The 71,539-nt window shown below is 36.7% G+C and overlaps 3 protein-coding genes and 1 long non-coding RNA gene across 13 annotated transcripts in view; 2 read left to right on the top strand and 2 right to left on the bottom strand.

Annotated features, from left to right (window-relative positions):
• The first annotated feature begins 34,638 nt into the window (after window positions 1-34,638).
• Window positions 34,639-39,149, top strand: LOC104090623 (uncharacterized). Of its 3 annotated transcripts, none has more exons than XR_011415333.1 (8): window positions 34,639-34,935; window positions 35,569-35,884; window positions 37,298-37,369; window positions 37,562-37,629; window positions 37,762-37,912; window positions 38,328-38,413; window positions 38,493-38,582; window positions 38,674-39,149. XR_011415333.1 is itself a non-coding variant. In XM_009595763.4 (8 exons), exons 2-8 carry the CDS (start codon window positions 35,639-35,641, stop codon window positions 38,755-38,757), a joined length of 792 nt encoding a protein of 263 aa, XP_009594058.1. In that variant the 5' UTR covers window positions 34,641-34,935; window positions 35,569-35,638; the 3' UTR covers window positions 38,758-39,149. The 3 variants fall into 3 exon arrangements, 2 of the variants coding, with proteins under 2 accessions (XP_009594058.1, XP_033510543.1); XM_009595763.4 differs by having other exon boundaries at window positions 34,641-34,935; window positions 38,328-38,408; XM_033654652.2 differs by lacking the exon at window positions 34,639-34,935 and adding an exon at window positions 34,959-35,304 and having other exon boundaries at window positions 38,328-38,408.
• Window positions 39,150-39,903: 754 nt separating this feature from the next.
• On the bottom strand, window positions 39,904-49,803 carry LOC104090625 (sulfhydryl oxidase 2-like). Of its 4 annotated transcripts, none has more exons than XM_009595765.3 (12): window positions 49,429-49,803; window positions 47,586-47,610; window positions 47,136-47,228; window positions 46,178-46,359; window positions 45,188-45,257; window positions 45,016-45,084; window positions 44,858-44,931; window positions 44,615-44,771; window positions 42,652-42,692; window positions 41,157-41,303; window positions 40,528-41,035; window positions 39,904-40,401 (listed from the first exon to the last, which is right to left on the bottom strand). In XM_009595765.3, the coding sequence occupies exons 1-11, from the start codon at window positions 49,650-49,652 to the stop codon at window positions 40,555-40,557; spliced, it is 1,563 nt and encodes a 520-aa protein (XP_009594060.1). In that variant the 5' UTR covers window positions 49,653-49,803; the 3' UTR covers window positions 39,904-40,401; window positions 40,528-40,554. The 4 variants fall into 4 exon arrangements, with proteins under 4 accessions (XP_009594060.1, XP_009594062.1, XP_009594061.1 ...); XM_009595767.4 differs by having other exon boundaries at window positions 40,589-41,035; XM_009595766.4 differs by having other exon boundaries at window positions 40,313-40,401; window positions 40,532-41,035.
• Window positions 49,804-53,004: 3,201 nt separating this feature from the next.
• Window positions 53,005-58,524, top strand: LOC104090626 (transcription initiation factor TFIID subunit 11). 3 transcript variants are annotated; one of them, XM_009595768.4, is made up of 6 exons: window positions 53,005-53,143; window positions 54,326-54,650; window positions 56,118-56,205; window positions 57,088-57,187; window positions 57,938-58,099; window positions 58,220-58,524. In XM_009595768.4, exons 2-5 carry the CDS (start codon window positions 54,331-54,333, stop codon window positions 58,063-58,065), a joined length of 636 nt encoding a protein of 211 aa, XP_009594063.1. In that variant the 5' UTR covers window positions 53,005-53,143; window positions 54,326-54,330; the 3' UTR covers window positions 58,066-58,099; window positions 58,220-58,524. The 3 variants fall into 3 exon arrangements, with proteins under 3 accessions (XP_009594063.1, XP_033510544.1, XP_018624447.1); XM_018768931.3 differs by adding an exon at window positions 53,789-53,886 and having other exon boundaries at window positions 53,087-53,159; window positions 57,938-58,524; XM_033654653.2 differs by having other exon boundaries at window positions 57,938-58,524.
• A 4,868-nt stretch (window positions 58,525-63,392) lies between these two features.
• Window positions 63,393-71,539, bottom strand: part of LOC117275358 (uncharacterized) — a 12,182-nt gene continuing 4,035 nt past the window's right edge. The window contains exons 1-3 of one of the 3 annotated variants that reach the window (XR_011415331.1): window positions 70,782-71,539; window positions 69,322-69,436; window positions 63,393-64,045 (exon numbers count right to left, since the gene is read on the bottom strand). The exon at window positions 70,782-71,539 is cut by the window's right edge and continues 4,012 nt beyond it. This is a non-coding gene — a long non-coding RNA (uncharacterized lncRNA). The remainder of the gene's footprint in view (window positions 64,046-69,321; window positions 69,437-70,781) is intronic. The other 2 variants (XR_011415332.1, XR_004505524.2) reach the window with 2 other exon arrangements.

The raw sequence follows: 71,539 nt of genomic DNA, 5'->3' as shown, positions 1-71,539 counted from the left end.
ATGCTGAAGCCGCTCAGGTTCGAGCAAAATAGGTTGCCGAAGCTGCTCAAGCTCGAGCAAATTGGGCTGCTGAGCATGCTAAATGCCAATCTCTGAAGGAGACTCTATAGGAGATCCACGCTCGTGGCTTCAATCTTACAGCCGAGATTGAGAATGCAAAAGAGCTCGAAGCAGAAGCTAGAGTGTTTCCCTTTCCCGATGATGATGATACTGGGAGTATGAGAGGTTCTGAGAGCGAAGGAGGCCTCGAGGGTGAAGATGCTACTCCTGGAGAGGACTAAGTCCTTTTAGTATTTTTCTTCTTTCTTTTAAGACCATTTTGGTCTCTTGTAGAAAAACTTGATCGGGCCATGCTGCCCTTGTAAATGATTTCTGATTCTTTTATGGCTTCTGAATCTTTTGCATATCTTGTTAATTTATACAAAGGCCAAAAAGTGCCTTAGCACGGGATAATTACTTGAAGGTCCGAGTGAATGTTCGAACTCGACCATTTCTTATAGGTAGTCCCCGAATGAGAGTGATTTCTTGAACTCGAACTAAGGTAGTCCTTTAGGCTTTACGGTCGAGTGAGAGTGATTTCTCGAACTCGAAATAAGGTATCCCTTAGATGTTTTAGTCAAGTGAGAGTGATTACTTGAACTCAAACTAAGGTAGCCCTTAGGATTTATGGTCGAGTGAGTATTTACTCGAACACGAGTTATGGTAGCCCTTAGACTTTTTGGTCGAGTGAGTGTTTGCTCGAACTCGAATTAAGGTAGCCCTTAGGCTTTATGGTCGAGTGAGAATGATTTCTCGGACTTGAGGTAATGTATCCCTTAGGATTTTCAATCGAGTGAGTATTTTCTCGAACTCGAGTTAAGGTAGCCCTTAGGATTTTCAGTCGAGTGAGTGTTTGCTCGAACTCGAATTAATGTAGCCCTTAGTCTCTACGGTTGAGTGAGAATGATTTCTCGAACTCGATTTAAGGTAGCCCTTAGGCTTTTCAGTCAAGTGAGTGTTTTCTCGAAATCGAATTAAGGTAGCCCTTAGGCTTTATGGTCGAGTGAGTGTTTGCTTGAACTCGAATAAATGTAGCCCTTAGAATTTATGGTCGAGTAAGTGTTTGCTCGAACTCGAATTAAGGTAACCCTTAGGCTTTATGGTCGAGTGAGTGTTTGCTCAAACTCGAATTAATGTAGCCCTTAGGCTTTATGGTCGAGTGAGAATGATTTCTCGAACTCGAGTTAAGGTAGCCCTTAGGCTTTTCGGTCGAGTGAGTGTTTGCTCGAACTCGAATTAAGGTAGCCCTTAGGCTTTATGGTCGAGTGAGAATTATTTCTCGAACTCGAGTTAAGGTAGCCCTTAGGATTTTCAGTCGAGTGAGTGTTTGCTCGAACTCGAATTAATGTAGCCCTTAGGCTTTACGGTAGAGTGAGAATGATTTCTCGAACTCGTGTTAAGGTAGCCCTTAGGCTTTTCAGTCGAGTGAATGTTTGATCGAACTCGAATTAAGGTAGCCCTTAGGCTTTTCAGTCGAGTGAGTGTTTGATCGAACTCGAATTAAGGTAGCCCTTAGGCTTTATGGTCGAGTGAGTGTTTGCTCGAACTCGAATTAATGATCGGGAATATGAAGTAGAAGAATTTTTCTAAGATATGAGATATCGGTAAAGAAGAAATTTCTCTTTATAAGTCATTATGCATGCGCTCATGTTTTGTGCCAGGGCTCAAGCAAGCTATGCGGGCATGGTTCGTTTGACCATTTGGCCCTTACAAAATTTTCCTATCGAGACCCTGTTTCCATGAAGTAATTTCCTTGTATCAAACTTGATATATCCGAGGGTAATGCCCCCCAGTATTCGAGGTTGATTGTAAAGAGGCCTCAGATACTATTGAATTGTTCTAAGTTATCACGATCAATAGTTTCCTCATTAAAAACTTCGCCGAAAAACTTATTTGGGACAAAATCGGTCTAAGGAAAAAAGAGTGCAATGCGTGCTTCAGACCTAAAGGCTTCATGTTGAAGAATCCTTTCATGTTTCTGCTCGAACACTTGTAAGGGTTAGTTTCGAAGCACAAATGAACATGGGAGGGTCGTACCTTAATAGTAGTATCATTTTAGGTGCAATACGTTCCAATTGCTCGATAATTCTTTGCTATTTATCATACCGAGCTTGTTTGATCCTTTTTTGACGATCTCAAGAACCTGATACGGTCCTTCCCAGTTCGGACCTAGTTTCCATTCATTCGGATTTCGGGTGTTGAGGATGAATTTTCTTAGCACCAAGTCCCCAATGTTACAATGTTGAAGATTGGTTCTTCGATTGTAGTACCTTTCGATCCGCTGTTTTTGGGCGGCTAATCGGACGAGAGCGGCTTCTCATTTTTCATCCAATAATTCTAGTCTTGTATTCATGGTATCGTTATTTGACTCTTATGTCGCATATCGAAACATGACTCTAGGTTCTCCAACTTTGACCAGGATTAGAGATTTGGTTCCATAAACTAGCGAGAATGATGTTGCTCCGGTACTGGATTTCGATGTTGTGCGGTATGCCCATAATACATCGGGTAGTATTTCTCTCCATTTTTCTTTGGCGTCGGTCAATCTCTTCTTAAGATTTTGGATGATGGTTTTGTTGGTCGACTCAACTTGTCTGTTCCCGCTGGAATGATAAGGCGTCGATAGGATCCTTTTGATCTTGTGATCCTCGAGAAATTTAGTTACTTTGTTGTCGATGAATTGCTTTCCATTATTACATAAAATCTCGGATGGCATCCCGAATTGACATATGATGTGGCCACAAACGAAGTCTATCGCTTCCTTTTCTCTGACTTTCTCGAAAGCCTGTGCTTCAACCCATTTAGAGAAGTAATCATTCATAAACAAAATAAATTGAGCCTTACTTGGGGACGATGGGAGAGGCCAGCGATGTCTATTTCCCATTTCATGAAAGGCCATGGAGATAGGACCGAGTGAAGAAGTTCCCCGGGTTAATGAATCATAGGCGCATGCCTTTGGCACTTGTCGCATTTTTGAACGAACTCCCTTGCGTCCTTGTCCATATCGATCCAATAATATCCTTCTCTGAATACTTTCTGGACCAACGAATCGGCACCGGAATGCTTTCCACAAGTGCCCTCGTGAATCTCACGTAGGATGTAATCGGTATCTCCCGGTCCCAAACATATTGCCAGTGGTCCATCGAATGTCCTCCTAAATAGCGTTCTATCTTCGGACAAGGTGAACTATGCTGCTTTTGTGCGCAGAGCCCTCGATTCCTTTGGATCTGATGGAAGCTTCCCGTTCTTGAAGTATCTATATATTTGTTTCTTCAATCCCAGGTTAAACTTGTGGAGTTTATTTCGACGTGTCCTTCTTCGATCACCGATCTTATGAGTTGTACGACAGTCCCCGAGTTGAGTTCATCATCTTCGACCGATGAATCTAAGTTTGCAAGAGCGTCGGCCTCGTTGTTCTGTTCTCGGGGTACATGTTGCAAAGTCCATTCCTTAAATCGATGTAGAGTCACCTGTAATTTATCCAAGTACATCTGCATTCGATCTTCTCAGACTTCAAAAGTCCCGCTAACTTGGTTTACCAGGAGGAGGGAATCACACTTAGCCTCTAGACCTCGGCTCCCAAGATTCTAACTAGTTCGAGACCTTCAATCACGGCCTCATACTCGGCCTCGTTGTTATTCAATTTTATAGTTATGATAGACTGTCTAACTACATTACATGTGGGTGATTTTAGTACGCTGCCCAGTCCGTACCCCTTCGCGTTCGAGGCACCATCAGTAAAGAGGATCCAAATTCCCGAAGAGGTACCCGATTTTATTAGCAGTTCTTTTTCAATTTCGGGTACGAAGGTCGGCGTAAAGTCAGCCACGAAGTCCGCTAAGATTTGAGATTGATTGAGGTTCGGGGTTGATAGTCAATATCGTACCCGCCGATTTCTATGGCCCATTTGGCCAATCAACCCGAAAGCTCGGGTTTGTGCAAAATATTTCGAAGAGAATAAGTTGTTACAACATGTATCAGATGTCACTAGAAATATGGTTTTAGTTTCCTAGTGGGGCTTATTAAAGCAAGCGCTAATTTTTCTAAGAGTGGATATCTAATTTCGGCCTCGCCTAAAGTTTGACTGACATAATAAATAGGGAATTTCGTACCTCGTTCTTCTCGAATAAGAACTCCACTCACTGCTATCTTCGAGACAGCTAAGTACAGGTAAAGTTGTTCGTCTACTTCGGGGTATGAAGCAATGACTGGCTCGATAAATACCATTTTAGTTCTTCCAAAGCATGCTGACATTCCGGAGTTCATGCAAAGTTGCTTTTCTTTTTAAGCAGAGAGAAATATCAGTGGCTCCTATCTGAGTATCTCGAAATGAATCGTCCTAGGGTGGCTATCCGTCCCCTTAGCCTCTGTACGACATTTACATTATCTACTACCGTGATGTCCTCGATAGCTTTGATTTTATCGGGGTTGATCTCGATTCCTCGATTGGACACCATCAAACCAAGAAACTTGCCCGAGCCAACTCCGAATGCACATTTTTCTGGGTTGGGCTTTATATTGTACTCCCTCGGTATGTCAAAAATTTCCTGGAAATGCTTTAAATGGTCCTCTGCTCGCATGGACTTAACTAACATGTCGACAATATAAACTTACATTGATTTTCCTATTTGCTTCTCGAACATTTAGTTTACTGGGCATTGATAAGTTGCACAAGTAATTTTTAGACTGAATGGCATCACGTTATAACAGTAGGTACCGTACTTAGTGATAAACGAGGTCTTTTCCTGATCCTCCTAGTTCATCTGTATTTGGTTGTACCCGGAATAGGCATCGAGAAACCTGAGAGTCTCGTGGCCGATCGTAGCATCGATCATACGATCGATATTAGGCAAAGGAAAAGAATCCTTAGGGCATGCTTTATTCAGATCTTTATAATCTATACACATTCCAAGTGTGTTTCCCTTCTTAGGGACTACTACCACGTTCGCTAGCCATTCGGGGTATTTTACTTATCGAATGGATCCTATTTTAAGAAGTTTGGTTACCTCGTCTTTGATGAAGGCATGTTTGACCTCATACTGGGGCCTTCTTTTTTGTTTTACCGAATGGAATTTAGGATCCAAGCTTAGTCTATGAGTGGTGATTCCCAGTGGGATCCATGTCATGTCAAAATGGGACCAAGCGAAACAATTCATGTTAGCTATAAGAAATTGAATGAGATTTTTCCTGAGCTCGGGGTCTAACCTCGTACCCAGATATACCTTTCGCTCAGGAAGATGTTCAATTAGCGTGATTTGCTCCAGCTCTTCGACCGTTGATTTGGTAGCGTCGGAATCATCGGTAAACATGAAGGAGTGAGGGATCCCATAATCATCATCTTCGTCAGTCCCCTGTTTCTCTAGTTGGGTCGAGGCTGACGTTTGTGATTGCTATTTGGTGTCCCGTTTCTCCTTCGAATCTGATCCCTTTACCAATGATAATGATGATATCGGAATCACTTCATCGACGGCAAACATTTCTTTTGCGGCCGGTTGCTCCCCGTAGACCGTTTTGATTCCCTCCGATGTTGGGAATTTTAGAACCTGGTGCAGGGTCGAGGGTACTGCTTTCATGTTGTGGATCCATGTCCTCTCGAATAGGGCGTTATATCTCATGTCGCCTTCGATCACGTGGAACTTCGTTTCTTGGATGGTCCCGACTATATTAACTGGCAGAATTATCTCGTCCTTAGTAGTTTCACATACCATATTGAATCCCTTTAGTACCGAGGTTGCAGGCACGACCTGGTCCTGTAGACCGAGTTGTTCTACGACCCCAGATCGAATGATGTTGGCCGAGCTACTTGGATCAATTAACACACGCTTAACTTGAGTTTTATTCATAAGTACAGATATTACCAGTGCATCGGTATGGGGCTACATAATTCCTTCTGCATCTTCGTCATTAAAGTGCAAGGTTCCTTTAGGTACGTAGTCCAGAGTTCGAGATCGCTTGTTTCTTATGATCGACATCTTAGTGCGCTTAAGCACCGACCCCTGGGGGGTATCGATCCCTCCGATGATCATGTGGATGATGTGTTGTGGCTCTTCTTGTTCGTTTTTTCTATTGAACTCTCTATTTTTGGAATGATTTTTGGCTCGGTTACTCAAGAACTCTCGTAGGTGCCCTTCATTGAATAATCGAGCTACCTCTTCACTCAACTGCCGACAATCTTTCGTTCCGTGGCCATGCGTGCCATGATACTTGCACATTTGATTGGGATTTCTCTGGGCTGGATCGGATTGCAGAGGTCGAGGCCATTTAGTATCTTTGATGTGTCTGATAGCCGATACGATGGCGGATGCGTCAATGTTGAAGTTATATTCTAATAATCGTGGTTCTTTCTTAGATTCGGTGTGTCTATCGAACCTACTCTTGTTCATCAGCCCTCGGGAACCCTGGCCTCGATCACTTTTCCTTTTGCCTCGTACGGGGTTGCGTCCCGGCTCGCCCCCCCTACGATCTTAGTTATACAGTCGGTATCGGTGGTGTCCCTTTTAATAACGGACCCAGAACCCAATTGGTCGTCTTGGACTCTAATCTTCGATTGATATCGATTGTGTACATCGACCCAAGTAACAGCCGGGTACTCGATCAAGTTCTATTTCAACCGTCGTGAAGCCATCGAGCTTCGTTTATTTAGTCCTTGGGTGAAAGCTTGAACGGCCCATTCTTCCGTGACTGGTGGTAGATCCATTCGTTCTATTTGGAAACGAGATACAAATTCTCTTAGCATTTCGTTATCTTTTTGCTTACCTTAAAAAGATCCGATTTTCTGGTTTCGACCTTTATGGCTCCGGCATGTGTTTTTACAAAGGAATCTGCAAGCATAACAAAAGAATCGATAGAGTTAGGCGGTAAATTATGATACCATATCATTGCTCCCTTTGACAGGGTTTCACCAAACTTCTTTAATAATGCGGATTCGATCTCGTCATCTTCAAGATCATTCCCTTTGATGGCACATGTGTAAGAGGTGACTTGTTCGTTGGGGTCGGTCGTTCCATTGTATTTAAGAATTTCGGGCATGAGGAACTTCTTGGGATCGGTTTTGGAGCCGCACTCGGGGGGAAAGGCTTTTCCACGAAACTTTTGGAATCCAAGCCCTTCAATATCGGTGGTGCCCCCGGGATCTGATCAACCCTAGAGTTATAAGTTTCCACCTTTTGGTCGTTTGCTTCAATCTTCCTTTCTCCTGACTCTATTCGTTTTGTCACTTCCTCGAGCATCTTAATAATTTCAGGATTAGTCCCCGATTCTTGTTCATTCGACCTCACTATAGCTGGCCCCGTTTTGTGGGTGACTTCTTGGGGTGGACTGGGCTCGAGCATGCTCGGTGCCTGGGTTTGGCTCTGCAACTGGGCTATTGCTACTTTTTGAGCTTGCAACATTTCGAAAATCATACGCAGGCTAATCCCGTATTCTCCAGCATTTTGTGTATTTCGAACTACAGATCGAGTTCCACCATGAATGCTGTTTTCTGGGTCGGAACGTTGGTTCGCCTCAATGGCCACATGCGAATTAACGTCGATCGGATCTACTGCTCGAGTTCCAATGGGGTCGACGAGTGGACTTTCATCCCCGGGGGTCAGGTTGTTATTCTCATCTTGAAGGCCAACTTCGTTGTTGATAGGTAGGGCCATTATTTGAGAGTTTGTTGTTTTTAACCTGAAATCGAAGATACTTCCAAGAACAAGTGTGAAATAGTGTGTTTTATAGAGATTCGTATCAAATAACCACTATTATCCTTAGCCTCACGGTGGGCGCCAAACTGTTTACCCGAAAATCGGATAGAGTTGAATTTATACGTAGTTCTAAGGATGCGCGGTGTAATTGGTACAAATTGGAAAGATAAGTAAAAATATATCGAATAGTGACAGTAAAAAGAAATGAATACAAACCCAAATAGAGCAGAAAATATTTGCTTAAACGAACAGATGAAACAATATGAAGAGCCCAAAGAATGACAATATTTGCTATAAGTTGTGTAAATCTCAATAATCTCTGAATGTGAGAGTGTATGAACGAGTATTCCAATTCTCTCTTTTACAAATGACATCCACTCTAATATAATGGAGGAGTCCTACTTTGGATATAATTAAAAATACATAGTGGGGATCCCATGATAGATTAGTTAATTAGTTTTTTCCTGATTTTCGCCGAGATTCTCTTCCCAAATGCGGCTATAACGGCTCTTTTGTCCCTTGGCTCGAGCCCGAACTCGGCAGTTCTCGATCGTGATCGGCCCCTGTTCGCTCGACCTCTATCTGGGCTCGTTCTCGTTCTCGGCCGATCGTGGTCTCGATCGGTATCTATTCGCTCGACCTCTATCTGAGCTCATTATCGATTTTGGCTGATCCCGACCTTGGTCGGTTTCTAGGGCTTGAACTTAGCAGTCCAACTTCACATCATAGCTCGATATTACCATGACGAACCTTGGTCCATCATGCCTCAATCTCGATTAGTCACACGAAAGGCAAACTCGGTTTTGACCGTATACAATACAGTTCAGAAATTTTTAAATATATGTCCAGTAACGAAGCCATCTTTATCCAAGGAGTGTCAATCTCTTCACCACACTATTTTGATTGATAAAAAAAATAGAGTTATAATCCCCTTAATTTTTTCGTGTATTTATTTCTTTATTCTATATTAGCCGAAACCTAGTTGGAAAACAGTAGCCCATTAACTGAAAATTCCAAATGGTCTCTTAACAATAGAAAAACCATGGTGCGATGAACAGCATCTCTTGTATTAACATGTCAATTCCATCAAATAACTCTTTAATTAATCGATTGCTAAAAGACTTCACCCACTGAGTAACTGTATTACTGCCACAAACAGCAGTGAGATTAGGCCTGCAAAGTTAATTATGAGAGTGGAAAATAGAACATCTAATCGTGAGTATTAGCTAGCATACAAAGGCAATGTGGAAAATAGAACAACGTAACTAATCGTGATTACTACCGCATAAAGGCAATATATGATATCACCTCAGAGAAAAAGTAAAATCTCACTAACACCTTTCAGTTTTCTGTCGGTTGACGATGTGATAGGACCATTAGAAGGACACAAACACTTATAACAATGCGCTATGACATATATAGCAATTTGTAGGAATATCTTAAACCAAATTTGACATTGGAATACAATATTATATTACTCAACTAAGTCTTAGTTATAAATTAGTGCTATATGAATCGTCTTCAATTCACTCTGCTCTGATTAGATTTATTTTATTGGAATTCTAGAGGTGTGCGTCTATCATATCTAAAAATTTAAGATGGTAGTGTTGGGACCAAAATAATCATGTGGCATGCGAAAATTAGTAAAGCAGACATTGAACGACGATACATCAGACAACAAAAGAGAAATATACCAAAAAAGATATAAATATTTAACGTGGTTTGATTATTTGACCTACGTCCACGGGCGGAGATGAATAATTCACTATATAAAAAGAGAGTACAAAATATTGAGAGAACAACCTCACGGAGAGACAAATACAAGTGACACACTAACACTTGTCCCGAAAAGTTCTCCACTTAAACAAGACTATCGAACCTCTTATGGCTACATTGTGGATCCTACTAAATGAGTAAGAAGGATCCTCAATTTATAAAAGTTCAAACATTTTCCTACAAGAAAAGGGAGCCAAATATGAGAGATTTATAATTTTCTTCTACAAGAAGGAAAACTCAATTATGGTAAATATGATGCTCTTTCCTTCAACAAATAAGAAAACTAAATATAGTAAGAAAATCAGAACAAGTGCACATTTTTATTCATTTAATTATTTTATTATCTTTTCAATATGCTTCTTACATGCAGGCTTGATTCTTTTTCATGGAATAAGCCCGTGAAAATTATCTATAATACCAATTTTAAGTGTGTGATCGTCTCGTCTAAAATATTAACATGTTAGAGAGTGCACACTTTTAATTATTTAATTATTTTACTATCTTGTCAACAGCCTTTACTCATTTGACACTATACCTAGGTACTAATATAGCAATTGGTGGCATACAATCTTATTGTTTAACTTGCCAAATATCTATACTGTCTCGTTTCAACATCCCCCAAACTATCATTGATTGAGTTAACATGCCATCTTCCTAACTCCAGCAACATTTGACTCCAAAAACAATTGAGCATCAGTGTGCAACAGTTATTTATTTATTTATTTATCTATTTTGGGATAAAAATAGTGTGTAATTCAGCTTGGGTGTACATCAATTATTCTATTAATATCTGTATTCTCTCAAATGTACAAAGTATCGGGTAATTTTGTCCCAAATTGGAGATGTTATCTTAGGTATTTCAGTGATTTTATGTAATTTCAGTAAATAGCAAATAATTTCAGACAGGCAGATGCTCAATTCAAAAATCTAGCTGTCTGAGTTGCCAGAGGAAGCATAGTGAACCCGATGAGATATCTTTTTTTATTGAAACAAGGACATTAATATTAAGGACTCATTTGGCCATAAAAAAATCACTTTTTTTCGAAATTTTTTTATTTTTTTTCGAAATTAATGTTTGATCATTAAATTTTTAATTTTCAGTTAAAGACGAATTTCGATTTTTTTTGAAAATTTTAAAAATTCCAAAAAGCTGTTTTTCAAAATCTTCACTTCAGATCACTCAAAAAAATTCAAAAACAACCCAATATTGTATTCATGTCCAAACACAACTCTAATTTTTATTTGAATTTTTTTTTACTTTTTCCGAAATTTTACAATTCTTATGTCCAAACGCCCACTAAGTTTCTGCGGCACGGTGGAAAGGGAATATTTTTCAGAAATAGTCACTTTTTAGTTTTGTGATTGAAAAATAGTTACTATCATAGAGCTTTAAATTTCACAAGTAAAACTCCAATATAATGTCATGGAATTTCACTTGCAAAATTTGAAAATTTGGATAGTGGCTAATTTTTAAAGACAACGCCGAAAAGTGGTCAGTGAACACTATTTCTATTGAAAACCCTTTGGTTGAATCATAAGGACTTACTTCAATTTTGACTCTATCTCATGGGAGCATCTGCATAAAACTATGCCAGATCTTTCCTAAACATAAATTATAATGGGATTTTTACCTATATGTATTACATTAGAAACTTATTTACCCTCACTGTTTAATTTTAACTTAATTACAAGTTGATATACAATTTACCAATTATATATAAATTAGTATTAATGAGTATCCCATTATATTAGAAATTGAATAGGGAATTCCCTCTTCGCTCTCTCTCATTTTCTATCAGTATTCTTATATTAATATCTTCGTGTGGATTAACTGAAGAAATAATACTATTGTTAAGCGAAAAAAAAAGAGAAGATTAGTACCTAGCAAAGTTCTTGCTTCAGATCCTATGAAAACGAGGAAGTAAATAAGAAAAAATTAGCTCTAATGAAGAGAATCATTTTAGTTATCATTCTTTTAGCTTTTTGGAGTCAATAAACAAAATAGTATCAATTAGAAGTGAGTAGATTGAATTAGAAACTACGTTAATCCATTAAAAACTCCATTGACAACCATTAAAAAGCTTCAAAGTTTTGAATTCAAAAATAAAATTTTATGAAATTATTTTTTGTTTGGATTGGGTGTTATTGCAAATGATTAGGAATATCCGTTGAAGTTTATATCTCAAATTTGAGACAATTTGGTGAAGATTCGAGGTGGTTTTGGTATAAAATTTAAATTGAAACTCGAAAAAGAAGACATGAACAAATTGTATATATTTTGTAAGTCGAATGTAGATACGGTATACAAAATATCTACAACTTATATAATATATATAAGTTGTAATTAAATTGTATGTAAATTATAGTTTTTGACTGGATTCTGTACAAAATATGTGTACTTATGTTGTAGATAAATTGTAGATTTTGACCGTATTTGTATATATTTTGTAAAAAACTTTTGTTACTTCCTGTAAATATGAAAACTTAGACAAAACCGAATAAATAAGTTTAAAATCTTGTATATATACGAAAAAATCCCTATTATAATCAGGTCAAAACAAACCCGAAATAGACCGTTGTTCAAATTATAACGGAGCCCGACAAGCATGTGAGTGTGGTCCAAACGAATTTTCGGCCCGTGATTGGAGCCCAACACTGAACTCGTTGGAGGATGTGGATGCCAATGTCGGGTAAGTATGGACCTTTATAAATGCATTGCATTTTCTTACAGAGTAGTTCACGAGATTGCCATTTTTCATCTTATATAGTAGCATTTTGTCTCTTACTTATTTAAGAAATTGAGTTTGAAACTTCCAAAAAATGTTTTTCTTTTTGCAAAAAGGGTATAAAGTAAACACATTTGCAAAAACACAAAAAATGTATTTCCAAGGTTGCAAACTTTTGAACAATTAAACACCATCGGTCTAAAGGAAAATGAAAAGCCTCTCAGTGCAGCATGTATATGTTTTATGTTGTTACGCGGCGCCTTCCTGAGATTCCTTGGAAAGGCGACGTTAGGCTAAGCAATCGATGTCCATATAGTTACTATCCGCCAACTGGGGTCCCCTCCGTACGCTAGACGAGATTGCCAGTGCCGTATGGGAAAACCAATGTCAAGAGCAATTGAGAGAACAGAAAAGAGAATTGAGAATGAAAGTAAGCTTGATTGCATTAATGAAAGCTATTACAGAAAAGCAACACTGTATCGAGGGGGAGAGACACCAGTACAGAAGAATTATTTGCTTGCTTGAAAGTTTGATCGCTTGATCCCCCTAATAATGCTTAAAAAACATAAACCAAAGTTACATGACTTGACCCAACTAAGCTAGAGAGACATAATGGAAATACAGAAAGTAAATAACTCTATATTTACAATGAAAAGGACTTAGATTCCTACAAAATAGAAACAGATCCGTTGGCAGCAACCTTGTCTTTAGCATCAGAGAATGCGTGCGCGGTGCTGTTGGCATCTACCTGCGGCTGGGCGCTGGCGAGGTCTATCGGTGGGGCGACATAGGCACATGCGCACTTGTCACATGGCGCGGCCAAGACCACGGGGCCGTCCATGGCGCTAGGCATTGGGAGGCTTTCCAGGACGCCATGGGGCGCGTCCAAGAGGTCATTAGGGCATGGCTAGAAAGCCGCCCATGACAATATACACGTGGCATTAATTTCTTTAATTTTTTCAATCGAGAGAATTATTTAGCTGTTGTTTTGATACATGGAGAAAAACTTATATGTTTGTGGCATTAAAGACTGATAGCTTCCTATTGTTCAGCAATATTCTGAATATCGTATGGTGTAAGATAATTGTAGGAATTTGGTAATAAGTAGTAGTAAATATCCCAAATATGCAACTTGAGACAAGATGTCTAATCTCTACACTTGAATATGGTAAAAAGAAAATGCGAAAGTGAAGTGGTTGTAGCCTATAGGTAAATAATTGTCATAAGGTGAATGATGTGTTGAAACCTAATTGATTTAAGAGCAATATTTAGCTTATAAAATTGAAATAATTTGATCGTTCAGCGTTATTACTCCGTAATTATAAGATGATTGACAACGAGAACACGTTATTATCTACAGCTCTATGTTTTTTTCAGGTAGAGAGAGAAAGCATTATTCGTTATAACTATGATAATATACTCTTATTTATTTAAGGTTTTAAGTTTCGTATAGTGGTGTTATAAGAAATACTTACTTAAAAATAATTACAGGTAATCCAATTTAAATAACCTAAAATAGATGATAGTAATTTATTATAACAAATTAAATTACATTAATAGTATATAAATATACTACACTACCAGTATATGCAAGTTAAATAATTTATTTAATAAGTTTAGGCAATATATAACTAACCTTAAAAAGTAATTAACTATACACGGGAGATACATAGCTCAGCTGAATGTAGGCTTTTTGATACCAAATGTGGTATCAAACGCAACAGTATAACAATAACTTAGAGAGGAAGAGAAAAGAGGAAGAAGAAGAGAGCAGGAGAGATAAAGAGAAGTCAGAGAAGAGGGAAATAAATCAGTATTAGTTTCAAAAGTGTGATCCCACTATTACAAACTATTATTTATACAACTAGAATTCGAATTTGAAATGCAAAACATGTTGAAAGTAGAGAAAACAGAATAACTACTTTTTCCGCCAAAATCTAAAAAGTTCAAATGAACCCAATCAACTCTCCTACTCAGCTTCCACGTCAGCTGCCATTGTAATATGTGTATCAATACCCTCCTGATCACCCTTGTTCTCAAGATTGAATACTAGAAATCGAGCTCGTAGTGCAGAGGTCAACTCCCAACTAGCATACGAGGCATCTAAGTTGGACCATCTGACCATGCATTGGGAAACAACCTTGTTCCCTCTTTTGATCAGTCGTCTAGCTAGAATAGCTTCAGGAAATGGGCAAAGTTGGCTGGCCAGGTCAATGACTGGAGGGTGAATAATTTTGGAAGGGATGTTATGTCAAAGTTTGAGTTGAGAGATGTGGAAGGTGGGATGGGTGAGAACTTCTGGTGGTAGCAGTAGTTTATAGGCAAAAACACCAACTTTTTCAACAATGGGGTAGAGACCAAAGTAACGAGAAGTCAACTTACGATAAGGAGAACCAACTAAGGTAGATTGTCTATAAGGCTGCAGTTTGACAGACATCCAATCACCAACGTGGAAAGTCTTATTAGTTCTGTGAGCATCAACTTGAGCTTTCATTCTCTGTTGAGCTCTATGTAAATGAAACTTGGCCATTTGCATCTTGAATTCCCTTAATAACAGAATTTCTTCAACATATGTGGCCTCAGAATCTCCAGGTAATTAAGGAAAATATAGTGGAAGAGGGTAGCCATATAGAAGTTCAAAAGGGCAAGTTTTAATGGAGGAGTGTGGGCAGGAGTTGTACCACCATTTAGCTAATGGGAGAAAAGAAGACCAATCAGAGGGTGAATCAATGCAAAAGCACCTCAAATAGGTCTCTAGGCATCTGTTATGCACCTCACTTTGGCCATCAGTTTGGGGATGGTAAACAGTATAAGTTTGTAAAGTAATCCCTTGAGCCGAGAGGAATTCTCTCCAGAAAGAACTCATAAACATAGGATTTTTTCACTGGTGATAGCAGAAGGGAATCTGTAATGACCCGACCAGTTGTTTTGCTTTCTAGGTCCCTGTTCTCCTAAATAAGACTCCTTGTATGTACTTTTACTTCTTTATGACTTGCGGAGATGGCTAGTTCGGGATTTGGAAGGGTTCAGGTTAAAATCGAAATGCTTAGTTCCTTAGTTGGCTCCTAAAAGGCTAAGTTTGACTTTGGTCAACATTTTAAGTAAACGACTACGGAACAGGAATTTAACGGTTCCAATGGATTCGTGTAATGATTTTGGACTTGGGAGTATGTTCGGATCGGGGTTTAGATGACCAGGGAGCGTTTCAGCGCTTAAGGTTGAAAGTTTGCTTATTGAAGGTTTAAAAGTTTTTTAAATTTGGTTTGGAGTAGGTTTTGGTGTTATCGAGGTCCGTTTAAAATTTTAAGCCGGGGAATAGTTCCGTATGGTTATTTAAGACTTACACGCAAAATTTAGTGTCATTCCGAGTAGTTTACGTATGTTTCGGCACGATCGAAGAAAGTTGGAAGAACTTGAAGTTCATAAGTTGATTCAACTTGGTTTAGGGTGTGATTCTTAGTTTTGATGTTGTTTTCTGCGTTGTGAGGGTGCGAACGAGTCCATTTTATGATATACAACTTGTTGGCATATTTGGACAGGGCCTCGGGGGCCCGGATGCCATTCAGACGATGCGCGGGAGGTCACTTAGCCATGGGTGAACAGCTGAAGCACCCAACTTCCAGTGTAACCGCACCTGTGGAGGGACAGCCGCAGGTGCAAACTCGCAGAAGCGGCCCAGCATTGGGCAGCCAGAAACCGTAGATGCGGGCAAGGCGACCGCAAATGCGCGACTGCAGAAGCGGTCAAGGGACCGCAGAAGCGGGACTTGCGCAGGTGCGTCTTACCTGCCGCAGAGCATCGCAGAAGAGACCCTCTTTCCGCAGATGCGTACGTAGGCCAGCCAAGGGAGGACCACATCTGCGAGGTCCTATCCGCATAAGCGGAAGTCCTGGAGGCAGTGAGCCTCATTTATTACGGACTTAAGCCATTTCTAACTCATTTTCTTTCACCTTTTGGGCGATTTTGGAGCTCTTGGGGATGGGGTTTTGTCTAGCACTTAGAGGTAAGTAAATTCTATCTAATGTAAGTTAAATACATAGATTAAGGGTAGATTTTAACATATAAATTATAGAAATTATGGATTTAGATAAAAAAAAAAAACCTAGATTTTTGATAAAAAGGGGATTTAACCACGAAAATGGTTGGGGAATTGAGTGAAAATTATAGATTTGAGTTCGTGAGGTTATGAGTAACAGTTATCTTCGAATATTTCCAGAATTCGGGCACGTGGGCCTGAGGATGAATTTTAGGAATCCTTCAATCGGGGTTGAGTAATCACTCTAATAGCTAGAATATGAATTGTTGAACATGTGTTGATTAATTTATATAACATTTGACTAGTTTTGGATTGTTCGGTATCGAGTTGAGGCTTTAGAGTGAAATTGTGACCGGAAAGTGAGCCTTGAGACGAGGTAAATCTCTTGTCTAACCTTGTAAGAGGGAACTTATCTCATAGGTGATTTAAATTAATATTTGCTTCTAATTGTGGGGGCTACCTACGCACGAGGTAATGAGAGTATATGTGTAGCTACTATTCATGCTTATGTCCGGGTAGCTTAGGACCTAGATCATGGATTACTTGTAATGTTTGCACCCTATCTGTTAAATTAAGTGCCCAAATTATATTAGAACTTGTTAGAAGAATTGTAAAAGACCGAATTTCACTTACTTGAATCTTTAGCGGATTACTTGACCGTTAATGAAAATTTTATAACATTGTGTACTAGCCATGTTATAATGATTAAGTCAAATGCTTATAAAGTATCCTCTCTTCTTGTGGAAAGGGCCGAATGCCTCGGCAGTAGATAGATGCATCTATGGATCGTGACGCACGTCCCTCGGCAGTGTACATGTTATTCTGGATCGGGCCGTACGACCTCGGCATAAATCGTGCTTAATAATACTCGGAGCCTAATCATACTTGATATTATTTTGTGGCTTATGAGGTTACACTTATCAATGATGGAAATTTATTTAGAACTTATTAATTTATGAAAAAATTATTTGCTCCTGCTTGTTAATGGTTTATTATTATTAATTACATAACTCATTCTTGTTTGGAATTTCTGTATTCATATTGCTAGCCCATAGTAAGTGTTGAAGTCAACCCCTCATCACTACTTTTTCGAGGTTAGACTAGTTACTTACTGGGTACATATTTCTTATGTACTCACGCTACCCTTCTGCACTAATCATGCAAGATCTGAGACAGGTGCATCTGGCGGTACTACCGACGAGCATCCCAGATATCCCGAGGCCTAGTGGTGAGCTGCTTTCTGAGTCGTTCCGCAGCACCTAGAGTTTCCCCTTTACATTTATTTCTGTCTATTTTCAGTTTAGACAGTGGCTAGAGTTTTGTATAATCTATTAGTGCTCATACACTTGTGATACTAGGTCTTGGCACACACACTAGCAGGCATATGGTCTTGGCACACACACTTGCGACTTCTTAACCTTTTTATTTAATGGGATTTAATCATTTGAAAACTTAATAAAAGAGAAATAACATGGTTTAATTCATTGTTGGCATGCCAAGCAACAACGTTGGGCGCCATCACGGCCTATAGGAGAATTGGATCGTGACAACATGGTATCAGAGCACTAGATTCGCGTAGGTCTCACAAGTTATGATAGGGCCTAATAGAGTCTTGCGGATCGGTACGGAGACGTCCGCACTTATCTTCAAGAGGCTATAGGGTGTTAGAAAACTACTCTTTTTTCATCTCCTATCGTGCAGTTGATGTGGTACTAAGTATCTTTTTCTTATTCTCTCAAAGATGGTGAGAACGCGCGCATCGGATGTTCCAGACCATGGAGGAGTGCTCCCCTTATTGCTAGAGGCCGAAGGGGGGCTCTAGCCCATGGTAGGGGACGAGGGCGTCCCAGAGTTGCTCCAACTATGCCACTTGTGGATCCAGTAGAGGATCCTATTATTGAGGAGTAGGGCGAGGTGCCTGCAGCAGAGCCAGCCCCGGTGGATTTCATGTCTGTACCGGGATTTCAGGAGGCCATGGGCCGTATGCTGTAGTTCATGGATTTTATGACCCAGGCTGGTTTATTTCCAGTAGATCCAGCCACATCTCAGGCGGGAGGGGGAGCACAAACCCCTACCGCTCAGGATCTAGGGCATGCAGCTGTCGTATATCAGACCCCGAGCGCACTACCCGTGGGCGGAGCTCATCCAGTTGTAGCAGCCATACATGAGCCCAGACCAGCTGCGGCTGGCGATCTGAAGAAGCTATTGGACAGATGGACTAGGCTTCATCCCCTTGTCTTCGGAGGTGAGCGACATGAGGACCCCAGGGACTTTATTGATTGGTGAAGGGATAAATTGCACAACATGAGGATATTGGAGTCCCATGGGGTGGATTTTACTACTTTCCAGCTTGAGAGCAGTGCCCGTAGGTGGTGGTAGTCATATCTTCTCGGCAGACCAGCATATTCTTCTCCCATTACTTGGGACTGATTCACCCATATTTTTCTGGACAGGTATATTCCACCCTCTCAGATGTAAGAGTTACGGTTTCAGTTTGAGCAACTCCAGTAGGGTCAGATATCAGTGAGAGACTATGAGGCGAGGATCTCTAAATTGTCTCGCCATGCACTTATGATCATTCCCACCGATACAGAGAGAGTGCGGAGGTTTGTTTCGGGTTTGCACACCGGCATACAGGCCACCATGTCCTGAGAGGTTGAGATGGGGACTTCTTACGAGCTAGTTATAGAGATAGCTCAGAGGATCGAGGGTGTATGTCAGCATAGCCGAGAGCAGGCTATGAGGGATAAGCAGTTTCATATTCGGGAGAGTTCAGAGGTGCCCCGGCTGGGGGAAGAGGCCAGTTCATGAGGGGTCAGTCTAGCAGGCCCACATATCCAGCACCGCCACCTCCTCGGGGTGCTCCAGTGCAACCGTATTTCAGCGCCATGCCAGAGAGTTCCTACCGCCCACCAGCTATTCAGGGTTCCTCCAGTGGGTATTCAGGCCATCAGAGTTAGACTTCAGGTCAATAGCTCACTGTACCGAGAGGTTGTTTCGAGTGCGGGGATCTCAGTCATGTGCGAAAGTTCTACCCCAGGCTTCGAGGCAAGGCATTGCAGCAGGGTCAGCAGCCTATGATTATAGCACCAGCTACCCCACCAGCCGTCCGACCGCCCAGATGCGGAGGGTAGGTGGGTATGGGTCATCCTAGAGGTGGAGGCCAGTCAGGTGGCGCTCCAGCTCGGTTCTATACTTTTCCAGCCAGACCAAATACAGTGGCCTTAGATGCCGTGATCACAGGTATTATTTCTATCTGCGGTAGGGATGATTCAGTACTATTTGTCTCAAGATGTACATATTCATATGTTTCATCTCTGTTTGCTCATTTCCTGGGTGTTCCTCGTGAGTCCTTGGGTACTCCCATTTATGTGTCCACTCCTGTGGGTGATTATGTTATTGTGGACCAGATCTACCGGTCCTGCATTGTTACATTCTGTGGTTATGAGACTAGAGCGAATCTTCTGTTACTTGATATGACCGACTTTGAGGTCATCCTGGGCATAGACTGGTTATCTCCGTATCACGCCATCCTTGATTGCCATGCCAAGACTATTACCTTTTGTGATTCCAGAGTTGCCTAGATTGGAGTGGAAGGGCTCGTATATCAGTACATCTAGTCAGGTAATCTCTTTTCTGAAGGCTCGACACATGGTCGAGAAGGGTTGTTTGGCTTACCTAGCTTATGTTCGAAATAATACTTCAGAAACTTTGGTGATCGATTTAGTGGGCGTAGTCCGGGAGTTCTCCGATATGTTTCCTTCTGATCTTCCAGGCATGCCACCAGATCGTGATATCGATTTTTGTATTGATTTGGCTCCAGGTACCCAGCCTATATATATCCCACTGTACCGCATGGCTCCGAAAGAGTTGAAGGAGTTGAAGGAACATGTTGAGCAGTTTCTAGCAAGGGGTTTTGTCAGACAAAGTATATCGTCTTGGGGTTCACTAGTGTTATTTGTGAAGAAGAAAGATGGGACTATGTAGATGTGCATTGATTACCTCCAGTTGAACAAGGTTACAATCAAGAACAAGTACCCGTTACCGTTTAATGATGATTTATTTGCCCAGTTGCAAGGTGCTAGGGTGTTCTCAAAGATCGACTTGAGATCGGGGTACCATCAGTTGAAGATTTGGCATTCGGATGTTTCGAAGACTATTTTTCGGACTAGATATGGCCATTATAAGTTTCTAGTGATGTCCTTCGATTTGACTAATGCCCCAACGGCATTTATGGATTTGATGAAATGGGTGTTCAGGCCATACATTGATTTGTTTGTCATTGTATTTATTGATGATATTTTGATCTACTCACGTAGCATGGAGGAACACGATCAACATTTGAGAGTGGTGCTTCAGACCTTGCGGGAACAAAAGTTATATGCGAAGTTCTCCAAGTGTGAGTTTTGGCTAGATTCTGTAGCATTCTTGGGGCATGTTGTATCAGGCGGGGGTATTAAGGTTGATCCCAAGAAGATTGAGGCAGCTCAGAGTTGGCCTCGTCCCACTACAGCGACCGCGATCAGGAGCTTCTTGGGGTAGCAGGTTATTATCGCTGGTTTGTGGAGGGCGTCTAATCTATTGCAGAACCTTTGACTAGATTGACCCAGAAGAGTGCTCTGTTCCGATGGTCCGATGATTGTGAGGTGAGCATTCAGAAGCTCAAGACCGCATTGACTTCAGCACCAGTGTTAGTATTGCCTTCCGGTTTAGGGATGTATACGGTGTATTGCGATGTTTCACGCGTTGGTTTGGATTGTGTATTGATGCAGGAGGGGCGAGTTATTGCATATGATTCACTTCAGTTGAAGCCCCATGAGAAGAAACCCTGTACATGATTTGGAGTTGGCCGTGATTGTTCATGCTCTTAAGATCTGGAGGCATTATATTTATAGGGTGACATGTGAGGTTTACACCGATCATCGCAACTTGCAGTATTTGTTCAAGCAGAGGGATCTCAATTTGAGGCAGCGCAGGTGGCTTGAGTTACTAAAGGATTATGCTATTATCATCCTTTATCAACCGAGCAAGGCTAATGTAGTTGCAGATGCCTTGAGCAGAAAGGCGGAGAGTATGGGTAGTTTGGCATTCATTTCAGCAGAGGAGAGGCCACTAGCTTTGGACATTTAGTCCTTGGCTAACAGACTTGTGAGGTTGGATATTTTAGAGCCCAGCCGAGTTCTTGCATGCGTCATTGCTCAGTCTTCACTATTCGAGCAGATCAAGGCTCGCCAGTTTGATGATCTGCAATTGTTGGTTCTTAGAGAGACGATACTACAGGGTGGTGCCAAGGAGGTTACTCTTGGTAAGGATGGTGTTCTGTGACTCCAGGGTCGCCTATGTGTTCCTAATGTTGATGGCTTGAGGGAGAAGATTCTAGAGGAGACACACAGCTCCCGGTATTCTATTCATCCAGGTGCAGCGAAGATGTATTGTGACTTGAGGCAGCATTATTGGTGACAGCGGATGAAGAAGGACATAGTTGAGTATGTGGCGAGGTGCCTAAATTGCTAGTAGGACAAGTATGTGCATCAGAGGCCAGGTGGCCTACTTCAGCAGATGACTATACCTGAGTGGAAATAGGAGTGCATTACTATAGACTCCGTAGTTGGGTTGCCGCGAACCTTGCGGAATTTTGATGCAATTTGGGTCATTGTCGACAGGTTGACCAAGTCAGCACACTTCATTCCAGTTGTGACCACGTACTCTTGAGAGAGGTTGGCCTAGATTTATATTCAGGGGATTGTTCGGTTACATAGTGTACATGTTTCCATTATATTAGATAGAGGTCCTCAGTTTACTTCGCATTTCTAGAGAGCAATACAAAGTGAGTTGGGAACCCGTGTAGAGCTTAGCATAATCTTTCATCCGCAGATCGACGGGCAGTCGGAGCGGATAGTTCAGATCTTGGAGGATATGCTCAAAGCATGTGTCATTGACTTCGGAGGGCAGTGGGATCAATTTTTGCCTTTGGCCGACTTTGCTTACAACAACAGTTATCAGTCCAGCATCGAGATGGCCCCATTTGAGGCTTTATATGGTCAGTGATGTCGTTCTCCCATCGAATGGTTTGAGCCTGACAAGGCTAAGTTATATGGTACTGATTTGGTGAAGGATGCCTTGGAAAAGGTAAAGTTGATTCAGGAGCGACTTCGCACAGCACAGTCTATACAGAAGAGTTACGCGGATCAGAAGGCACGTGATTTATCTTTTATGGTGGGAGAGAAAGTTCTCTTGAAGGTCTCGTCGATGAAGGGGGTCATGAGATTTGGGAAGAAGGGCAAGTTGAGCCCAAGGTTTATAGGTCCATTCGAGGTGTTGAGACGAGTTGGGGAGGTTGCTTATGAGTTTGATTTGCCTCCCAGTCTATCAGGAGTTCATCCGGTTTTCCACGTGTCTATGCTCCGAAGGTATCATGCCGACAGGTCGCATGTGTTGGACTATAGCACGGTTCAGTTAGGTGAGATCCTGGGTTATGAGGAGGAGCCAGTTGCCATTGTTAACAGACATGTTCGCCAGTTGAGGTCCAAGGATATTTCTATAGTAAAGGTTCAGTGGAGGGGTCAACCAGTCGATGAGGCTACTTGGGAGACCTAGGAGGACATGCGGAGCAGATATCCGCACTTATTCAGCACTTCAGGTATCATACTAGACCCGTTCGAGGATGAACGTTTGTTTAAGAGGTGGAGAATGTAACGACCCGACCGGTCATTTTACATTCTAGGTCCTCGCTCCCCTAAATAATACTCATTATATGTGCTTTTACTGTTTTATAACTTGCGGGAATCGCTAGTTTGGGATTTGGAAGGGTTCGGGTTGAAATCGGAATGCTTAGTTCCTTAGTTGGCTCCTAAAATTCTAAGTTTGACTTTGGTCAATATTTTGAGTAAACGACCCCGGAACCAGAATTTGACGATTCCAATGGGTTCGTATGATGATTTTGGACTTGGGAGTATGTTCGGATCGGTTTTTGGATGACCCGGGAGCGTTTCGGCGCTTAAGGTTGAAAGTTTGCTTATTTAAGGTTTAAAAGTTCTTTAAATTTAGTTTGGAGTAGGTTTTGGTGTTATCGAGATCTGTTTGGGATTACAAGTCGGGGAATAGTTCTGTATGGAGATTTAAGACTTGCACGCAAAATTTGGTGTCATTCCGAGTAGTTTAAGTATGTTTCAGCACGTTCGGAATAAGTTGGAAGAACTTGAAGTTCATAAGTTGATTCAATTTGGTTTGGAGTGTGATTCTTAGTTTTGATGTTGTTTTTCGCGTTCTGAGTGTGCGAGCAAGTCCGTTTTATGATTTTCATCTTGTTGGCATGTTTGGACGGTGCATCGGGGGACCGAATGCCATTCAAACGATGCACAGAGGTCACTTAGCCATGGGTGAACAGCCGAAGCACCCAGCTTCTGGTGTAACCACACCTGCGGAGGGCCAGCCGCAGGTGCAAACTCGCAGAAGTGAGCCAATAGCCGCAGAAGTGGCCCAGCATTGGGCAGCCAGAAACCGCAGATGCAGGCAAGGCGACCGCAAATGCGCAGCCACAGAAACGGACAAGGGACCACAAAAGCGGGACTTGCGCAGGTGCGTCTTACCTAAGGCAGATGCGGCATCATAGAAGAGACCCTCTTTCCGCAGATGCGTACGTAGGCCAGCCAAGGAAGGACCGCATCTACGAGGTCCTTTCCCCAGATGCGGCCAAAGAGCCACAGAAGCGGAAGTCCTAGAGGCAGTGAGCCTCATTTATTACGGACTTAAGCCATTTCTAACTCATTTTCTTTCACCTCTTGGGTGATTTTGGAGCTCTTGGAGATGGGTTTTTATCTAGCACTTGGAGGTAAGTAAATTCTATCTAATATAAGTTAAATACATGGATTAAGGGTAGATTTTAACATGTAAATTGTAAAAATTACGGTTTAGATGAAAAACCTAGATTTTTTTTTTATAAAAAGGGGATTTAACCACGAAAATGGTTGGGGAATTGAGTGAAAAATATATATTTGAGTTTGTGAGGTTATGAGTAACAGTTATCTTTGAAAATTTTCGGAATCCGGGCACGTGGGCCCGGGGATAAATTTTAGGAATCCTTCAATCGGTGTTGGGTAATCACTCTAATAGCTAGAATATGAATTGTTGAACTTATATTGATTAATTTATATAATATTTGACTAGCTTTGGATTGTTGAGCACCGAGTTGGGGCTTTAGAGAGAAATTGTGATCGGAAAGTGAGACTTGAGACGAGGTAAGTCTCTTGTCTAACCTTGTAAGAGGGAACTTACCTCATATGTGATTTAAATTAATATTTGCTTCTAATTGTGGGGGCTACCTACGCACGAGGTGACGAGAGTACATGCGTAGCTACTATTCATGCTTATGTCCAGGTAGCTTAGGACCTAGATCATGGATTACTTGTAATGTTTGTACCCTATCTGTTAAATTAAGTGCCCAAATTATATTAGAACTTATTAGAAGAATTGTAAAAGACCGAATTTTACTTATTTGAATTTTAGCGGATTACTTGACCGTTAATAGAAATTTTATTACATTGTGTACTAGCCTTGTTATAACGATTAAGTCAAATGCTTATAAAGTGTCCTCTCTTCTTGTGGAACGGGCCGAACGCCTCGGCAATAGATAGATGCATCTATGGATCGTGTCGTACGTTCCTCGGCAGTGTACACGTTATTCTGGCTCGGGTCGTACAACCTCGGTATAAATCGTGCTCAATAATACTCGGAGCCTAATCATACTTGATATTATTTTGTGTCTTATGAGGTTACACTTATCAATGACGGGAATTTATTTGGAACTTATTAATTTATGAAAGAATTATTTGCTCCTTCTTGTTAATGGTTTATAATTATTAATTACATAACTCATGCTTGTTTGGAATTTCACATGTGCAACTATAGCTCTTTTGCTTTCATTTTTGACTTCATGGGTTAGACTTGCAAATGTAGGTTCCATGTATCCGAATGTGACCTTGCGTATATAGATTCCACATATGCAACTATGCTCATTTTTATCTCTAATTATCTCTTTCCATAAGCCCATATGTATATTCCACATTTGCGAATATGAAGATGATGTGTGCAACTATGGCTTTGCTTCATTCTCTTGTCTTTTAGCCTCTTTCCTTCTTTTTCATAATTTCTTCTTCCTATAATATTTGTTAGAAAATATGCGAGGATAGGATATCATTATTCATATTTTATTTTTAAAACTTATTTTTTACATATAAAATTACATGAATAATTTATATCCATCAACACTCTTGTGAAATAAATGGCTAAGAACATAAGTTTGGTGGAGAGAAGAGGAAATTGAAAAAGGTATCAAGGCAAAAAAAGAGAAAAGAAATGATGAAAAGGAAAGGCAAGAAAAGAAAAGAACAAAAAGAAAAATGCAAAACAAGTGAATAAGTGAAAGAGTTGAAGGGATTCAAAGAGAGGTAATGATCCCCAACATGGAGAAATCAAAGAGGGAGAAAATGAATGTAATGATCAAGAAAGAATGATGTTAAGTCTCTCTAGTTCCCCAAGGAAAAGAAAGTGCCTCAAGAAATTGGCAAAGTGTGAGCCTAGAATAAAAATAATGGAGTGCTTAAGAAAAGGTGTAACCACTCAATCATATTGTATCCAATCCTAATCCAAAAGACTTCATTACATCTCGAAAGAAGTCCTACCTGATTTTGAGACGAGTGCGCTTATATTAGTGGCGATCTACATGAGGGGCAAGCATATGGCACTTGAAGTCGTACTTGCAACATCCTCTTGAGAGAGATGAGTGAACCTTTCATAAATCTTTGGATTGAGTGCTAAAATTCTTAAGTGAGCCAGACAACCGGAAAGTAGAGGAGGAAGCATTTGGAATCCACCATGACCTACATGATAGAGAAAGAGTCCTTGATGAGTAAAGTCAACTTTTGATGCTCAAATGTCACTCTAGAACTATATGTGCGCAAATGTTTAACGGTTCGCCTTGTTGATAATACATAAGTAGTGTGGGTAATTGTTGGTCCCAACTGATGTGTGGGTGGCTCACCTTCGACTCGCTGAAATGACCATTAACTTTTGAAGGTGGGAACTAAATTATTTTCTTGAGGACAAGTAAAGACTTATGTTTGAGGGAGTTGATAAGTGGGGATTTTGACTACTTATTAACACCTTTTAACTTTTGTTTTAGTCTAAAAGCATTGAATTGTATTCCCGAAACTAATAAAATTGTGCAAAATTACAGGAATGCTGGAAGTTGGGCTCCCGAGATGAAATCCGACCAAAAAAGGAGCAGTCTAAGCACAAGGCAAAAAAAGGGCATAGAAGCACAAAATGTGCGGTCCGCAGAAGAAATTGCGGACCGCAAAATTCCATCTGCGGCCGCAATCAAAGACAGACAAATTTGCATATAATTGTACAAATTGCGGACCGCACATGAATTATGCGGCCGCAAAAGCTGGGCTAGGAGTCAAGATCAGAGAGTATGAAAATTACCAAGTCCAGAACCTCAGTACATTGCGGACTGCACAATATTTGTGTGGCCGCAACCTTAACATTGCGGACCGCAGAAGAGTGTCTTGCAGCCGCAGTTTTATAAAACTGCGGCCGCAGAAAAGTTACTTTGCGGATGCAGTTCAGAATTGTGCGGCCACAGAACTCCAGCTACTGTCAGATGAAGAAATCTGCGGACCGCACATGGAATTGGGCGGCCGGAGAACCTCCCGAGGGGTATTTTTGTTCGAGATTTTCAGCCTTGTATAAATAGATGAGTTTCATAAAATTAGATCAAGTTTGAACATCAGCAATTACTGTAGCCGTTTTTCTTTGTCATTTTTTGGAAGTTTACTTTGCTTTGGTTTATTTTACAATAGATTTAATTATTTTAAGCTTTCATTATGAGTTTAATTAGTCTTTCTTCTTCATTTTCTTCAAACCCAAGTATGAGTAGCTAGATTTTTACTAGGGTTGTGACTCAACCCTAGTATGTAAACCTTATGGGTATTTAATTTAGTTCTTGTTTATGATTTGGTGTTTATTATTTAGCTTAGTTCATGCTTTAATTTGAGGAATTAATGGTTGCAAACATTAGTTCATGCCTATTTGACTTAGTCTCTTCTTGAGAAAGAGAGACCTAGTCTAGGATAACTTGGCTAACAAGGAATTGGGTCAATCAAGAGATTGATTTACCCAATTAAAGGGTTCAACCTAGAGATAGTAACAACTTGACTTGAGATTTTATCAACTGTTTTGTGTGATACCTATATGGTCTTGAGAAAGTCAAATTGGGCAAAATCACTCTCCGACCGAGAGGTATTGAGTGGGTAATTTAGTGTTGATAGCTATAATACACCCCAGTCAACAGAACAAGCATTAAAGTCTTTATCCCATTAGGAAAACACTAGGTAATGATCACAGACCTAGGCTTTTTATCAATTTGAAAAAATCTTAAAAACAATTATCTCTAGTCTTCTTTCATTTTGCAATCAATAGAGTAAAATTAGAAATAGAAAACCAATCTTTTTGTGGAAGTACAATCTCGATAATTCAATTATGCACATTGAAATATATATACCCCTAACTCCTATTTTATCTCCATGTGGATTCGACCCCGACTCTTAGTTGGGTTTCTATAATTGCAAACGACTGTTTTATACCTCTTTTGAGGTGTGCATTTGGACGCAATCAGTCACTTGTCACTATAACCAATAAAATGGATAGTCTGAGCCCCTTGAAGACCACTCAAAGCACATAATGAGATTAAGGGAGGATCTCCATCAGTTAAAGCCCACTCCTTAGTAGTTGGTGCACCTTCTGACTTTATTGGCTCTTCCTCCATATCACCCTCAGGGTACTCTAAGTCCATGATGAACATTCGCTTAGGAAGAGAACATTTGTGGCCAGGTGTGTACTTATCATTACAAAATATAGCATAGTCCTTGGGCTCTCTTGGCTTGCATTTCGGCTGGAGAAAGCATCCTCATATTCCTAGGGGTAGTAGTGTCTGAAGTTACCAATGCTAGTTTGTTTGACGGTGAGGAATGTTGGTTATGAATTTTAGCAGGTTGGGGTTCATAAGAAGGTTTCTATTAGGGAAAGACTGTGTAGGCATAGAGTGATGTTGAAGAGTTCTAGCATTAACTTCTATGTAACTTTAGCTAGTCTGGCCAATCGATAAGTTTTTGAGAGAGTTTCGGGTTCATGCATCATAACTGGATTAACTAACTCTTCCTTCAACCCTCCCAAGAAGCATGAGATAGCTTGGTCATTTGAAAAATTGCACTGTGAAACTAACCTGTCAAAAGCAAATTGAAACTCTCTCACAGAGCCAGTTTGTCTCAACTGCTTTAACTCAAGCGTGGGATCTGCAAACTCATCCCCAAATGTTTTGACTAACACAACCAAATACTCATCTCAATTAGGTAAACCTGGTGAACCCCTACACTTCAAGTAAGATTGATGACAAGCTAGAGCATCTTCATCCAAATTCATAGCTACCAGCCTCACTCTCTTAGTAAGAGTAGTATTAGCCAATTTTTTAAGTCTTCACTATTAAATCGAGGAAATATCAAATTTTGATTACAATTGTTAGCACCATAGTAAGGGTTTGGACCTAAAATGCCCTGACCTGCTGCAGTAGTGTGAGCTCTGTCAGTGGAAGTAGAACCATAATCATTCGACTGCTGATGCAATTACATTCCATCAAAAGAGTTTTTGAGAGCACTAACCATTTGAATAAGCTCAGTTTGCCTTCGATCCATGTCGTCTCTAAACTCTTGATGCTTCTGATCCATGATAGCTCGTAGATCTAATTGTTGTGCTGCCAAGTCTTCATATTGTTCCTGTAAATCAATAGCTGGAATCCTTGGACTCCTTCCATACCTTTTCGAGGTCCTATCATAATTGCCTAGCTCTGATGCCAATTGATACCACATGTGGTATCAAACACAACAATAGAATAGTAACTGAGAGAGGAAGAGAGAAGAGGAAGAAGAAGAGAGCAGGAGAGGTAGAGAGAAGACAAAGAAGAGGGAAATAAATTTGTATTAGCTCCAAAAGTGTGATCCTACTATTACGCACTATTACTTATATAACTAGAATTCGAATTTGAAATGCAAAACAAGCTGAAAGTATAGAAAACATAATAGCTACTTTTCCCGCAAAAATTTAAAAAGTTCAAATGATCCCAATTAGTTGTCCTACTCAGCTGCCACTGTAATATGTGTATCACTTTTTCAAGATTAATTTACCTTTTTTTTAGAGAAAAACACCAAAAGGACCCACTATTGAATAGATAAACATGTATTGTGAAGCAATTTCAAAATACAACATATTACAAAGATTTCAATGTCATTCTAAAGTTCAATACAATAATTTGATTGATTTAATAATAAAAAGAACATGTTGAGGCAAATGATAATCAATACAACTTGGGTCCTTTGGTTGCTCAAAGAAACAGATCCCTTGGTTGATCTTTAATTTTGATTAATTGTCTTGTCTCATAAGTATTATGCTTAATGAGGTTAATTAGATGTATGTCATGATCATGCCTTACTCTTATTTACTCACTTTACCTTCTAATAAAATTCAGCAATTAGACCTTTTTTTTTAAATAAAAAAAAAACTTGTCAGTGGCAGGATTGTTTAGCCTATGGATACAGTTTTTTGTTAATTAAATTAGAATATTATACTAAAATTAAAAGAATAAACAAAATGAAGGTCACCTATAACATCATCTTTAGCATTATGACTACTCTGATGATTCTCGATTCAACCAGACGCAAAATCTAAACTAGTTGGTCAACCAGACCTAAGCAGACCTCACTGACCCACATATAATAATAAGAATTAAAAAGAAAAAATAACTCTCATTTCGTTCTTAATTTCTTATATATGAAGATTGATAATTTTACTTATATTTTCTCTACAATTAAGATGGGTCCAAGAAAACTTGAGAAACGTAGTTGAATCTAGAAATTGAACTGCTAATTCGATTTTCTTGGACTTTGAAGGGCCAACGAGACACGGATTCAGGATTAAATCTAATGGGTTCAACTAATAAGATTTTTATAGTGGCGAAGCCAGGAATTTCTCGATGGGTGTTCAAAATTTAATATACACTTATAAAAAATAAATTTTGCCTATATACACAATAATACGTTTCTATATACACAATATAATTTTTCAATGAAGGGTGTTCGGTTGACCACCCTTCAATATATATGGCTACGCCATTTTCGGTATTAAACTTATTGTACTGTTAAAATTATGAATTAAGATATAATATTCATTGAAACCTTTGTAGATTCTTACACATATATACAACGGCGGAGCCAAGCTTTTAAGTTTATGGGTTTGAAATTCTAGCACTTTTAAGTTACTGAATTCTAAATTAATAATGTATACATATTATTTAATTTCTTTATACAAATACAAAGTTTAGACTAAATCGACTGGTTCGGCTGCACCCGATCCGTCAACATTAGCTCCGCCCCTATATATATAAACTTCGTATCAAAAGTTACGAGTTCATCTAAATTCGCAGCCGAAAAGCTATATATATTCGCACCTCTAGGGCCAATTACTTTGAAAATGTTCTCCCATAAAGTCAAAATTCCATAAAAGAGGTAGGTCGCTGAAATCACGAGCCTTCAAGTAAGGTGATTTTAAACTATTCTTCTCATTTGTGATATCGGTGAAAACTTTTCATACGATATATATGAGTTCAATTCTCAATATCGTCTAAATTTCCCTTCTCCCAATATATATAACAGGGAAAAAAAAGGAACTGCTCCTCTCTGCATGAGAAGAAGTATGACAAAACAAATAATATAATAGAAGAAAAGGGGAAGCATGATATTGACTTAATGCATGAGATATATTGGGAGGAAACTAATAGGTTTTGGAGGGTTACCAACCAAACCAATGAAAGAGCTATGACTTTAACGTTTAAAGTTTTTCAACACGTAAAACAAGATTAAGAAGGATATACAATTATATAAAACTCTACAAAAGTTAGCCAACTAATCAATTGATGATGTACGAAATAGCCTATTCGGAAGATCACCAGTCAGTCAAAGCCCCTCATTTCTGAAAATGACATTCAGTATTCATACTATCTTTGAACCATACAAACTTCATTATTTTAAAATTCACTATTTGCAACTGCAAAAGAATTACCCATAGTACGTTGATTCTTTAGTTTACTTTTCCTTTAATGATACATACAGGGCAGACATCCGGTACACAACGCATTCCGTATTCACATAGGATCCGAGAAAAGATCGCATCCCAAGTAATGTGATGTAAACAGCTTATCTTAATGTAAATATTAATGATTGTTTTCCCAACTCGAACTCCTAAGTTATAAATCATACAGAAATAATTTTATCGTTCCTCAAAGGCTCCCCTTCTATACATATAATCCTAAAAAAAGAAAATTTCTATTTTTCTATCAAGCTAAAAGATGAAAAGAGGATTACCTTTACCGTCAAAAGTTGTGGTGAGACGGGAATAATTTATTATTCACCCTTAACCATAGATCCGGAGTAGGGCTGCACATATATCGGGTATAACTGATAGCCCGAACCGATAAAATACTATTGGATTATTGATATCGGGTTATTGGATAAATAGTTCGATAACGGTTTAATGTTGTTTGAATATTGGGTTACCTGTTCGGGTCTCGATTTGTCCACTTTCATTAACGGTTTAACCGATAACCCAATAAGTTTTAACAAAACTATAATTTTACCCGGTAAGTATATAAAGCCACCTTATAGCTTCATTCTCTCATTCTCTCAATATCTCTCGGCAGTTGCTATTCATCTTCAATCCTTAATCCTTAGAGTAAATTTTAAACTTTTCTGAATTTCTCATATTAATTCTTCAATTAAGATTTTTAGTTCTAAACTTTAAAGGATTAATTGTTCAGATATTTAGTTTTTCTTTGTTGCACTGATTCTTTAGTATTTATAAGATTAGGATTTTATAATTTTCATGTGAATTATGCCCGCAGTAAGATAGTTAGTAAGATTAGATTGTTGAACTTATTCCTTACTCCTACTAACTTATAACTTTGAAAATCTAGATCATTCATTAGGATCTTCAAATGCAAAGAAAGTTTTCCTTTTCTAAAGTTGAAATTTAATCCCCCTTTTCTTAAGAGAAAAAATTTAGTTCCTTTCTCTTAACAGTATGATCATGATTTATATAATAAAATATGAAATTTTTGGATATTTTTTATTCTTATCGGGTAAACCGATAACCAAATCGATAAGGATCGATAACCGACTAACCAATACCCGATAACCGATATCTTATCGGTTCGGTTATCGGTTTAGCATATTTAAAAATCGATAATCGATATGCCCAACCGATAACATTCACAATCAAACCGAACCGAACCGAACCGACCGATACTCATCCCTAATCTAGAGAACTAGCCCTAGGTGTAGAAATTTGTTTTGTAGGGAACACTTCCCTCTTTAATGAGTTTAGGATTAGAGTTTAGGGTTTAGGCCGATTCAGAGTTTTAGGGTTCACAGTTCAGAATTTACGCTAAGTCCAAAATAGTTAAGATCTCAATGTAGATATATGACATCAGACGGAAAATCAAAATGAGTTTTTTCATTTTGTAGATATAAATGAAAAAAAAGAGAGAGAGAGAGAGAGAGAGAGACAATTGTCTAATATTAAAGTAGGGATCTTAATTTTTTTTCGGAGTCTTTCTTTCTGTCTATTGATTTGCTAATCCACTTGTCATTAATTTATTGTACGCAATGACGTTTAAGCAAATATTATGTCAAAACAAGGCATTAACGCAAATCATAGAGCTCTTCCCTTTCCCTTTTAATTACCCTTAACTATCTTTTCCAAGTACTTTAGAATTAATTTTCAATTGTCAGCTAATAGCAACTTCTTTTTACATTTTCATCCATCGAGGAAAAGTCTTACTCGTGATAATTTGATGGATAAAACTATCTAAATAAATCTTGAATCCCTCTAATCACGTTCATTAAGGATAACAAACATATCAACGGTCGCTATTTATTTCTAAAATCCTAAATCTTCATACCATTGTATAAAAGCTACTCATTGCTAATATCGGGGGGAAAAAAATCTTACTAGCACGAAATGCATGCTTATATGTATATATATACATGTGAATATGTGATATTGATTGTTAAGCAATATATTTGGATACCATGTTATAGTTGTACATAATTTCCCATAACTTAGGAAAATTTATGAAGACCTAGCTCCCAAAAATTTTAAAAACTTATTTCCACTTATAAAACGAATTTTGTGCTTAAAATTTTGGGATTTGAAACAAAATTCGCATGCATTAATATCTCAAACGAAAAAAAAAGTAAGGAAATGGAATTGACGTGCCTCCTCATGTGTGTTCTTCATTTAGACTTTCCATGTATGTTACTCCATCTTTTTTTGAAAAGATTCATTACAAAATTAGGCATTTCCAGAAGCAGAAAATATTGAAAAATTATCTTAACCAAAAAACACCTTTCAAAAATGCAGAGCTGTCAAAACAACCATAACGTCAGTCAAAGTGTCACTCAAAAAATGATTAAGATTTGTGATTGATATAAACATAACAGATGAGGCACTGTCTATTAATGCAAAATCTAATTGAAAATTGAAATAAAGACAAACATTTCAGTAGATGCAATTTAACCAGCATATAGGATACAAATACCATGATCACTAAATTAATGAAACTATTATTAAAGACGAGTTGCATTAATCATGGATGTTGTAACTGAAATTACAATTATACAACTTCATTGAGTGGTAAAATCATATGTTGAGCTGTATGCAATTATTAAACCGCAGGTATTATTTGTTCAATCTTTGTATTACATACATTCTTGGAACTTGAGGAGTCTCGGAACCCCCTCTTCCCTCGACCTACGTACGCCAATTCATTGTATTAGATTTTTGTGGCCTTAAAAGCATGCAATAAGAATAAGAATAGAATGAAAAGTTTAAAATAAAATTATTTATAAATATAAAAATATATAATTCTCTTAAAATAAACTAAAGAGAAAATATGTCATTTTCTTCTATTCAAGTAGTAAGTCATTTCCTCAAAAATAACATTATAAAGGGTGTGTCTATGTATAATCAAATATGATGAGTCTTCGTTACATTGAAATCGAATAGAATAGGATCCATGCAAAACCTATAGGGCGTGTCTTTTTTCTTTTTAATTTCATGTAGTTTAGAATTCCCTACATATTTAATGTAATATATATAGTAATAAAACCTATAGGGTGCTTGTGGGGGGGTCACCTCAGAAGTAGCACGGGTCATGGAGAAGTGGGAGGACGTGGTGGGGTGGTTTGGAGGGGGGGAGGGGGTTCAAATTTGATAATTGATACTATATGGGAGTGGGGCTCATTATAAAAATGGCGATTACTCATTACTGTGGAGTAGTATGGAAAAAGAGACCTCTTTTGAATTTGAATGGCTATAAACCTGAAAATATTTGACTACTCATACTAATACTAAATTGTTATTCTCTTTCAAATTTTTATATTTGTGAGGCTTCATTTTGAGTATAAATACCATACTGTATCTCCTGTTCCTATTTAATTTGCTTTCTTCTGTGATTCTTGAATTTGAGTGCTGATCTCTTAGCTTAAAGATATACAACCCATTTCTTGTAAGTTTCTCTTTTAGTTTTTTCTTCTTCCTTGTTTTTCATTTCATTTCTCTGTATATTCTCTTGAATTCCCTTTTCTATTTGATGTTTGTTTGATTATAACCTGGTATTTATGCTAAAGATCACTTTTTGGCATCTGGGGTTTTCTTCGTTCTCTCTTATTTCCTTTATTATTTCTCCCTACTTTGTTTTGGTATTGCATTAAAAGCTGTTTTTTCATCTGGGGTTAGCCCAAATTTTCAATCTTTTCTACATTTTGTTTTGTTTCTGTGTCCTTTTATGCAATGTTTATTCAGGGATTCTCTTTATTTTATTTTTTGGTCATTTTCTTGGATCGCTGTGTATGTGGTGTTTTTGTCCCCATTTGAGGTTTGTATATGCTAAGAGCTTATATTGTCGTTTGTTAAAGTTGTCTCATTCTATTAAGTTAAAGTCTTCCTCTTTTTCCTCCTTCATTTCCTAGTGCTTGTTTCCTTGTAGTTTATACAGATGAATTAATCAGCTGTTATGATTCTTTAATAAATATTTGGTATTCTTGCATGACTCCTGCCTTTATTTGATAGTGCTGCTGTTTATATAATCTGTTGGCTTTTTGATAATTCTTTAGAAACAACTTGTTGTGTCTAATTTCAGACAATTCAGTTGGAGAATAGATTGAGATTGTTGAAGGCATAAGTTTCCGTCTTATACATATCACCAGAGGATGGGGGATCACTTTGTTTTTCTGGTTGATCGATTGCTGACTGAATCAACTTTAGAGGCTGCAATTGAGAGCAGGAATCAGAATCAGTTAGCATCATGGATGACCAATGACGTGACACCGAATTGCTCATCCCAAGATGCTGCTGCTGTTTTGACTGCAGGGAAAATGGTAGAATGTAGGATATGCCAAGATGAGGATATGGATTCAAATATGGAGACTCCTTGTTCTTGCTGTGGTAGCTTGAAGGTTTGTGGACCTGCCTGTTCATGTTATTGTTTTTCAGTTAGAGTATGCAAATATGTTATTAATTGGTGTTTTAGTCTTTTGATATGCTTTTGCTTCTGACAGATTAGTGTAACATTTGGTTTTTTTTTTTCTCAGAATCAAATATGAGTTAGGCATGCAAATCATAGTTAGTCTTTTCTTCCTACTAAAGAATATTTCTGTTTCGGATGGGCGCGATAGGTTTGCTTTCACAAGCATATTTAAATTCAGACGAGCCATCAAGTATTTTGAGTACCAAGAGATTCTGCCGTAGAGTGAATATGGTCATGTATGGAGGATATGCTACTTCATATTCGTTCTTGCTTCTCAAAGAATTTGTTTACAAATGTGATTGAGTGCGCTTATATAACTATATTACTGCCTTCCAAACAATGTATTTGTTGATACGTCTAGTCTTGAAAGTTGGCTCCTCTGGGTTCTTCTTCCGTTTCTTCCTTCTCTGTTTAGCCCTTGAACCAGCTTATTATTGCTAAAATCTAACTGTCCACCTTAAATATGAAGATGATGAGTCCTACCTTTGTCCTCATTGTTTTGCTTTGAAGGTCCAGAACCTGTATAAATTTTGGTGAAAGGTGGAACGATATTGAAAATGCTTTGAAATTGTTCTTCGTTTACCTTCTTCTGCTTTCCGCACCGAAGACCCCTGGGGTGGAGTTTGCATTTTTTTTCCTGGCTCCTTGTAGTAGACGAGGTGGAGCAAGTAGAAATGAAGATATTTAAGAGACTTGAACCTTCTATTTGTCGGGATTGGTGTCCAAGTCGAACATGCAGGCATTTGAACTCTCAACCAGTTTTGCATGTCTAGATGTTTAATAGAAGTGACATGGTGCATTTTTCGCTTTGATTGGCCAAATGGGTCCACATGTTTGCTGATTCACGCATCTTCTTGTCCCCGCATTATTGTCCTGTGTTTCTCTATGTTTCTCCTAGTTCGAAATAGCATCAACCTTATGTAATTTCTATTATAGTTGATCAATATCTTGCCAGAATCCTTTTGTGAATGGTAAAGCTGACACGAGTGGACTAAGTTAGATTTACTACTGGAATTACATGATTAGTTTTGCATATTGTTCTGTTTCCGTGCATTCAACGGATTAGTTTCTCTTCACAAAATTGATGTTTGATATGGAATACAGTAAAATTTGGGAGAGGGGAAAGAAAAGGAAAGTTACAATGTCCTAAGCCTTATTCTGTTAAATATATTAGGATATCTGATTCCTGTATGTTGCTAATATACTACTCATAAGTCATTTTAGATTTAAACTTGATACTCTTACTCTAGCTGCTCCATCCTTTCCTAAATGCATTATTATTGACGTTTTTTGTACTTAAACGTGTTTTATAACTGTTTTTGGATTGTCTGTTTTCTTCCAGTATGCACATCGGAGATGTGTGCAAAGGTGGTGTAATGAGAAGGGTGATACCATTTGTGAAATCTGCCACCAGGTCAGATATGTTTCTTATTTTCTTTGTCCATCTTAAAGGTTAAACATGATTTGCAGCAACACGACCACTTTTGCTCCATCGAATGATCATTAGTATTTCTTGTTTGATTATTTGGGTTCGTTTAGAGCGTGCTTGATTGATTCAGTTAGCGTTGATTGCTTATTTACTTATTTTTGCATTTGTGTCAAGTAGCCTTTCAGGCCTGGTTACACAGCACCACCCTCTATTTTTCGCCTTGGTGGCATCCCAATGAATTTAAGGTATTTTTTCTTCTTTCATGCTTTTCCGAAATATAGTAATTATACGTATTGGAAATTTGAATATCCTAGTGTCGCATTTCCTGTTGCTTTTCTCATTAGCTCACTTGAGAATGTATATGGTGTTTCTATCAGGGGAAATTGGCGAATTGTCAGAAGGAACTTGAATAATCAACGTGTGATAGCGGTGGTTTCAACTGATCACAATCTCATTAGTGCCGACTCTGAGGAAGATGCAGTTTCTACATCAAGAAGCATGATGTGTTGTCGTGTACTTGCCATAATAGTAATCTCCCTCCCTCCTTCCCTCCCTCTCTCTCTCTCTCTCTCTCTCTCTCTCTCTCTCTCTCTCACACACACACACACACACACACACACGAATGTGTGCATAACAGGGAATGTGAGCTATAATAACTATCCTGTGAGCAACAAATAGCCGAACAGGAATGTAATTAAATTGATATGTGACACAAAAAGTGATCACTCCGAAAAACATGAAAATGTAAAACGATCACTAGATTCCGTGCTCGGCTGGAGAACATCTCAAACAAGTAATAGCATAATTTCTGATATGTAAAATAACTTCACTTACCCATTTTGGAATCTGGAAGGAGTTCTTTGTACTCTAGGGAACCAAGTTTAGCAATTTCCTAATTTATATGGCTCATTCTAACTTTTTCTTTTCCATTTTTTCTTAATAGTTTATGCTGCTGCTTGTCATACGTCATGCTCTTGCCGTCATAGTCAATCAAGCAGGGGACTACTCACTTCCATTGATTGTGGTAAGGTAGCGGAATAGAGAAAACGGGAATGTAAGTATTGCTATTATACAGAATGTCGTCTCACTTGTTACACATTGCTTTCAGCTTCTACTGCTAAGAGTTTCAGGCATTGTTCTGCCTGTCTACATCATAATGAAAGCAGTGACTTCTTGCTACCACCGGCAACACCAACAGGTTTGCGAAAAGTATATTTTTTATTTCTATGTTTCACCTTAACATACTTTGCTCCTCCTAAGTATTACATTATTTGTTTGACCAACTACAGGCTACTTTGCCCATCTCTTCACCCCGTGAAGAAGCTAACGTAGTGACTCTGCAGCAGGAGCCTCCTGTAATTGCTATCCAATGAATGGCTTTCACTGTTGAACCAAAAAGAAAGTTCATTCTTCAGACATACATCTCATAGCACATGTCGATCTTCATTTACTCTACTGTTATTACTCTTTCTTGCTGCAATGACTATGCTGCAGAAGGAGTTGCTGCGCAAATTTGTGAAGGATGATCAATAGACAAGAAGTTATATAATTGAAGGGATCGGTGAGGGATATTTCAGAATAGAAGCATAAAATGTAAAAGAAAGGACTCAAGTGATGAAAAAGAAGGCAAGATATCCATTTTTACAACTAGAGATATCTGAAGGTCTGAATTAGTCAGAGAAAAATCTTTGTACAGTTAATATGTATATGAACTTGTTGAAGGAATACAAAAACTAGCAAAAAAAGTTGTTAATTTTAGTACTGATATGAGGTCGGAGTTGTATTGTTGGATAAAGTTTTGTCAGCCTAACTTGGAAGATGGTAAAAATTTACATGCACCCGGTATTTACATGAAATCAATATATACATAACACATTTCTTGTCTTAATTTGACAGATAACCTCAAATCATTTGGAAAAGCCAAATATGAGTACCTTGAAAGTTGTGCTTATTATAAAGATCAAATTTTCTTTACAGAGCTGAAAGGTAAACCTCATTCCTGTAGTGAGAAGAAGATTCTAAACTACTAACTAGCAAGTTTTTGACTTGCTGAAGTTCATGATATCAGTAAAACTGTTCAAATCATTTTCCATTTGCTCATTTCACCTGGTGGATACACACAATTAGGACAATAGATGGTTGAAGTTGAAAAATAGAGTATGTGAAGTTGATGTTGGGAATCAGTATTTGAAAGTTAAAGTGTCCTAACACTTTGAAACTATAAGGAATGTTTCTCAGACCATCGAAACTGAAATTAAGGTGAAATATTCCTCCTATCTCTTCTTGATTCCATATCTTTCTAAGAATTTGAAACATGCAAGTAGACAATTTTTTCATTTATATGTGAATTTATTTATATCAAATCCAGTTAATGCTAGCGTACATCTAGAAGATTACAACCTTAATAATTTCCAACAAAGACAGCTGAGAAATATTTGGAAATCACTTGTGTCAGATATAAGTTGAATTATGTCATCAATAAGAATTCAACTTCAGTTTAATTCTACATGCACAAAATGGAAGGATGAAATGCAAGATATGCCCACTATAGTTTACATTTTGTAATCATTCAAAGAGAAAAACAAGAATATATAGAGTTAGATATACATTTCAGAACCTACTATCTCAACTCAGAACCCGTAACATTTAAACTCTAGATCCACCACTTTCTGCAGGAGACTAGCACATTTTATACTGTTACAAATGTTTCTCCACTAGTAAAATCAAGAATCCAAGACCAAATGGAAAGAATAGCTGGGGCAGAAAACTGCAGGCTCTCAAAATAACATCTTGCTCGGTTACAATTTAAACGTAAATCTGTACACTCCATTTGTGAAAAATAGGAGAACTGGTACATGAAAAAGATGTATGAAAAATCTCTAGCAGTGGAGAGCCAGTTTAGAATCCTCTCAACTTGTTTTCTATCCCGAGCATCGTTTGACTTGCTTCTGAATTATACATACATGCATGTGTAGATCTATCCCATTTAACACACTCAGTTCCAGCTTCTTCTTGTTCTGAAATGTTTCATGTAAAAGAAATAAATAAGACAGCAAGAATGTCAACTCCAATAATCTCGAACTTCTTTTAAGTTCCTTCTGCATTTCAATTTTTGGTTTTAAATTATATTGAATTTTCTATACCTACTTGAGTGATGTCATTACTAATAGTCATATATTCTTCAAAGAGTGTAGATATTTATACTTCCGATTCTTTTGCTGAGAACGCCAAAAGCAAGCGAGCGCTCCAAATGCACAGCTAGCAACTGCGATTGCCAATGCAGCTCCAAGTGGAACCACCACTGCATTTGTTGAGGCCACCAACTCTTCATTAACTGTTTTCTCAGTCCCACCAACTGCTTGCAGTTCTTTCTCCTTGTAGAGATTCACTAGCTCTTTCCCATAGTAACTAACCAGAAACTTAAAGACCTCATCCTCATTCCATTCGATCTTACTATTTTCTTTGCTCTTTTCACCTGGGTTAAGATAGCACGACGGACAAAGCTGTTTTGAAGGCCAAATAACTTTTGGAAATTCAGGATCACCTGTTCCTAGTGATGCTTCATCTTTCTTTAGTCTCTCATTAACTTTGTTGTGAGCTCTCCATAACCAAAGGGCATAATCACGCGCTTTCTTGAATGGATTAGGTACGCTGGAATTGAAAACATTTAAAATACAACAGTTAAATGACCAGACTTTGATGGTCAATAACAAAAAGGCAATGTTCAGAAAGTTTAAGTTGAGAAACAGAAAGAGCCTCGTTGACATTTTACCTTGAACACATGTCATAAAAGTGTTGCCTACATTCCTCACAGATAAAAAAGTTGTGTATAAAATCACATGTAGTTCTAAATGCCATGTTACTTTCTCCATCCTCAACTCTGATAGAGAGTGAGTGTAACAACACCCATAAACCGCAACTGCAAAAGGTAAACATGTGGCTAAGAAAACTGCCAAAGAAAATTAACATTGTAAGTTTGTATTAACTTTTGATCCACTACCTCTGCTACTGTATCGTTTTAGCAAAAGCATTTAGCACTGAACTGCAATAGATTTGAACCACTATCTTTGAGTTGCTGGTTTTATGTGTGTGGCTGCAGGAGCATTAATCAATCCTTCACCGCCATTGCAGTTTCATAAACCCCACCCCACCCCCCTTTCCTGGTTCTGCGACCAAACCCACCTAAGTTTGCTCCCTTTCTTTCAAGCCCTCATAGTCTCCACGTCAAACAAAAACCTAGATCATAACTTTTAATGGTGCAAACTTCACTCCCTAGACATTAATGCTATCAAAGAAGCAAAGTGCTTTGAATTCAAAGAATACAGGCATTTAAGAAGAAAATGAACCGCAGTTTCCAGTTACAAGCGCTTTGGAGTTCTGGGGTCTACGGTCTACCTACTGATTATGCATCCAGTATTATAAGGTTTTAAATTTATCAGACTTCTACACCACAAGATAAACACATCCAATTCTTCAACTTTATCTATAATTTACTCTAAGTTTTTCCGCATCTTTAACAGTATGCTATTTAGATAAATGAAGCCTCCAAGATTTAAACCTCAACATGTATGTCAGACAGGCTTCCGAGATCTACATCGGATTTTTTAAGTAGAATGACAAAATCATAATTCTACATTCTTTGAAAGGAAACTATTTCTAACATTGATCCATTTGGGAATTTTCAATTATTTCGTAAACCAAAATTCTGAGTCTAAAAGATAATTGAGACAAGAAAAAGTGTAACAAATTACCCTTTTTAATATGAAGAGACAATATGGGTTACAATATCTAGGATGTCACCAGATCTACAAAGAAAGTCCTCTGATTCTTCTCCTCTCAATGTCGATTCAAGGGCTCTTATTTTGTTCTTGGGTGTACTAGGTCACATCCTTAGATGCAAACCAATACCAGAGGCTAAAAATAAAATTAACTTAGATGTCGAAATCTCAAATACCCTATCCCCTGTCCCGCTTGGCCCTTTAGGCCATTACTCATACTGCCTTTGACACAATAACATCGAAAAATACCTTAAAAGACATTGTTGAGTCCCACATCGACAATGAAGGGGATGGGTGGTCTCCTTATATGGACTTAGGCAATCCTCTAACAGACATCAATAGAATGCAAATCCTCAACTTAACATCTCTGTAATGAATTATCTGGCAACGAGTTTGTTCACTATATTATTTTCCTATACAGCTTTTCTACAATCATAAAGTTGTAAATGATTTCACAGATGAATAACGAGTACATGAATAATCCATTACCTGAAACCTCTGGTATCGTTCTTGCTTCCACGACAATACATCTGCACGAAACAGATTGTCATAAACGAATCAGAAATGCTTAAATTGTACTACAAAGCAAAGCAACATGCAGAATCTCCTTCAAGCTATTAATATCGTATAAAGATGGGGTGTCTTCATGCACAACACTATTCCACCTTACAAGTTCCACCAGATTAGCGAAAGTTAGGGCCCATTTGGGGAGCTTTTGCTACCATTCCGTTTCATGTATCTTAGACATAGCACTGATCCAAGACCTCATATAAGTCAAAATTAGGAGTAGGATGAGGAAGGGGAGGAGCTATAGAACCACTACGATATGTACAAGCTAAATCAAACTCAAAGATATCTATACACATAGAGCATATCTCATCCAACTAACCCCTGCCCTTTCCCCATCGACCACTCACACCCCACAACCAACACCCCAAAAGAAAAAAAGAAAGGAAATGAAAAAGGGACTTAAAATTGAAACACATAAAAAGATTGGACAATCAAAAGGTTAGCGTTCTTATATAGCCAATAGACAGTTACTGACAAAGTTACAAAATAAGTTTATTAGTCCGGCCACAGATGACGAGCTAAATCAAACTCGATCTATACACATATCATAGATTTCTCATTCAACATATAGCACCAATCCCTCCCCTTCCGCCATATCCCTTCAACAACCCCCCCCCCCCCCCGGCCACAACCAAGAAAAGGACTGAAATATAAACACTTAAAAGGAGACGGTTGGACAAGCAAAAAGGTTAGCTATCATATATTGCCAAGAGAAGATTATGAAAATAAACTACTGCGAGTTCAGTTTTCCAGCCACAAAAATATTTCCTCAACACTTGTGAGGATTCATTTTTGTTTTTAATTAACTTGCTCCACTGAAGGACAATAAGGTTTACACATTACTGTCTCCTTGTCATCTCACCATGATTTCTATTGACCAGTAACTCTTATGACATAAAAGCTTCGTGAATTATACACCAGTTTCTGCCAAGAGTTATGTACAAATTTTCCCAGAGAACTTAAGCTAGATTGATGAACAATTGATATGAGTACACTCCATATGGAAGAACTTAAAATATATAATTTGAGATGCATGTGTTCTTAGTTAAATGTTAGGATTTAAAAATAATAGTGTATATCTACTTACAAAAATAAATAAATAAATAATGCGTCCGCTCAATTTATATATGACACTCTTTCCACAATGGACGTCCCAAAATGTTTTCACTCCACTCACTAATAAAATTCTATATAACTTTTAACAACTTTCAAGAATTCAAATTCATTTAACAAATCAATTTTAAACTTTGGTGTGATATTTCATTTTTGAAATAATTTTCTCAACCATTACCTTAATATTTTCTTCCACTACCACTAATATAATCATATAAGCCGAATTAACATTTTAAACTCCGTGTCCATTCAAACAATGTCATATATGAGACATAAAACACAACTATGGGAGTAATAACAATAATAAATGTAGGAAGTTTTTATCTCAAAAGCTTCCAATTTTTTTCATTGTCTAGAGTTCACTATGTTTATTATTTTTTTAACATCTAAGTGAGTTATATTAATAAAAAGCACCAACATGGTGTAGATCATTGCTTGCAGTTTATTTACATGGAACCCTCTACTAATAAATAAACTAAAGCTAAAACATAGAACTGCTAAAACTAAAGCTAAAACTTAAAATAAACTAAAGCAGAAAAAATCTGAAGAAAATAGGTGGATCATATGAACTGCATATGAAGAAAGCTAGTTTATGACTGAGGTGTAGTTTGATTGATTGATTGCGCATTGAGTATAAGTTTCTTGCTCTAGAATATAGAATCAACTCCACCGCCAGGATAGGGCAATGACCAACTTCAACTAAATAAACAAGTGTATAATGAGCTCAGTATGCATCAGCTACAGTAAAGGAACAAGCTTATGTACCCACCCAATATCCACGAGGAACCTCTTTTCCACAAATTTGGTAATTTCCCAGTGCACCCTTTTTGCTACAACTGTCAGCCTCCTCATTATTCACTGACAATATCTCTGACGGACATAGATTATCAAAGTCAACCAATATATCTGCACTTCCCTTCCGGCACCTAGCAAAAATATCCAAATTTTACAAGTCAATGAAAGGCACAATATGCTTTTACAAATCACAAAACTCTGGAATGTAGGAGCTAACCTCTTAGAAGGATGATGAGCCACCAAAAGTTGAAGGAATTTTATAAGTGATGCCCGTGTCCCTGATCTAATCATCTGCATTAATTGAGGACCAAATATATAGAACTAAGTCATGCAAACCAAAGGTATCCATGAGAGAGAGAGAGTTAGCTTTTTTACTTTATGGTCTAGAATGATGCCAAAGGCAGTAGATGTTGCCTCCTCAACGTCATATATAGCTGTGGCAATCTTCATAGGAAAAGAATTACAGAAGTGAGAGATACGCATAAAATGGACAGCTTAAATTTGTAAAACTAGAAAACAGAATTTGATATGATGCTCTCCTAGTAACCTGGGCAGGATCTGAAAAGTTCTTCTGAAGATGCTCATTCTCATACTTCCCATCATCAAAGCCATATGAGCTGAAATTTCAAAGTTAATACAATGAAGAAAATAGCTGATTAGGCATTAAACTTGTGAAAGACAGAGACATAAACAAATTTAAAGTGAAAACAGATTTCATTATGTAACAGCATACAACTGATGGATTTAAGCAATGGCCAGGAATTTTTTTCTTTACCTCGCTGAAAAAAAAATCTATCAAAAAGAAAATAAATTATTCACTGGCTATTGCTTAAGTTCATCAGTTTTATAGCCAGTACATAGTATTATGTAGCTGTTTATCATGGGAAAGAGTATGTTCTGCAGATTTTCATCCTTGAATAGGAAGAAGCTCTACTTCTGTTAGAGTGCAAGTCTAATTTTACCATTGCATAGTGTGGGAGTAATGATGTATAAGTAAAAGCATGTACAACTTCAGAAGGTAGTTTATGAGGGAGCAACCGAATTCAGGCCAAAACTGAACAACTTTTATGCTACCTCAGCCTATGGGAATTATGTTTTCTCTACACCTAGTACAACATTAACCAGAATCCCCATGGCACTGACTTTTATACTTTTCAAACTATTCATTACCATTATATCCATAAAACTCAAAAGTAACTTATCAGCCTTACAGACTCTTCCATCAAATTCTATGATCATGTCTATTTCATGTAATAGAGGAACCCTCCTTAGTAGACTAAATATTTCTATTATGTCAAATGGCAATGACTATTAAAGATATTACAGTTTAATTTCCCGTAGAGCACAAAAACCCAAAGGAAGGCGGCTCAGATGAATTATCGAGAAAGATAAATGATATATTCTCAAAATTATTACTTCATGAAAGTAGCTACCACAAGACACAATCAGCTTTAGAGATTTAAACACCATAAGACAGCTAAATTTAGGAAATGACTTCACCAATGACTACAAAACTTATGAAGGAGATCATATATACCTTCCCAGTTGTTTGTTGATCCAGCCTAGCAAGATATCAGCTGTGCGTCCATTTTCAATGGAGCGTATTTCACTATTTTCTTGTTTTGGATCCCAACCACTACCAACAAACTTCTTAGGAGGGCCCCATAGAAGCATCGGGTAATGCTTCACAGAGAACTTATCACAAAGATTAGAATTTATCTGTGCTGCCAAAAAGATGAATAAGAGGAAAAAATCAGTTAGGTATATGTTAAGAAAAAAGGCTCTTAACAGAGTGAAAAAAAAGAAAAAGCTAATGACAAGAGAAAGAAATAATGAAGAAAAGTGTCTGCATAAATGGGAGGTAGCAAGTGGTAAGCCCATTAAAAACTCACTCCAGGGGAAAAAGTATGGCAATATGATTAAAAAGCAAGAATCCCCAATCAAAGCAATATTGACTGAGTCTATGCTAACCAATTTAAATGGAAAGAGCATAAAAATACTGATTAACTTATTAAAAACAAGGAGAATGATTAAACTTGTCTCTTGAGGCAAAAGATATTACTCATTTGGAAAACTACACCACCAGCGAAATAGCTTCAAATTGTCTTGTCATCTATCTTTGCAGACTAAACTACATCTCTTCTTCCTGGAGGGTGGGGCCCGTTCCTCCCAAAGAGAGACGCAGACACAGAGACTATGACCGTCAAAGTAACTTCCATATTATAATTTTCAAACATTCGAAATGGCGAATGAGAGGGCAGGAGAAAGCATAATCCACGGATTATAGTTAATTTAAAACAACTATAAATTTGGGAAAAAGATCATCGAAGAAAGATGAACGCTTTTCATAAATACCAGAAACCACCAGAAAAAAGGGAAAACGTTCAAAATACGGTTACTGACTATTGACAAATGTGCACTCAAACGAGGTGATTATGTAACAAATACAGGATAAAAGTAATTTTTAGAAGCATAAATAAAGCATAGAGTAATACCGTCAATGCACAGTCTACCCTTGTCATTAATATGATTCCTGGATGACTGGCATCTGCCCCATTGAAGAGTCTTGCAACCTTTTCATAATGTTGCTGCAAAAGTATTGACTCATCTATTAGAAATATCACAATGGAAGTTCATAGACTCCCTCTGTTCCACTTTATGTGGCATAATTCAGAGTATTGAGGGTCAAACCAACTAATTTTTTTGTGAATTGGGACAGAATCTTCAATTTTTTGAAATATATTTTTTTTACATATTTAGAAACTACGTAAAAAGTACTATAGGTTAATAACTAAAAAGTACTATAGGTTAACATAGTTTAGAATTCAAAATATTTAAAAAATATTTGCAAACATGTGGTCAAAGAAAACCTCATTTGACTCTCCAAATAGTAATTGTGTCATATAAAAGTGGAACAGAGGGAGTAATAAGTAGTATATTCATACCTTGTAATTTCTGCAAGCAGGGCACCTATGAGACCAATAAAAGAGCTTCAAGTGAGAATCACGTGGATGCAAACTCGGTACAAAATAATATGTTTACAAATTTAAGATAGTACTTGAACAACATGGAGAAGTTGATCAAAGTATTGGTAAACACACGCCAATGAAACAAGTATAGGCAACATATTACTTTTTCTCAAAGTTGTGGTGGTGTTAAATTTGCTCATCTTTTCCTACTCCTATAGAATTTTGATATGAATTCCACATCAAGTTGAGTATAACATATTACATAACCAAGCAAAAGAAGAACCAAAATACACAATGAACAATTATTAGAATTCCTGGATTACGCAAACACATTTCTTGGTGAATAAAAAGAACACAACTAACTATATATGAATCTAAATCAACCAAATTGCTGAATTCTAATAACCACCAAAGTCTTTTCTTACTCCTACCAAGTAAAACTTTTTAGTTACTATGAGGTCATGTTCTTTGTATACATTTTAACATGCTGAAACCTCAGCACCAACAATTTTTCTTCCACCAATTAACAAGGTTCCTTTGGAATCAGTGGAGGAAGTAGCCTCGGTGCTACTGGTTCAACCAAACCTAGTATTTCTGCCATAGAACATACATATATATGTGAAAAATAACAAAATTTCAACAAATATTAGATTTAGAACTCATAATCTTAGAAGTATAGTGAGTTTAGTGCCAAGAAGTTTAAAGATTGAACCCATCAAGTTAAATCGTGGATCCGCCTCTATGTGGAATGAAATGGGTGTAGAGTTAAATGAGTATTTGAATGAAATGGATTCCATTATGCAGAATGGATGTAGAGGTTTCATGCCCAAACTATTGATATAGATGAACCCACCAGTTTGGGATTGAGGCAAAGTTATCATTCTTGTGATAAAAAATTACTTTGAAACGAAATTGTTGTACCCTTAAATATCCTTTGGAATGAAATAGCCCCTGTGGAGCTGAATAGATACAAAATTTCATATAGCCAACCCAAACTAGCTCAAGGTTGAGGTGCTCTTGAAGGTGTAGCCTAACAGAACGAAGCAGAAACGAAGACCATGTGAGATAAGGGTTCAAATCCCTACTAGGGCAAAAGAAGCAAGGCGACTTCATTCCAATGAGTATATAAGTTCTACGCATTGACAATGTAGAAAATATTTACACAATCAGGTCACTTAAAAGGTAATTGCAAGAAACTCTAATTAATAGCATTGATCGATAAACTAGATTATGTGATCTATAGCCTGCTTCTTTTGAGGAAAAAGCGCATTTTTTGTCAAAAGTGTTTTTTTCTAAAATTAATGTGTTTGGCCAAGCTTTTGAAAGGAAAAAAAATAGTCTCTATAAAAAAAATAAAAAAATAAATTTTTTTTCGAAAAGCACTTTTGAGAAAAATACGTTTCCGAAGCAGTGTTTTAAAGCTTGGCCAAACACTAATTGCTGCTCAGAAATACTTTTCAAATTAATTAGCCAAACACAAAATACTACTCACCAAAAGTACTTTTGAGAAAAACACTTTTGGGAATAAACGCTTCTCAAAATAAGCTTATTTTTGCAGCTTGGCCAAACGGGCTAATAATAGACTAAATTAAATTGATGGGGTCAAAAGATCATTACATTGTCACTCAATGTATATAACTTAAATGCTCAATACTTGATGGACAGAGTTAACTAGTATCCCTACTAGTTGGCCATGACACCACTGTTATAATAAATAAAATTAGCTTGAGATTAAGGGCGTAGTTATTGTTAACAAGGTTATATAAAGCAACATCCGAAAAAACTTCTAATTCCCCAAAAAAAAAAACAGTAAACTGACCAGTGAGCAAAGAATTCAACAATAGCATAAGGGGCAGGAGTGTCTTTGAGCACTGTATCAAAGTTGGTGGCATTCAATTCAACACCAAAATCAGGTTTTTCACCATCTTGATTATTGCTAATTGCCCTAAGAATTGCACGCTGAGATCCAGCTGAAATAGAAACCGATTGTTCTAAGCTTGATATAAATGTAGCCAAAAAGAGCATAAATATTGACCAAGACATGACCAAGATTTCAGTAAAGGTAAAAAAGGGTGTATGTGAGTTTTTGTTGACCCGAGTATGTATGTAGAAAATGGATGGCGGAAGGGGAAAAGAGGGTCAAATATGAGTTTTGAAGTTTTATAAGGGAAGACTTCGATCTGATTTTGGTAATTGCCTTAAAGAAAATGCTCCTTTTCAGATTTCGTTAGAACAGGGGGACAGATTACCTAACTCCACTGTCCTTTGCCCTGTTAAAAAAAAATAATTTGATTTGTTTTCCCAGGGGCCAGGGCCTCTTATTTGATATGTCCATTAGGTTGGTATTAGGAGAAATATGAGGTTAAGTTTGGAAATGGTGTGTTATAGGGGTGTTCAAAACCGAACTAATCAAAATCGAAGCTTAATGGCTTATTGGTATCGGTTTAACGGTTTAACGGACGGGGAACAGATTTAAATTTTTTTATTAACGGCTTATCGATTTGGGGGCGGATTATTCAATTTTTTTAACGGATAATTCGTTAACCCGTTAAGAATATATATATATATATATATATATATATATATATATATATATATATATATATATATATATATATAAAATTTATTTTTATCCATATATAGAGTACTGGAAGTGGAAGAAGGGTTTTTGATTATTTAATATATATATATATGGATAAAAATAAATTATATATATATATATATCAAAATCCCTTCTTCCACTTCCCGTACTCTATCTATTACTAATTTACTATTAGACATTTAGTTATTATTTAAGTATTCCAGTTAGTTACTATTAGATAATTTTGATGTCATGTGTTATACCCAGTGTTCTTTTCTATTTCTTCTGATAGTTATAAGTTGTTAATAGGCTCATCCCAGAGATGATTCTATTGGGAAATACGCTGGAATGTAGCTCTATATTTCTTCTATTTAGCTCTCTTCTTAGGTGCCATATTCTATAGACTGGAATGTAGTCTGCTGAGCATAGGAATTTTATTTTGAGTCACAGCGGTCAGCAAACAATCCGATAAACCGCCTGATAACCGCCCGATAAGAGCTAAACCGATACCAATCCGCCCGATATCTTATCGGGTGGCTAGCGAATTAATACATTTAAAAGCCAATAACCGATAAGCCAAACCGTTAAGAGTAAATAACCGCCCAATCCGCTCGATAAGCAGCCCTAGTGTGCTATTTAATTTTGAATTTAAGAAAATAAACTTTTTAGATCTTTTATGTGTAAAAGACATATATCTTATGTGTAAAAATAAATTTTCCGTGTATAAAAAAAAGGAGATATGGTAATAAAACTAAAAACAAGTTTGTAAAGAGCCAAAAAATCAATTGACCCGGAAATTGTAGGGAGGCTTTATTTGAATTAATTAGGTCCAAAGTGCATATGATGAAAAACTAAAAAAAAATAAATTTATGAGATTCCCACCCCCCTCCTCCCCCCCCCCCCCCAAAAAAAACAATGAAAAAATTCAAAATTAACTTGATTTACAATTGCTAATTGAAAATCAACTGTTATTTCAAAATTAATTGAAATTTACCTATTTTTTATACGGAAAAAATCTAAATAAATATACCCTTAGTCAAAATCAGAAAAAAATCTTGCATAATATGTTGGATCTCGACTTTTTTACATATGAAATTCTAACATATTATGCCGGAATTTTATATGTAATAACTTCATAATTCAATATATTATGCTGGATTTTTTCCATATTTCAGCAAAGAGTATTTTAATCTAAATTTTTATTTCCGTATTAAATAATGGCTAATTTCAATTACTTTATAAATATTAATTATTTTTTAATTATCATTCCAAAAACAAGTCAACCCACGCTATTTGGCCTGCCCTTGAACTTAAAGTCAGGACGATATCATTGTGTAACAAAATCCTTTTTATTTTCTTATTTTGTTAATCGGATAAAGTGCTCTTTTTCATTACATTTCTAAATCAGACTTCAACGGCAAGTTGATGGCCAAGATTTCAGAGATACGCAAGAAATATGGGGTACATTAGGCAAGGATTTAAATACAAAACTTACATACCAAAATATTGATAATATGTTTGTCATGAGATTTAAAAGTTGTAAATTTGAAAACAAAAATAGAGCATCAACTTTATCTTATCACTTTTTGAAATTGTTGCTAAGAATTGTTGGTAATCCACGTCATGCCTTTCAACGCAATATTCTTGACGAGAGTTTAAGCTTTTAGAAATAATATTAACTAAATAAGTTACTATTTTGAGAATGAATAAAATAAATTTTATGCAAGTTTTCGACAAATGAACCAATTATGAATGAGAAATATTCATTCGGTCCAAGAACTAAGAGCAATCGATATTCTGTCTTTTAAATGGACTTGAAATCTAGTGATTGTATTAGTTATCAAAGGGGACATATCTTCCCTTGCACCTATCCCTATTCATCTATCCCTTTCTCATATTGTAATTGTTTCAAGGAAAAATGAAAAACGATAAATAAGATATTTGAATATGTCTTTGAAAAAAAAAAGGGCTATCCAAATAGTCGTCATCCAATCACTTAAATAAAAAATATCCGGTAAATGTATAATATATGCATAATTTATATATTTTATGTGTATAATTGTATATACTCAATGTATAATATATGTATATAGCTATAAAAAAAAGTAAACAATGAATATGACTGACTATTTGTGTAAAGATCCCAAAGAATGACACCAAGTAACCGTTGTAAGTGCTATAACATATTTTGTTTTTAAGAACTATTAAAAATTTAGTCAATTTTAGACTGCTCATGATATTGCTGACCTTTTCTTCTTCCTTTTTTTTTCCTCGAGACATTCAGGTCTGAAGGTAACATTCAGACGTTTGAACTATATTTTAACTTCAGACCTCAATTTCGAGCGATTCTTAGAGCCCGTTTGGACATAAGAAAATTTTTCCTTTTTTAAATTTTTTTTTTTTTTCGAAATCAGCGTTTATTCATAAAATTTCCAAATTTCACTTGAAGATGCATTTTGAAATTTTTCGAAAATTTGAAAAACTTCAAAAAGTTATTTTTCAAAATTTTCACTCAAATCACTCACAAAACTTCAAAAACAACCCAAAATTATATTCATGTCTAAACACAACTCTAAATTTTAAACACCATTTTCACTTAAAAAAAATTTTCCCCCTATTTTGAAATTTTACAATTCTTATGTCCAAACGCCCACTTAGTCTTTGGCAGATCTAATTTCAGGCCCACAATTTCAAGTGATTCATAGGCAGTTAAATTTTAAAATTTTGTAAATTCCGGCTATTATTTAAATCGGATCCTAAAATGGCTATTTGCGCACTTCCCATTTGACGTGTAAACCCAACTCAACCCCGTCCCACCCAATTCAACCCGTTTCCCAATTGGAAATTTTGCTTTTGCTTTAAAAAGTTATACCTCTATACTTATCATATTCAGTTTACTTGAGGGTATAACTGTTCTTATTTCTATCTACTGAAACCAGCGGTCGTTTATCAGGTTATTCGTTGATTACGTATCTAAACTTTGCTTTATGTACATATTCTCTTTTATCATTTGATTTAATTTACTAGATAATTTTATCGAGTAATTTTTTACTTGATTTCCTCTACATTAAGGGAATTATGAATCTTTAGCCAGATCAATTGATCACCCCTTTTTATTGCTGTAAATTTTAGATAATTTCTGGTGGATTTGAGTTAAAACTGAAGTTGCATTGGACAGTCTCTATCTTCTAAAGCGCATTATTATAATCATAATTGTTGTTGTTGCTGTTAATTTTTTTTTAGGAGCTAGGGCTCATTCATTAGGGTGTTTTGTGATTATAGTGGACTAATTGAAGGATTCCAATTTCCCATTCAAACCCACCCTATCTTTGGACATAGTCTTGAAACCTGTTTCAAACAATCAAGAAGAACACTCTTAGCACTGATAAGCATCTTCCCTAGTATAAATAGGGTTTTCCTGTTTGCAGATTGAATCAAATTATTAAAGAAGTAAAATGACCTTATATGAGATGGTGTAAACTGCTGTCATTGCGCTGCATCTTTTCTGAGTTGTTTTTTCGTGACCACTATGTTTTATTTCAATTCACATTTTGCGTTGCTTCTGATCTAAAGTATTACTTCTTTAACAAAAGATAAGATATTTACATCTTTCCAAGCCTTTGTGGACAGAGTTACCTGGTACTTGTTGCTAGTGGGAGGCGGCAGGTATCCCGTATTCCCCTGAAATTAATCGAGGTGCGCTTAAGTTGGCACGGACACCACGGTTATAAAAAAAAAAGAAGATATAATGTCCTTGTATCTTATTTAACAGTGTTGCAATACCTAAATCCCAACCTAGTTGAGATCTGCTATTTGGTTTCGTCAAATATTCTTTAGCTCCATTTGAAGCGATGCTATACAATTTATTTTTTTTGGTATTTTTTCGTTCTTGCTATTACAAATAACTTAAGAATATCCTTATCAACAAATGACTTAATGATATCCGACCAGAAAGATATTGAAGCTTTCTTTAGTTGCTAATCAACCTAGTTGGACGGTCTTACATAACATCATTCCCTAGTCTCCATCTCATAAGTAACTTCATAAGGCACACTAAAGTTTGTGATTTGAATTCTGGTAATCTTACTAAAGATGGATAAGTTCTAAGCTTGTTGTATACTTCATTTTGCTGCAGATACTATGAAACATTCCAAGGATCCTTTTGAAGCTGCCATTGAGGAACAGGAGGGCTCACCCCCTGAATCTCCTGTTGGCCTTGACGAGAATGAAAACGAAGACCAAGCTGCACTTAATGTTAGTGTTCATGGCGATGACGATGCTAATATTAATGCTGGCACTGAAAATCGTTTGATATCTGTCACTGCACCGATTTCTGTTGGTACTGCTGGTCCAAGTGGTAAAACAAAAGAGGAAGATGAGGAGGAAGAGGAAGAAAACATGGATGTGGAGTTAGGAAAGTTTGCATCAAGCAGTGATCCTGATAAAGTGGTGAAGATGCAGTGAGTCTTTGATTTTATTTATTCTATATTTTCTTAAATTTCTTTTATCAACAAGAAGCCTATCAATCCTTGTGCTTTAGCATTCTGGTTTATGGATTTCGTTCTTCGAAAATCTGGTTGGACTACTTAATACCAAATGTTATTTGTACACAATGAAAACTCTTTCTTCATAGTTATTAACATTATTTTCTTGCTATCCTATTTCTTTCCTGCCTGTCTGTCTGCTACAAGAAATGCTTATGTAATTGGTGTCTTTAGTTGCTACCTTTCGGATATCTGCTTATAAGTCCATAATCAGTGGATTCTTGTATTAAGATCTGTTAGAAATCTGATGAGGCATCTTGCTTAATATGATGCACGTAAATCCACAGGAAAAAGCAAATGCTATTAGAGCTTTTAAACTAGCTCTATCCATAACTGTGTGAGGTGCCTCCTGGTAGCAATGGAAATACTGTCTTTCTGGCAAGGTACCTAGTTTTGCTTGTACTGGGATTAGTAAGTGAGGGGAAAAATGGGAAGGTGACTAATGTAGATGGTAATGTAGTCATTGCAGCACCAATAAAAATAGAAATAGCTCATTGCAGTTAGTACTTTTCTGATTAGATTTTGCCTTTTGAAAAGTGAGGGATGTCCGGAGAACTGCCAAACCTGCCCAAACCACCAAGAAAGCTGAAACTCATAATTTATGCTTTATAAACCTATATACTCCCTCTATTTCGTTTTATAAAACTTTGTTTGCTGGATGTGGAGTTCAAGATGTTAATTTGACTCATGTATTATATTAGTGGAAAGGATAGAAAATATAAAGTTAATTTGATAGAGGAAACATCAAATGAAAGGTTAAAATAAGATCCAATGGAAAATTTTGACCAATTCCTAGTATTCCTCAATAGAGAGTTGCTATCACATTTTAAGGAAGAGGGTCGAACATGGTTTGAAAACATGTTCTCGGTCTGTTAGGTAACAAACTGTGGTGTTTATTTTGTGTTTAATGGACACTGGAACAACACCAACAAGCATGTTTCTGTGGTGCTTTCCTCCCTGCGGAGGACATATTCAAAATTATCGTCATCATAAATGTTTCGTGTTCAATGTCTAACATAAGCCTGGAATCCTAGTGGCTGCTAACGTCACCGGCGTTTCTCCATTCACAGGTCCAGTTGTGTCCTGCTAAACTCATGTGGCACAAAACAGGCCCCTGTGAAAAACTAATAGTTGCAGTAGCCTCCGCCTTGATTGCCTGCTTTGTTGTCTGAAAAATATGATCCCTACTATTGCAGCTATACTAATCAGAAAGTTACCCTCTCCAGAGGAATTGACCTAACAGCACAGCTACCTCAGTCTGGTTAGCTGCTTGCTGAATAAATACATTAATTTTTACTTATTAAAAAAAGATACATCATTATTGGCATCCCATATAGTACTATTTGGATGCTATTGTATTTCAATCTAATCTCCTTTCTGCAGGTCTATACTATCCCAATTCACAGAGCAGCAAATGAGTCGGTATGAATCTTTCCGTAGGTCTGGTTTTCAGAAATCTAACATGAAGCGGGTATGTCCTTGATGCTCTCACTATCTCCTCCGTTTAGCCTCTTGTGTTTCCTTTTCTCGATGTGTTACGGATGATTTGTATTCTCACCCAAAAGTAGCATAGAGGATAATTTGAGACTGTTTTTATCATCTCTTGAAGGAGAGCCTTGAAGCAACATAAGTTGTCTTTGTGCGACCTATAGGTCATGGGTTCGAGCCATAGAATCAGCCATTGATGCTTGCATCGGGGTAGACTGCCTATATCGCAACCCTTCTGCAGACCATGCGTAAACGCGGGATGCTTTGTGCTCCGTGCTGCCTCTCTTTTTTCCCTCTCTTGTGTGCATGTATTGCGCTATTCATATGTGTGCTGTTCATTGTCAGGGATAGGGGGTTTAGACAAAATGGCTACACTGAGAAGAAAATTGGGTAGCAGTTCTTCATTCTCTGTCAATTGATCCTTCTAATATATGTTGAGGCTCTCTAAGTGAACAGTTCAGTTACTATAAACCAATAAATTAGCAATAGGAATAGAGTAGAAAAATGCTAATCTCATTTGCAAGCAGACTCTTATTTGCCAACTCCATTTTTCATGTCTAGTCATGATGCTAGTTCTGCTTCCAGCCTTCCATATTTTAAGGTTGGAGGGCCTTCTTATCTGACATTTAACCATTTCCTTTCGTCTAGCCAATTAAAGCAATTAGTGTTTTGTCTTCCACCGAGAACATTTATTTTTAGAACCTCAAATCTTTAGATGCCAAATTTTGGGCTTATATTTCGGAACAATAACCTTTGCTACCTTATAAGGACACCATTGAAATATTTGGTTGTCCACTTTCATAATGTATCGTTCATGATTTGATTTATGTATCATCACTCTTCGCCTATGTTGTTGTCTATGCAGTTACTGACCAGTATCACAGGAAGTGCAAAGATATCTGTCCCAATGACAATTGTGGTGTCTGGTATAGCAAAGTTGTTTGTTGGTGAGCTTGTCGAAACAGGTTGGTAGGCATTTACAAGTTTACACTGGAAAAGTAGATGAGCCCAAAATATCTTTTCCAGTGAGGCGTAGTGGACTTGGTCGATTCATTAATGGGTAATGCAGTAGCAGCCCTTAGAACCATCCATGAATGAGCATGTTGCCCAATAAAGTTTTAAAGCACTTTACCTCTTAAACTTGCAGCACTTTACCTCTTAAACTTGCTAGTATAAAAGTAATACCAAAATGGCTTCTATTGACAGACTCATCAAAATTCAAACTGTAAAGGAAAAGGCCTGTGCTTGCTAGCATATGTGATGTGTCTGAAGTAGCATTTGACATGTGTTCAGTTGATTCAAAAAGCTAGACATGTCATCTAGGGATAGGAAGAAATAGAACTTTTAGACCAAGAAAAAGTGTAATGATATTCTTGCCCTTTTGACCCAAGCATCCTATCATCTCTTTGATGCCCGCACTTGTGGCTGCCTTCTCTTCATCAGAGCTCAATTTCACTCTCTTTAACTGCCTCTCCTCTGCCCTTCCCCGGGCTAGCCTTTTTAACTGCCTCTCCTCTGCCCTCTTTCCACAATTGACTTACTGAGCTTTATGGCTTTATTAACAGAAAGGTGCCTGGACTAATCTTTTAGTAGTTTTAGGTGAAAATGCATCATTCTTTTTATCAATAAAATCTTTACCTTATCCAAAAAAAAAAAAAAAAGCATCATTCTATCCCAAGTAATCACTATATTTTTCCATGGAATTCTTTATCCAGCTAGAATGGTTATGGCGGAGAGAAAGGATACAGGGCCAATCAGGCCGTGTCACATGAGAGAAGCGTATAGAAGGCTAAAACTTGAAGGCAAGATTCCAAAAGGATCAGTACCCAGGCTTTTCCGCTAGCCAACTACAGAAGCAACTTGTGCTTTTATTTCAGGTTTTCTTCATCCTGTTTTGCCTACAGCAACTTGACTTTCAAGATCATTCCCTTTTTGGATTGTCATGACTCGTTCCTTGCTCTACTTTTTCATGCCATATAAACATTGCTGGGCCACAGAGCTTTGGAAGGTATGGAGAACGGATTGCTACAAGTCTAAATTCATGGAACCTGTTCGTTATGCACTTTTTCACCAGAAGGAAGTCACTTGACATTTGGAAGAGATAGGATGTTATTATTTAAGCTATCCCCAATTTCTGAACCTAAAATGTGGAAAGAGAACCAAATGTTCTTGAATTTTCGGCTAAAACGTCAAGCATTGTTTTATTCTGTAGACAGTCTGCGGAGCGTGTGAATATAAGAGATGATTAGAGCCTTGGGAAACAACACCATCAATCTTTCTATGGAGTTTCTGTCTTTTGGTTTCTTTTGTGCATAAATTACTACTAGTTTAATTTTTATCTTAAATATTTCTTTTCTTTCTATTTCTACTAACGTTAACTTTCCTTTTATTCTTTAAATCACTAAAACAATCAATTTCCATGCAACTTTCCAGTTCCCACGTCTGAAGTTTACTCGATTTTCCCATCCCGAAATGGTGAACCCATCTTTTCGAAATCCCTGCCTCTGCCCACTGTCGCTCACAGAAATCGGGTTCTTTAACGAAGGGATAGACCATATCGAATTTCTATAATGATTGAATGTGAAATAAATCTAAGATCATACTGAATGAAGTGATATAACAAAAAATATTGTCGCTCAAAATTAATACAGATTTTTTGCTAAAACTGAATAAAACAAAAATAAAGTATTCCTACAGGCAATACCATCGTTGATTTCTTTCAATAATATAATGGTCTCGAAAGAGGATTTGTCTCCAGGAAAACCGTTATCATCACGTCTGCTTTCTATTCGTAGCTGCAGTGTATTATTTATATTGAATTTGACCTAACTATTTTGTTTTGAAATCTCTAGATGTATATTTAGGGCTCTGTAGCTTCTATATTTTATACGTTCACTGTAATATAGTATTAGCTAGTTTTTTTTAAGTTACCCACTACACATCCAATGCAGACATCTGCCTCCATTTATTTTAATTAAGATTAAGTTGTTTGAATCTATATAAATATCTTAATATTAAGTTTTCGCATTTAGATGAACGCTCACTGAATAAGTAAAACACTTTGTTATTTGAACTTTATCTTTATTACTCTCACTATATCAGTTTATGTGATACAATTTTTTAATTAGTCCCCTTAAAAAAAGCTATATTTTTATATTATAAAATAATTTATTTTTTAAAATTATTTATTTTATTTTTAATGAGAAACTTTTATAGTTATATAAATGATATGAGTATATGTTTAAGATCACTAGTTTCAAAAGAGTCAAATTACGCCACATAAATTGGAACGAAAAGGAATAATTTATAAAGGGGTGAGTTTGGTCAAATTTTTTCATAATTTGTGGAAAATGACTTACCCCCTAATTTCTGCACGCTCTTTCTCTTCCCCGCCCTCTCCTTTTCTCTACACTCTTTCTTCCCCCTCCCCCCAAAACGAACGTATTTCCAAGCCAGATCATTCTCATTTAGGGTGTGTTTGGTATGAACGAAAATATTTTTTAATTTTCTCATATTTTGTTGGCTTAAATATTTTGAAAAATATTTTCCTTATCAACTCATTTTCTTCCAATTGGAGGAAAATATTTTCCCTATCAAAAGAAGGGAAAATATTTTCCAAAACTCTTTTTCAACCTTCTCCACCTTATTTCCCATGCTCACCACCCCACCCTCACCCACCCCACCCCACCCCCCAACCACCCCAACCTCGCCCACTACCCACCCTAAATAGAACTATTATTAAGAGTACTTTCTTTCATGTTGTAGATACAATACTTTTTTTATTTCAACAAAATTAGTATATTCTTTTCATGATTCAGTAAAAGTATTTTTTTTCGTTTCAACAAAACGAGTACTTTTTTCATGATGTAAAAAAAAAATCTTTTATTTCAACAAAACGAGTATTTTCTTTTCATGATATAGAAAAAGTATTTTTTTTCATTTTAACAAACTAAGTATTTTCTTTTCCTGAAATAGAAAAAGTTTTTTTTTTTCAAAAAATGAGTACTTTCTTTTCATGATATAGAAAAAATATTTTCTTATTTCAACAAAGTGAGTATTTTCTTTTCATGATGTACAAAAAGTATTTTTTTTTTCATTCAACAAAATGAGTAATTTCCTTTTATGTTGTAGAAAAGATACTTTATTTTTCAACAAAATAAAGTATTTTCTTTTTAGTTATCAAGCTCAAATTTTAATGGTGTTCTTGTGCGAAAAAAGTAAAGTACCACATTAGTTCCTTTGGGTTTGTGTGAATTTTGAAAAGAATAATTAAATTTTTGAAGAAAATACAGTCCCGAGTGGGGGGAGGGGGGAGGGGGGAGAGGAAGGAGTACACAAAATATGGGGATTTTGGGGAAGGTAGGTTAAGGAGAGTAGCATAAAAAATTATTTTCCTAAAAAAATTTTATACTCTCTAACCAAACACTAGAAAATATTTTTCGGAATAAGTTTTCCACTCACCAACCAAACAAGGAAAAATAAGTGATACAATCACTCATTTTCCGGAAAAATATTTTCCATAAAAAATATTTTCCTTCGTACCAAACACACCCTTAATGGTATGTCATTAGTTAACTGTCTTCTAAGAATGAGGAGAGACTGATTTTTTAGAAATAGTGATTTATCTCGGGTAATTATTGAAGGCCTATGGACTTTTAAAGTCCATAACATGTTTAAATGGATATTTTGAAGAAGGACAACAAGATTCACGACAAAAAAATTTATTTTAAGGTCTAGAGTTATTTTAGTCCTTGTAAATCATAATTAAAACCAAAATATAAATAGTTCATTATATTTTCATTTTAGCTGATTTTTGGATGAATAGTTTAGGCTGCTTTTGTGAGTTGGGGAATAATCCTCTCATCTCTTCAATTCCCCTTAGATTGTAATCTTCTAATTGATTGCTAATTATTGCTTTCTTTAGTTGATTAAATCCATCCCTTCTTCTCTCTCTTTCCCTAATTTCTTATCTATCCCTTTAATTCTATGTTATCGTAAAAATATTTATTTTTTGTGATGAATACAGATAGAAATTGATTTAGTGTTTCTTTTCTTTTTTAGCTTTCCTTTAGATATACTATGTACTAGTCTTAGTGTACGTGCGTTATGCCTGTACCCTGTATAAATGAGATTTTTTTTTTTAAATAGCATAATTAATTATTTGAAAGATGTATTTGTGTTGCATCTCTTTATTTTTACTGTTTCGATTTGGTTCTAAAGTCAAAGAATTTGATAGCTTGCGGTCTTAGATAATAAGGATAATGATCATTGCGTGAACAAGTTAAAACAATTCTTTCATGTAAAATAATTTTTTTTTGTTTTTGAGTTCGGTCATAGTAAGCTTTTTTTTCGTCATTAAAAAAGAATATTTCTTTTGTCGATTGGAATTGAGATCATTCTGGAGCAAGCAGTCATGTAGCCATGTATTTTGTGATTTGGTTCATAGTGTATTCTAACTTCTAACAAATATCTTTTTTAAAAATTTGCATGCAGTAAATATATAATTTAATTATTCATTGTACGATCATATATGCTTTGAATATTCTTGGCTCATTGTTTTGGAGAAAATTGGCAAATAAGTATATTTTTATAATTTTCTAAATTTTTTAGCACGCGCACGAAAAATAAAGCTACATATCAATCGTGAGATTACTCCATATCAATTGTTACTTTGTGTCTAATTTTTGGAGCATGCTCCTAAAAGAATCATCAATAATAATAATAATAATAATAATAATAATAATAATAATAATAATAATAATAATAATAATAATAATAATAATAATATTTAAACAAGTAAATTTTTGTAGTATTACTTCGCGTTGATGATGGCAAGGTTTTGTGGCTAGTTTTTTTGTGGCTTTTTAGCTTCGTGTGAGATTTGTAGCTTTAAAGGATTTGTTATATTGCCTAACGAAGAGAGATAATCTAAGTTGAGGAATTTATTATATATTGTAGTCCTAAATATTAGGCTAAGTATTAATTGAAGTTGATTTGAAAATCCTAAATATTACGAAATTAATTTGAATTATAATTTAATCCCTTGTGAAATCTATTTTTAAAGGATAAAAAAGGCGAACGACATTTCGCTAAAGGCGTTCATGCTTTTAATATAGTATAGATATAGATATAGATAGATAGATATAAATGTAGACTAGTTGTCACAATCTAGTACTACTAATTAATTTTTAATTCTTTTGCCGTTTCACTTCCTTTCTCTATCTCTGCATGTTTGAGCCAATTATAAATCTGGGAATCGTAAAAAAACGTTTTAGTCCTGGTAATCCATATCTAATCCGGGTGGTGGCCTGATTTTCTTAGTGATAAGGTTCTTGAACTTTCAAAAGAAAAAAAAAATGGGATTGTGTTTGTTACGTAGACAAATAAAGACATTAACATAAACCCACAATAATTTGTTTGTTATCTTGAAGTAACCGTTAATTTATTTTTATTACACTAATGTTGATGAATTTGTAAGGTGTTTAACTTTTAGACGGTGATAATATAAAAGAATTTTCACATTATCTTATCACATAAATAATAACTAAATAGGTATTCGAGATTAATAACCTAAATATTGTGCTATTTGTCATTATGCCCCTTTACAATTTTAAAATTAAGAAAATGACTTTTAGATCTCTTATGTATAAAAGATTTACGATTAAATTTTAATCTCGCATGTATAAAAATAGAAATAGGATCATAAAACTAAAAATAAGTTTGTAAAGAGTCACAAAACTAATTGACCCCCTAAAAACTAAGCCAGATAATCTATTACAATAAGTTCGAATATATTAAAGCGGTTTTCACCATGTTAAATGGGAAAAAATAAAAAATAGCGAGATTTTATAATTGGTAAATGAAAAATAGTCACAGTTTCAAAAGTAATCGAAACTTAGCCACTTTTTCTGTTGAAATTACATATAAAGAAGAAGATATTGATCACAAATTTGATCGAGAAACATATTTGCCTATTGACGAAGAGAAGAAAAGTCCATGGTCTTCGATTGCTAAAGTGAAAAGAGGTTAGTTGTTTAAGTTTCAAAATACAAATAAGACTTAGGACTATCTGATCAATATGGGTCTGTGAGAAATGACAATTCTACCCTCATAGTTGTCCACCAATTTTGAGCAACAGATATATCCCAGAATATTCTAGAATCACTACAGTTGTAATCAATTATTTCTTTGTATATAATTTATTTTGTAATAGGACAAATACTGTTAGTGGAGTAGAATTTGTAGGAGGACACGTATAGGTATAGTACATAGGATAATTTATATATATCAGCTACATTGTGCAGAGAATTATTCATTCAATACAATACACCAATCCAAGAATTGACTTTTCAATATTATCCACTCTTACATGGTATCAGAGCAGGTGGATTAACCTGCTTATTCTGAAACCTTCTTCATTTTTTTTTCTTCTTCATAATTTTTTGTTCTTACTCTTGTTCAAGATGGGAGAAACTATTGAATCTTCAATCACTACTTCAGTTGCTGGGGCTGATTCATCCAAGATGGGAGTGATTGATTCATCTAATTCTTTCTTTATTCATCCGTCTGATTTTCCTGGTATGAACCTTGTCTCCCCAGCCTTTGATGACAGGAGCTATGCGGCTTGGTGTAGAGCTGTTGCCATAGCTCTTTCAGTCAAGAACAAGCTGGGCTTTATAGATGGAGCTCTTTCTGCTCCACATGAGAGTTCTGGTCTTCAAGGTGCTTAGGCCAAATGCAATGACATAGTGCTTTCTTGGTTGCTTAACTCTCTATCAAAAGAGATGGCAGAAAGTGTGCTCTACTCACACAATACAAAGGACCTGTGGAATGATTTAGAAGATAGATTTGGTCAGACAAATGGGGCTAAACTTTTACAGCTGCAAAAGGAACTAAGTGTTGTGGTTCAAGAAAATTCTAGTGTGTCAAGTTATTTCAATGGCTCGACAATCTAAGTTACCTTTTCCAAGTAACTCTATTACTTCTAAGTCTATTTTTGAATTGATACATATCGACACATGGGGTCCATACAACACTGCCACCTACGATGGATACAAGTATTTTTTTACTATTGTTGATGACCATAGTAGGGGAACTTAGACACATCTACTTAACACAAAATCAAATATTTTTCCAATTTTACAATCATTTTTAGCTATGGTAGAGAGTTAACTTCACAGTAAAATTAAAGTTATACGTTCAGATAATGCACTTGAGCTTGGAACAGGGAATGCACAAGCATAATATATTTTGAAACAAGGAATTCTACATCAAACAAATTATGTTGGAACTCCTCAACAAAATGGAATTGTGAAGTAAACATAAATACCTATTAGAGACTTCCAGGGCTTTACTATACCAATCACATCTGCCTATCCAATTTTGGGGAGATTGTGTATTGACTGCAACACATTTGATTAACAGGTTCCCTTCAAAGGTTCTTAAATTTAAAACACCTTATGAGGTTCTGTTCAAAGCTAAGCCTAATTATTCTAGACTTAAGTGTTTTGGATGTTTATGCTTTATTGCTACTATATCATCTCACATAACTAAGTTTGATTCTAGAACTTTGTCTTGTATTTTCTTGGGATATCTGCATGGTAAGAAAAGATATAAAGTCTTAAATTTGACCACAAAGAAGACCTTTGTTTCAAGGGATGTGGTTTTTCATGAGGATATATATCCTTTTGCTTCTATCAACAGTGAAAAGGCTCACAAGTCAATTTTTCCTACTTCAACTATTTTAGAAAGGAGTTTTGAGGTTCCAGATTTCTCTTCTATCTCTCTTATCAACACATCAGACAGTTATCAACAATCAACCAATCACATGGATTCAGAGTACTCATAATTTCCTACACCAATTGCAAGTCCACAACCTGGGAGTGGGGGTCACAGAAATTCACCTATTGGAGTCAGGAAATCTCTCAGAACTCATAAAACTCCATCTTACTTAAATGACTATGTTACAAATATAGTGCAATTAACAGATGTCAGCACATCATATTTTCTTAATGTAACGATCCAACTTGTCATTTTAAGAATTAATGCCCCGTTCAGTGACTTAAGGTCTTGAGCAGCTTCGCAATATGTATTATGACCCGCGGGTGTGGTCGAGTTTGATTTACTAAAGATTCGCAATTAAATTAAAAGAACAATTCTTATTTAGAAGTTTAAATGGAAAGAGTTGAATGGAGAGTTGACTTTTGAGTAAACGACTCCGGAATAGAATTTTGATGATATCAATAGCTCCGTATGGTAATTTTGAACTTAGGAGCGTGTCCGAAAATTATTTGGAGGTCCGTAGTGGAAGCAAGCTTGAAATGGCGAAAAAAATTAAATTTTGGGAAGTTTGTCCAGGGGGTTGACTTCTTGATATCAGAGTTGAAATATTATTCTGAAAATTTGAATAGTTTTGTTATGTCATTTATGACTTGTGTGCAAAATTAGAAGTCATTCCGGATTGATTTGATATGTTTCGGCACAAGATATAGAATTTGAAAGTTCAAAATTCATAGATTTTGATTTGAGATGCGATTCGTCGTTTTGATGTTGTTTGATATGATTTGAGGCCTCAAGTAGGTCCGTATTATGTTATGAAACTTGTTGGTATGTTCGTACGGAGTCCCGAGGGCCCCGGGTGTGTTTCGGATGCTTAACGGATTAAATTTGGAGGAGGAGCTAAAGCAGCTCGGCTGCTGGTGTGATCGCACCTGCGCGAAAAAGGGCCGCAGGTGCGAGCTTGCGGATGCGAGGAATGATTCGCAGAAGAAAAAATGCATGGGCTGTCCAGGCACCGCGGGTGCGAAGACCGCGGGTGCAAAAACAGTCATCGCGGGTGCGAAGACCGCATGTGCAAAGAAATCACCGCGGATGCGAAGACCGCAGGTGCGAAGAAATCACCGCGGATGCAAATACCGCAGGTGCGAAGAAATCACCGTGGATGCGAAGACCGCATGTGCGAAGAAATTACTGCGGATGCAAAAATCCTGGACAGAATGTTAAAAACAGAGGGGGTTCTGAGTTTTGCCATTTTTGGACCTTCAAGCACGGTTTTTGGGGCGATTTTGAGAGAGAATTCAAGGGAAACTTGAGGTAAGTCACTTGTGATCATTTCTACTACATAATATTAAATTATCATCGACTAATCTGACTAGATTACATATTTTTGAGGTGTAAATCGTGGGTTTGAACTTAGGGATTTGAAAATAAGATTTGAAGATTTGGAGGTCGAGTTGAGGTCGGATTTTGGTAAAAATGGTATGGTTAGACTCATGGTTGAATGAGCTTTCGGATTTTATAACTTTTGTCGGATTCCGAGGTGTGGGCCACACGGTCGAGTTTTGAGCTAATTTCGGATTTTTTGTTGGAAAATTAGTATTTTCTTATGAAATTAATTCCAATAAATTTTATTGACTGGATCGAATTATTTGTGGCTAGATTCGAGGTGTTTGGAGGTCAAATTCAAGAAACAAGATGATTATGGAATACTGGCATAACTTCAAAAAGGTAAATGTCTTGCTTAACTTCGAGTGGGGGAAATTTTCCTTAGGCATTGAGTCTTATGTGCAACTTGGGTAATTGAAAATCATGTACGCGAGGTGACGAGTACGTACTTGGTTTATATGTGCAAATTTTATTGGGTTCAAGTCTTGAGCATATTGTGTAGTAAATTGGATAATTGTTGGCATATATTTATTCATTTACTTGTCGTGCCTAAACCCTTGTTGTTGACTCTGTTGTTATATGACAATGTGATGTGATTGTGATTTGATTATTTATGAAATTTCGTGAATCTGCTGGTTGATAATTATTGGAATTTAATTTAATTTTGAATTTTCCTCTCTACAAATAATTAATTAAATGAGCTTAAGAAGAGGTGTTTATATAATTATTGAAAATTAAATTTAATGAAGACTTTGCTTTATGTCGAGTAATTTCTATCTCTATTGATTATTTTTGGGTGTTGTGCACCTTATGGCCGAGCCATGGGCTCCTTATTGTGGGAAATAATGTATTGTTGATTTCTGTGGCAAGTTGTAATATTTGAGCACTTGATGTGCAATTTGTGATATGTTGTAAGATTTGAGCACCTGATGTGCAATTTGTAATATATTGTAAGATTTGAGCACTTGATGTGCAATCTGTGATATGTTGTAAGATTGAGCACTTGATGTGTAATCTGTGATATGTTGTAAGATTTGAGCACTTGATGTGCAATTTGTGAAATGGTGTAATATTTGGCACTTGAGGTACAAGTTATATTATGCTGTGATATTTGGGCACTTGAGGTGCGATTTGTGAAATATTGTGATATTGACACGCATGCAGTGAGTTAAGGGTTGCTTGAAATGCGTGGCTAGTAAGGAAACTATTAGAAGTCATGCGATGATATAAGATCAGGGTGTTGAAACGCATGCGGTGAGATAAGGGTGGCTTGAAACGCGTGGCTAGTAGGGGAACTACTAGAAGCCATGCCGTGTGATAAGGGTGGCTAAAAATGCGGGATGCTATTTCGGAAAAAAATAATTTCTTTAAAATTAAATGTGAAGGCTCCCGCGGTGATATAAGAAAATGAGATATTGTGAATTTATTTATGATTTGGGACTACGAGGCGGTACCTCGGGAGTGCCCTTTTGTTGATATTTCTCTATGGCTGCACTTGCCTTTGGTTATTTTATTTTTTCAAAATTTATAAATTTTTGTGTTTTTCGTGATGTATTATTTCACCTAATATTAAGTGTTTTGTATTTCTTGAGGTATTGTGTTGACCTCGAATTTTTCGTACGAGACTTTGTATTTTTGGGTTATACTTGCTTTGATGATTGAGTTGTTTTTAAATTAAAAAAATTCTAATATGTTTTAAATTTAATAAATTTTTTATCCAAATCAGTAGTTTATCTGATATTTCATTTTATTTGAAATGTTATTTTTCTCCACCCAAATGATTCTAAAATAAATTCATTCATTTATTGATTTCTTATTTGATTTAAAAATTTTCTAACCTTACATTATTGTAAAATATATTGATCATGTGGATCTTATATACATTGAGGTTATTGGAACGTGAGTTGTCCGTGGAGTTGAGATATGAAATGAGGGCACGAGGTGCCGGAAAAATATGATGATTTAATTATGGGCACGAATTGCCGTGGAGATATGAAAAATGGGCTGAGACCCGTGTTTATGAAAAATATGAAAATGGGCTGAGACCCGTATTTTTATGATTTTGAAATGAGGTATCACATGGTGACTTTTTAATCAAAAGAATTATATTCAAAATATTTATTTGAAAGGATTTTTATTCGTAAGAATTATATGTGAAAGATAATTAATTGATGAACTTGATTTAACTGGGTGTAATTGTATTTATTAATTATTGAGCGATATTAAATGGTAATCTTATTGTCTTACTGTGCATATCATTGGTTGTTTTATGTTGCCTTGTTGTGATATCACTGGTTGAGTTGTTGTTATCATTGCTAGTTATTTTCCAATACTATTAAATACTACTATATTGCACAGGATATTAGACTAGTGAGTGTCTTGACTGTACCTCGTCTCTACTCCATTGAGGTTAGTCTTGATACTTATTGGGCACCGCTGTGGTATGCTCACTCTACACTTATGCACATTTTGTGCAGAGCCAGGTATTGAAGATAACAGACTTGAGCAGAGTTAAAGCGAGATCGTAAGGATTCAAGGTAGAGTTGCTTGGTCGTCACAGTCCCTTGGAGTCCTTTCATTCCATTGTACTGTTAACTTGTAATCAAACAGTATTGTATATTCGGTCCTCGTGATCATTCTATGTATTCGGTTAGAGTTCATGACTCAGTACTACCAGTCTTGGGAGGTTGTATATTGTAATTATTTTCGCTGTTAGTTTTGATTATTTATTTAATTCAAAAAACAAATGGCTTCAAAAATGCAATGGAAATCGGCTTACCTAGTCTTAGAGACTAGGTGCCGTCACGACTCCTGTGGTGGAATTTTGGGTCGTAACACTTTCTCCTGTAACACATGTTTCCTACTCATTTTCTACACTTTCAAACTCAAACCAATCTTTCTTAAAAGCTCTTTCAAGTGTTGAAGAACCACTAACCTTCACTCAAGCAGCTTATTACCCAAGATGGCAAGAGGCAATACAGAAGGAAATTGAAGCTCTTATCCAGAATGAGACTTGGGAAGTTGTTGAACTCCCTCAAGGAAAAAGGGACCTGCCATGAAAATAGATATATATATAAGGTTAAGCAACATCAAGATGGGAGTATTGAACTCTTAAAAGCACGATTGGTAATTAGAGGTGATGTGCAACGTCAGGGAATAGATTTCAATGAGACTTTCTCTCCGGTGGACAAAATAACAACTATTCGATGTCTATTAGCGACTACCTCTGTTTTAAAAGACGTTTCTGGGGCGAGTCCCGGGGCGAGGCGTACCAAAAATGCCCCGGGGCGATGGTGTGGGGCGAAAGTCTCAAGAGGCATACGCCCTGCAATTTGGGGCGTACGTTCGGGCGTTCGGGGCATACACCCGGGCGTTCGGGGTGCGTTATTTTAGTAAGGAGTAAGCCCCAGAGACTTTTTCAAATTAAAACAAAATTTGTTGAATTGGTCTTTCATATAATACCCAAATTCTCAAAAGTCAGTTTGGTAATTACTCAAAAGGTTTAAAAAGGAATTCAAAAGTAAAGATCTTTTTTATTGATTTAAGCCCTAATTCATGATTTTTCTAATTTTTTATCTTGTCCGCTAGTTTTTTAATATCTTCCAAAAGCAACGAATATTTAATTTTTTTTACAAATACAAAAAGAACTACATTTTTCTTTATAGCAACAAATTCAAAGTTCAAATTGCAGGTTAATCATCCTTTTTGTTCCTCCATATAGAAAACTTTATTCTTTTAAACTCAAATTACTTGTACTTGTAAGTAACGTATAATAGATTGTTTTGATTAGTTTTTTGTGGGGATAGAGCACACATATATATAGTTTTCTTCAATTTTTATGTAATTTTACCTGTTTATAAATATTAACTGTCATTATATTATTTTATAAAATATTAAAAATTAAAATACCTATCGGGCTTACGCCCCGCGTCTCGAGGCTTACGCCCCGCTGAGGCATATGTAAAACGCCCCGCCTTACGCCCACGCCTTTTAAAACACTGGCCACTACTATGAAAAAAGGATGGGGATTATACCAACTAGACGTCAATAATGCATTCTTATATGGTGACCTAAATGAAGAAGTCTATATGAAGTTTCCAGCTGGTATAGATCCACCAACACCGAGACATGTATGCAAATTTAAAAAATTACTTTATAGACTTCGGCAAGCATCAAGACAATGGCACTTTAAACTCACGGGAGCTCTGAGTTTTAAAGGTTACTTGCACTCACTAAATGACTACTCCTTATTTTTTAAAAGGAAAGACACTTCAATTTCTATTATAGCAGTGTATATTGATGACATAGTGTTAACTGGGAATGATACAAAGGAACTGAATGCTTTAAAAATCTTCCTTGATCAAGTGTTCAAAATTAAGGATCTCAGAAGCTTACATTACTTCTTAGGAATGGAAGTTCTTCGAGAGCCGACTGATTTGAAAGTGAGAAAATTCACTTTGGACTTGCTGAAGGAATTTGGTTGTATAGACAAACAACCAGTCTATTCACCTTTAGACCCGACACAAAAGCTTCAAGCTAATACTAGAGCAGTCATCTCCAATCCCACTTTGTATCGCCATCTGATTGGCAAACTCAACTACCTCACCCACACAAGATCGGATCTTTCCTTCACCATTATGTAGGATCCAAGACAATCACATCTCGAAGTTGTACTGAGAGTTCTTCGCTACCTGCTCAAATACCCAGGACTGGGGCTTTTCATAACTGCTTCACCATCTTTCAAGCTTCAAGATTTTTGCGACTCACATTGGGGAACATGTTCAGATTCACGAAAATCAGTAAGCGACTTCTATGTCTCCCTGGGATCTTCCCCAATTTCTTGGAAATCCAAGAAACATGCTTCAATTTCTCCTATCTCTACCGAAGTAGAATACATGTCGATGTGAAGGGTTGTAGTAGAGATAACTTGGTTGATTCCACTCTTTGACGATATTTCAGCACCAATCACCCTTCCGGTTCCGCTTCACTCTGATAGCCAAGCCGCAATTCACAAAGCGAAAAAATCCTGTCTTTCACGAAAGGATGAAATATGTTGAAATCGATTGTCATTTCGTGAGACAGCAGTTCCTCGCTGGTTTTATTTCACTCTCCTTTGAAAGATCAGATTCTCAATTAGCGGATTTGTTTACAAA

Source organism: Nicotiana tomentosiformis, chromosome 4 (genome assembly GCF_000390325.3).
Source record: "Nicotiana tomentosiformis chromosome 4, ASM39032v3, whole genome shotgun sequence".
Classification (NCBI taxonomy): Eukaryota; Viridiplantae; Streptophyta; class Magnoliopsida; order Solanales; family Solanaceae; genus Nicotiana; species Nicotiana tomentosiformis.
The sequence above is the reverse complement of the archived record's forward strand: the minus strand, read 5'-3'. Positions and strand labels throughout refer to the sequence as shown.

What these genes read in the sequence shown, in the direction of transcription:
- LOC104090623 (XM_009595763.4), top strand. Translation starts at nt 35,639, where the DNA reads ATGGGGGATCACTTTGTTTTTCTGGTTGATCGATTGCTGACTGAATCA. An exon ending in GTCGTGTACTTGCCATAATA is followed by an intron (nt 37,913 to 38,327) that starts GTAATCTCCCTC and finishes TTTTCTTAATAG; the next exon opens with TTTATGCTGCTGCTTGTCAT. An exon ending in ACTCACTTCCATTGATTGTG is followed by an intron (nt 38,409 to 38,492) that starts GTAAGGTAGCGG and finishes CATTGCTTTCAG; the next exon opens with CTTCTACTGCTAAGAGTTTC.
- LOC104090625 (XM_009595765.3), bottom strand. Translation starts at nt 49,652, where the DNA reads ATGTCTTGGTCAATATTTATGCTCTTTTTGGCTACATTTATATCAAGC. An exon ending in GCATCATTCTAGACCATAAA is followed by an intron (nt 44,932 to 45,015) that starts GTAAAAAAGCTA and finishes CAATTAATGCAG; the next exon opens with ATGATTAGATCAGGGACACG. An exon ending in GCTCATCATCCTTCTAAGAG is followed by an intron (nt 44,772 to 44,857) that starts GTTAGCTCCTAC and finishes TATTTTTGCTAG; the next exon opens with GTGCCGGAAGGGAAGTGCAG.
- LOC104090626 (XM_009595768.4), top strand. Translation starts at nt 54,331, where the DNA reads ATGAAACATTCCAAGGATCCTTTTGAAGCTGCCATTGAGGAACAGGAG. An exon ending in AGAAATCTAACATGAAGCGG is followed by an intron (nt 56,206 to 57,087) that starts GTATGTCCTTGA and finishes TTGTCTATGCAG; the next exon opens with TTACTGACCAGTATCACAGG. An exon ending in TGGTGAGCTTGTCGAAACAG is followed by an intron (nt 57,188 to 57,937) that starts GTTGGTAGGCAT and finishes TTCTTTATCCAG; the next exon opens with CTAGAATGGTTATGGCGGAG.